The 72,089-nt window shown below is 37.8% G+C and overlaps 3 protein-coding genes across 4 annotated transcripts; all 3 read right to left on the bottom strand.

Moving 5' to 3' along the window:
• Positions 1-8,315: 8,315 nt before the first annotated feature.
• LOC111901719 (protein phosphatase inhibitor 2) lies at positions 8,316-10,406 on the bottom strand. 2 transcript variants are annotated; one of them, XM_023897602.2, is made up of 5 exons: positions 10,070-10,406; positions 9,445-9,505; positions 9,143-9,258; positions 8,777-8,968; positions 8,316-8,690 (listed from the first exon to the last, which is right to left on the bottom strand). In XM_023897602.2, the coding sequence occupies exons 2-5, from the start codon at positions 9,447-9,449 to the stop codon at positions 8,431-8,433; spliced, it is 573 nt and encodes a 190-aa protein (XP_023753370.1). In that variant the 5' UTR covers positions 9,450-9,505; positions 10,070-10,406; the 3' UTR covers positions 8,316-8,430. The 2 variants fall into 2 exon arrangements, with proteins under 2 accessions (XP_023753370.1, XP_023753369.1); XM_023897601.2 differs by having other exon boundaries at positions 9,143-9,261.
• Positions 10,407-10,549: 143 nt separating this feature from the next.
• LOC111901718 (methyl-CpG-binding domain-containing protein 13) lies at positions 10,550-13,019 on the bottom strand. The gene is made up of 4 exons (XM_052767172.1): positions 12,665-13,019; positions 12,221-12,316; positions 12,010-12,118; positions 10,550-11,925 (listed from the first exon to the last, which is right to left on the bottom strand). The coding sequence occupies exons 1-4, from the start codon at positions 12,722-12,724 to the stop codon at positions 10,766-10,768; spliced, it is 1,425 nt and encodes a 474-aa protein (XP_052623132.1). The 5' UTR covers positions 12,725-13,019; the 3' UTR covers positions 10,550-10,765.
• Positions 13,020-18,236: 5,217 nt separating this feature from the next.
• On the bottom strand, positions 18,237-19,497 carry LOC111901720 (membrane steroid-binding protein 2). Its single transcript, XM_023897603.3, has 2 exons — positions 19,047-19,497; positions 18,237-18,757 (listed from the first exon to the last, which is right to left on the bottom strand). Exons 1-2 carry the CDS (start codon positions 19,361-19,363, stop codon positions 18,406-18,408), a joined length of 669 nt encoding a protein of 222 aa, XP_023753371.1. The 5' UTR covers positions 19,364-19,497; the 3' UTR covers positions 18,237-18,405.
• Positions 19,498-72,089: the final 52,592 nt, after the last annotated feature.

Here is a 72,089-nt window from a genome sequence, read left to right on the forward strand (position 1 = left end):
TCTACTTAACTTTTAAGTTTTAATTCTCTTTAACAAGTTGGGCTAGCTCAAGGGCATCCATTATAGTAATGTTTTTTAAGCCCACTTTGCTTATATTTTATTGGAGTTGGGGCACGTACCCCCATATCTTAAAGGCTACATCCACTCCTATTGTATGAAAGTATTCTAACCTAAACTAGTTTAAACTAGCTTAAATACATATAATTATAGAATTAATTAAATTTTTATAAAAAAAATTATAACTATTAATCAATTATTTTCAATAAATCATTAATTAAGAGATATACTCAAAATTTAAAGTTATTATAACTTCAAATTTAACATATAATTAGAAAAAATAAATATGAATTTTAAAATGATTATCTAATATATTTATCTGACATGTGATATAATATTAATGATGAGTTGTATTAAAGTGACATATAGAAAAGAAGATTAAAACTATTTTTTATTAGAATAAAAAAAATAAGAAAATACATACATTGTTATAGTATATCACTACAAGGATTTAGATATGCCATAAGCTATTCGAGTTTAGGCATTAATATATTCCTTTCATACATCTTTTCAAACTTAGTATGAAAGTGTGACATACATTGACTCCCTTTGTTAGATGTGTTGTAAGTTGTAACATGTTCTTAAGAGTAGTTTCACCTAGACTTTTTTTTTCATTATTTATTCAAGCATAGTTGAAAACTGGTTAATAAAAAATCTCTTTAACTATGTTGTAAGTCGGAATCAGTAATACCTTTATACTATGCTTCCCGAATACATGTATCTGTAATCTAAGAATATATCTTCAGTGCTTCTCGAATACTAATAAAATTCTATATGAACATCAACGTCATACATTATAATTTATTTATATTCAACCAACAATCTCTTGAGCATTTTAAATATTGGGATAAATACATATAATATCATTGGTGACAAACTTAATGAAATGAAGCCAGGTTAATCCATATATCTCATCAGAGGTGGTGTTTTAACATCATGTTACACTCGTATGAGTCAAAAGTCAAAAACATATATCTTGAGCCAATTCCAAGATAGTGTCGATATTTATACGTTGACTAACATATGCTATTTTATTAATGTTTATCTTTTATAGACCTTGATTCTCATACTACATTCCAGAATCATATTATAGTAGGATATTTCCAAGTCTTGATCGATATTCAGTAAGACTAAAAACATCTGCATTTAATATGTGTGTATGTGTGTGTCACACATTAGATTAAATGAGATGACAACTCCACACAAGATCCAATGAAAACCTAGTAACTCATCCCTATTGTGTGCAATATTAAACACTTCGATCTTCTCATAATAGGTCTTACTTTCTTAGATGCTTACTTTTGACGAAGCTTATACATATCATCCTGATGTCTAGACTTCAAAAAACATTTTTCCTGCACCTATGACCACGTCCTCTTTAAGGTGACCATTCAAGTATATGCTCTGATAAACAATCTTTGAAATTTCTAATACCTTTTATTATATAGATATGATGTTGTACATCATGATGTTTACTTTTCTTGTTACCTGAGAGGAATAGATTTCCTCAACGTCTACCTAAAAATATCCATTATATCTTAATATGTTTGTTGCTAAGTGAAAAACTAACTAAGTGTTGGACTTGGTTTGTTTTTATGGACCACATCTATGCATTTATGGTTTTAAACTGGGTAACAAGTTTTTCACCTTATGATATTTCTTGAGTATACACAAGTTTACTAAAATGATTTTATTTAGAATAGCCGAACTAACATAATTAATTTGGGAATATGTCAAAAACTTAAATGTATGGTGGTTTCATATTGTGTCTTTACATGACAATACATAGGCCTAATGCATTATCCGCTATTAACTACAAAAGATGTTGTCCAATGTAGTTGTTGGAAAAGTCCAAGATCTACATAGTCCCGTTCCCTTCTTGTAAAATGAGATCTCTTCTTTGTTACTCATCGTTTCAAGTATCAAACATATTTGTCCTTAGTGGGATTGTAAAAGATAATTTTCATAAATAGACGTGATAATCTTGGATTTGCATAAGATGTACATCATGCATGATCCTTATCGACCTTAATTCTCAGTAAGAAAACTTATGGAAAATCTGCCCATATCATAACATGCACTATGGTGTCTTAATTATCTTCTTAAGTATGGAATCATTTTGAAAGAGATATATCACAACATAATTTATGGGAAAATCTCAAAGAAGACTGTGTAATTTTGTAATATTTTGACAATATTTTATTAAGACTACATGTATCATTATGCATTAGTTCCAATAGAAATCTTTGATGAATTCATCAACTATTTGAAGAAATTCCTAAATCAATCTTTCCATGAAACATGTAAATCTAATCACAACCCTAAGGCGGATGAAGTCAAGTTTCCTTCTAATTGGAAAACTTGTTGTATGTTTATATGTCAAGGGTAATTATGTCTCATATTAATACTCAAGTCTTACTTGATTCATATTACATGTATATTTTTTTGAAACATATTTATGCACATTCATATTCCAATGATCATCATAAAAAGGGATAGTCAATAGTCATCCAAAAAGAGTCGATCATCAAAAGTTGTAATCACTATGAAAAATGCATTGAACATAAATTATAGGTTCCATAACCAACTATTGTTCCAAAACATATCTAGAAACTGAAAAACATTAATATAAAATAAAAAGTGATAAACTTGATGATCCAATTATTAGCTCAAAGTAGCCATCAACTTCTTTAAACTGTTTTTCATTCCTACACATAATAGCATATGTCGGTATCTTATACCCAAAAATTTTGAAAATTGAAAATCCTATCATATATATAATAAATGGGTTGCTGGTCTCACCATCATTTCCTTTCACCACCTCTGCTAGGTAACTGAGAGAATTCCTCTTCCAATGACCCTATAACATTAGGGTGCGTTTGGTTGTTGAAAACTATTTTCATTTTCTAAAAAAATATTTTTAGAAAACAGATTTGAGTTTTCATTTTTAATTTTCAATGAAAATTTTAGAAAACATGTTTGATTGTAATCGGTGAAGCTTTCATATTCCATCTTAGAAATTTGGAAAACTGTAAAAATCACTTTTCTAATTTACATACAATTTGGAAAACTGAAAATTTTCATTTTTTTAAAAAACTTTGAAAAACCGAACGAACTGGAAAATTTTCTACAACTAAACGCAACCTTAGCTTTTCTTTCCCAAGGAGTGAGCATAGATATATGTTGTTTATGGATGTTAAGTCCATCTAGAAAAGAAACTCAAATTCAAATTTATCATTTTTACTATTTAATTCCGATCATCCTTATCTTTGTTATCAAACTCAACTTAATAAGGCTACCGAATGATGTTATTATGCTATAATGATCTTACACAACAATAGATTTAAACACTAGGTAATGATTACCAATTGTATCTTTATTCAATTCTTATATCGTTTGTGGACTCCCGATAGAAAACTACTTTCTATTCAACATGTTTGGTCTCATTGTTGCCTCATGCTCAAGTCTAACTAGAGCCTTAGTTAATTGTCAAAATTGGGACATGTGAATCTCTTGTTTAGGTGGGCCCATAAATTCACCTTGGGGTAACATGTGGTTAGGTTTGACCATGTCAAAAAATGCATATACACATTCTTTGATGACAATGTTTAAATTTAGGTTGTTTAATTAATACTTGTATAATCTCTATCAGCAAAATTAATTAATTTTATGTTGAATATATTGCATATGCATACAAGTATATTTGTCGACATGATTTAATTCAAAACGTTTTACATTGAGTTTCAAATATGACATTTTAGTTTAAAACCCGTTTTATAATTTAATTTGTTTCATAAACAAAAATAAAATCAAATAAGAAACATCACAAACATTTAATAATAACAGGTAAAACAATTTTTGCTTCGTCAGCCCGATCCTAAATTTTTTATTTCTTGACCAATAAAAGAAACAATTTGAAATAAAGTATGAACAATTCAAACACAATGCCAAAAAAAAAAAAAAAAAAAAAAAAAAAAAGAATTAGGGTTGCCTCGAAAATTGATGGCAAAAGATTTATTTATTTATTTTTACCACAATCATCGTACTATTGCTAGACTGTTGACGGTTGCTTTCGGGTGCCGCCAATTGTCGTGGGTAAACTTAGAGTCGGCAAAAACTGATCCAACCCACTAACCCAATCTGAATCCAACTTAAAATTAGCAGGTTGGGTTGAGATTTTCAACCCATTTATGTTAAATGGGTCGACCCGTCTAACCCATTTAATTAAATAGGTTGGGTCGGTAAAAACTATCAATCCGTTTTCAACCTACCAACCCATTTAACTTTAATTTATATTAAATTTAATAATTATTAAAATATTATCATGTGTTAATCTATGTATTAGTTTATAAATTACAATGTTTGTATTATTATTTATGTTTTAAAAAAATAGAATCTTAATTTCTACCTTTTTGCTTGGCACCGACAACACTAATCACTCTAAAAAATCTCTTAGAAATTACATATCTTTAATGTTATTTGAATAATTTCTTTGTATATGTGAATTGTGATTGTGCTTTTGTCATACATTGAAATTTTATTTAAGTCTATAACTAATTTAAGTTGTGTAATCTTTAGTTAAATTATTTATTCTTTTTATTTTAAATGGGTCAAACCAAATTTAACCAATTTATTTAATTGGTTGGTTTGGGAATTACATAAACGGGTCAACCCGGTGACAACCCATTTATTTGAAAGGTTAGGTTGGGTTGGAAATATCAACTCATTTAAATAAAAAGGTTGGGTTGGGTTGAAATTTTCAACCCAACTAATAAATGGGTTGAACCCGAACCCAACCCAGGTCGACCCATTGCCACCTCTAGGTAAACTCTAGCAAAATTAGCAAAAAAAAAAAAAAAAAAAAAAAAAAAAAAGAACACAAACTATTTGGACAAAAGCAACACATCTAGTCTTATTGAAAGAACGACTTTAATAATAATATTGTTATCTCATGCATGTGAAATAACAATTATGTTAATACTTTCTAAAGTAAAAACATTTAAATCATCAAAACATTATGAAAAAATAATGAACCTATCAATTTTCTTTATTATTTTAAAAAATACAAAGAAGGTAACCAAGAACAATCAAAAACAAATTTAATAATGTGATCCATGGTTTTAAAAGTGGCTTTATATCATTAGTAGATACAGATGATTAAAAACAATTTAATAATCATAAAATGAAAGCAAAAATACAATTTAAAACTATATTTTATTGAAACCAACAAATATTATTAAAAGGGAAAGCCCTAACAATGAGCTAGAGGGTGCCAAAAAAGTTATGTATTACAAGAAATAGAAAGGTGATTTAAGCCATTCCCCCATACAAAATTTCCTTTTCCATATCTATGCTTAATCCATACACGAACCATTGATATAACTTCTTCAAACACCAATTTTGGGGAAGTGAATCTTTGTGTTAAAGACTCATCATTCCTTGCTCTCCATATGCCCCCATAGTGCTCCAGAAATGATTGAGTTCGTTGTTTTCTTCCTTTTCGGGCATTGTCCTGACATGGCTGTGAAGGTTAGCATCTCCTTTACACTAGAGAATTGATGAGGTATGATACCACTCCACTCCCAAATTTGGTTCCAAAATGCAACAACGAAGGCACAGTTTACTAACATGTTGTCCGCTGATTCCATTCTAGATACACAAGCACTACACAGTGTATATTGGATTTGGACTCCCCTTTGAGAGAGGGTAACCGTTGTTGGAATACGGTCCATTCTTGCTCTCCACACAAAGCAACTTACTTTAGTGGGTATCCATTTGCTCCATTGAAAGGCTCCATTAGGGATCAAATGGGTTGCCCGATCAATCCTTTCCTTAAGGCTGCAACACGAAACTGACCATCGATTTCAAAGTCCGTTTCCCATCCTATTCCCGCTTGATCTCTCTGGATAACATCAATACCTACAATATTCAAATTTTCAAGGGTAATTTTACATTTATCAATGTTTATCCATACACCACATAGATATTTGGATGACATCCGAGTTAGAAGATGCGCGCCAAGGTTATGGATTCCGTTTATAATCCCTACCCATAGTGAGTTTCTCTCATGGAAGAATTTCCATCTCCATTTTGATAATAATGTTGGATTTAGTGCTTTAATGGACCCGAGGCCTAGTCCATCCTCCACTTTTGGAGCAAGGATTTTTCCCATGCCACCCACCAGATATTTAATGCCTTATTTGGACCTCCCCATATGAAATTTCTCTGTATTCTCTCCAAGGTCTCGATAACACCCAAGGGGGTTGCAAAGATTGATAAGTAAAAAGTTGGGAGGCTCCCCATAACCGACTTTGCTAGTGTCACCCTTCCCCCGAAACTCAAGGCCCTTGATTTCCAACCGAAGAGTTTGTTGTTAAGTTTTTCAATCACTAGATTCCAAGAGTTTTTGTGGTTCATGTTTACTCCCACAAGGACCCTAAGATATATGAATGGTAATGAGCTCGGCTCACATCCTAACGGTGATGACCATCTTTCAACCTCATGGAGATCAACACCAATGCCATAGACTTTCGACTTGTTGAAATTTACACTTAAACCGGAGGATACTTGAAAGCACTTAAGTATCCTTGCTAGGTTTTTTATGTTATGTTTTGACAATCCTCCAATGAAAAGGGCACCATCGGCATAGAAGAGATGAGAATTCTATATATTGGAGTTGGGAATAGATATTCCTTGGAAAACTCCTTTTGAAACCACTTCCTTTAAGGCAATATTTAATCCCCCCATAACCAATATAAAAAGAAACGGTGATAAGGGATCTCCTTGCCTAACTCCTCTCTCCAATTGGAATTTTACCATTGGACATTCATTCACCAAAACCGATGCCCTAGCTGACTCTAAGCATCCTTTCATCCAGATTCTCCACTTTATTTTGAAATTCATTTGTTGAATCATAGAGTCTAGGATGTTCCAGTTCACCGAGTCAAAGGCCTTATGGAAATTACTCAATTACCTTTGAAAAGTAAATTTTTTTTGTTGGTTTTCTTCCCCCACGAACAAATCTCATTAACGATGAGAGGTCCTTCTAGGATGTTACGGTCTTCGACAAAATCCGTTTGTACTTCATCGATACATTCCCCTATTACCGAGCGAATTCTTGTTGCTAAGAGTTTTGTTATTATTTTATATAAAGATCCAATGAGACTGATTGGTCTATAATCCCCCAGAGATAACGGATCTTTAACCTTCCTCGCAAGTGTTACAAAAGAGGAGTTGCATCCCTATAAGAATCTTCCCCATTGTTTAAAGTGTTTTATGTATGCTAAAATATTCGACTTCAATTCTCCCCAATATTTTTTTAGAAATTTGAAAGTGAAATCATCCGGTCCCGGGGCCGTATCGTTTCTGCAAGTCCACACTGCCCTTTTCACTTGTTCAATTGAGATATCTCCTTCCAAAAACTCCTTGCTAACGAGGGATGGGGTCTTGAATTTAGTGCTTCTGAACTCTAGTCTTTGCTTCCATCTCTCCTTGAATTTTGAAGAGAAAAATCTGAAAATTTACTCTTTCATCTCGCCCAATTGATTTGACCGTACACCATTTATCATAAGACCGTTCAAGTGATTTTTTCTAGTTACGGTTATTAACAAATCCATGAAAGAACCGAATATTTTCATCTCCATCTATCAACCATTTTATTATTGATTTTTGTTTGATGTCCATGCTCGCCAATTTCTCTAGTTCAGTGAGTTTACTCGACATCATAACCCACTCTTCAAGTTCAGAATTATTCAAATTGTTCCTTTCAACCTTTTTATCCAGTTCGGTCATTCTTTCTTTGGTCTTTACAATCTCCAAATTCTAACTTGGGAGTTCCATTGCCCTCCATCTCCTGATTCTGTTTATAATGAATTTCGGTTAATCAAGGAAAAATAGGTCTCCCATACCATACCCTTTAAATTCCGAATTCGCTTGTAAAACGACATCATTGAAACCAGGTCTCCGAAGCCACAAGTTGAACATCTTGAACGGAACAGGTCCAAAGTCGGAGGAGCTAAGTTCGAGTAGAGGATTCAACGTTTCAATTATATGATGTTAGCAATTACTACCTCGATGATTGATGATGTTCTTTGGTGTTGGGAACAATTACCACGAATTGACAATCTCAATAGTTGACCCAGATCATGACCTACAAGATCTCTCTTAACTCACATACAAGTACGATTATTTGATTATAATTTATAAAACTTTAATTCTTGAATGTGGAAGTATTATTAAAAAAAATACACACATGCACATTGAAAAATTCTTATTTATTAATTATCATCAATGTCATATGTGTCTCAAGAGTTAAAAGAACATAGATAGAGAGTTATAGAATTCAATTAATCCATGGATTGAATGACATTCAATTCAAATGTGAGATCCCCTTGGAGGCGATAAATCTGTAGCCGCATCTTTGAGGTCAATATCCTCCAAACCAGTTGCCAGCGAGGACGATGACGTGGACAACCCACGTTGTTTCCCGTTTGTTTTCTTCCTATTTCCTCCATCCTCGTCAGATGACACGTCATCGAAAGAACCTTTCCGTTGCATTTCCTTAACTTTATGAAATTCATCGTAGTGGGCCCGCCTGTGCTCTTTAAACCCCTTTCCTCTCCCCGTCTCAGAATCTGTTAACCAGGATGGCAAGGGCATTTACGTCTTTTCCCTTAAAAGGAATTAACAGAAGATGCTATAAATAAATAAATAATAAAACCTTGGTTATCTTGATCCATGTAATCAGCTTCATCTTCTGATGATGTCCAGCTGGCACGTTGGAGGTTGTTATTACTACTACTACTAGAAGATGCCACGTCATTCAATGCAGAACGAATTGCTTCTGCATGAATGGTGTTGTCATCGCCTTCTAGAAAACTAGTATCCCTACGTATATTGGGAGACAAAGATCCTGAAAACAATTTAAAAATAATAATAATAATAATTAATTGATATTAATTTAATAAGTGGTGATTGAAATCAAAATTTGAGCAAGATGAAGAGGATTTTGTATGAAATTGATTAAAGCTGAAAATAAGACAATACATATATATTGGAAATGAAGAGGGTATAAATGGAATTATACCATCAACATCAAGCATTGGATGATATGGGGTCTTTGGTTCAGTGATTTTCTGCCTTACAGGTTTATTTGCTTCAATTTCCCCCAGATTTGCTTCATCCCACTTCACACCTTTCCTACTGCTTAATACAATCAGAAAACAACAAATTATAAAATTTCACATGATGGAACAGTTTAATGAAACATATGCTAAATCTAGTTGAACAACAATCTTCAAATGAAAATGAAGATCAAGAAACCTTCATTACAAGAAAATATGGCAATGTAAGGGTATTAACTTAAAAGCAGGAGTTGATGATTGTTACCTCATAATTCCTCTTCTTCACCTCAAACCTAGGAGTGACAAGTAGCTGTGTAATCTGATTGCTGAAACAGAAAAAGGAGAGAAGATGCACAAATATGAAAAGAAGCTACACATTGAATGCTAATACAAAGCACATAGCAGCCTATAGCATGTGTTTAGCATTAAGAACAATCTCCAAAATCCTAAACAATGATAAAAACATGAATTACAGAAGATGCGATTTCCCTTCTTTGAAGCACAATCTCACAATAACATTATTATGTCAGCTTTTGGCATTATGGATACAAAAACAATCGATTGAAACCTAAGTTGAATGCGTGTAACCAAAAGGATTTTAACAGAACGAAATGCGACACCGAATTAAGCACCAATCCCTCTCAAATTCATAAATAAACAAAACCAATCGCTTAAAACCTAATGTATTCGCATGTTGTTAGAAAGTACATCCATATAGGCAACCATGATAAAAAAAACAGAAGCAAAGGAGCACTAACTCAAACATAATAAATAGATTATTGCCCTAAAAACATGATCGAGAAAATTAAGAGGAATGCGTATGGATCGATTGGGTCAAACAAAGAGAAATGAATACAAAATGAAAAGCCATCGGTCGGAACTTTGCTTACCGAAGCAAATGGAACGATTACGTCGTTCAGCCGGCGGCGAAACACTTGCCGGAGGTGCTTTTTGCTCGAAATACAGATTTCACGAAATAACGATGAACAATTGGCCCGATTTTTCCTTATATTTGTTTTTCCAATTTTAATCATCTTTCGTAATCGAACCCTCCATTTTTATGATTTTTTTTTCTTTTTTTTCAATTTTCACTAGTCTCGTGTTTTTCTTTTTAAACACATTTTTTTTAGACACCCTCATATATTTCCAAACTCTTTTGTAACGAACAAATTTTTTCCCCAGAAAACATAATTTTTTTCCTGAAAAAAAAAACATTTTTTTTTCGACAAAATCATCGTACCTCGATTATACACGATAAAAACGACAAACAACATAATATTTACAATATTTTTACCAATAAGCCTAATCCTCTATTAACGATTTCCCAATTTTCCCCTTCTAGAATATGAATTTTACACGAGGTGAAATACTTCTCTAACGATATTATCAACCATTTATCATCTGAAAGTACATTTTACAACAAAAATAAAAAATACTACAAACTCCATACAACAACAAAAACACCACCACACACCTTAAAACTAACATATCCTACCTGTTCTACACCCTGCACATTTTAACTTAAAAAAAAAAAAAAAAAAAAAAAAAAAAAAAAAAAAGTTACAAACACTTTTAACACCTACCTACTAAAAGAACCTTGCTCTTGAACATTGCCCGTTATTACTATTCCCATTAACTTGATGAAAACCAAGATTACCCGACTTTTGTAACCCAAAATTTCCAACTGAATCCAACTGCTTATTATTATTATTATTATTCCCTGTTTTAGGTTGATGATGTAAATAATCTTGAATTCCATTTCCAGGATTTTGATCTTCCCCTACAACAGGAATTGCACCTGTGAGAGTTTTCACAGCAAATTCAATACATGGATCTGTCCAAAGCTCTTCCATGGGGACCTCTAATGGTGAAGATGATGGAGGAAAGTTGTCAACTTTATTCAATTCCCCAAATGGAATTGCACCTGTTAGTGTTTTTACAGCAAATTCGATACATGGGTCTGTCCAAAAATCATTTAAACAGAAGTTTATAGACGATTCTTGACCCGGGTTCGTGTTTGTGACAGGTGATTCTTGTTTCTTGTGGTGGGAATGGGAATCGGAATCAGCCATTGGAATCGGAATCGGAATCCGTGATTCCGATTCCACTGGTTGCTTTTCAGGGATAGGGTGGCTCGATACAGTGCGTGATTCTTGATTCTTATTAGACTTAGATTTAACCTTTTCAAGACTTTCTTGAGTTGCTACTACACGCTTGGATGCCACGTCAGCATTTTCAATTCCATCATTGTCTTTGATCTTTTGTGGTTCAGCTTTCTTGTCTTTCTCTTTTGAAATAGCCAAAGAAACAGGTGGCTGGGTTTGTGATTCCTCTGCCTGTCTAGCGGTAACTTGAGGACTGGTTTTGGGTTCTGGCGGTGATGATGGCGGCGGTGGTGGTGGTGGTGTTACCGGTGCTTCAATTTCCATTGCAGCTTGTCGTTTAGCTTGTCTAGTTTTAAGCACTGGTGGTGATGGTGGTGGTGCATCAGTTTTGATGCCGCATAATCGTGTAGCCTTACTAGTTTTAGGCTCCAGCAGTGGTGATGATGATGGTGGTGGTGGTGGTGGTGCATCAATGGTGACTCTGGCTAGTCTTTTTGAAGCACGTTGAGGTAACTCAGACTTGCTTCTTGTCGCTGATTTATCTTGTAGTGGTCGCTTATTATTATTTGGAGTTTCACTCAAAGGACTAGAAGAAACAATCGTTTGTTCCTTTGATTCAATTTGTTCAACGATTTTTTTATCTGTTTTTTGAAGCGACAAATCAGAAACAAGTTTTAGGTATGAGATGCGGTGAAAATAACGATTCGAAGGTGAAAACTTCTTACCGGTGATTTTGGGTTTTTTCGCTCGTGGACCCACATCTCCGGTTTTGAGATAGCGGTGGACATCTACGAGTGATCGGAATATGTATCCGGTGGCCGGATCTGTGTAGTACTGGAAGCATGGATGATAGAAAGATGGTGATGGATGATTAATTACTGTTTTGTCCCTTTGTTAAATGATAAAGAGATTGAAAGATAGTTAGGATCAAAGTACCCGATCTTTTTTTATCCCGTTTACTCCTGTTCGTGTTTTCACTTCGACCTTCCACCCTGGAGGAAGTTCTTCTTCTTCACCCTTCTTAACTACAAGCTAGATTCTTGAAAAGATTAGAACTTAATCTCAAAATAATCAAGCATGCGATTGAGAATCACGCAGAATTAATAGTCAAAATGTTACAACGCGGTGTCTGGGATAGAAACCCTAATAAGATTAAGAAACTGATATGAGGAACTAAACTGTTTAATCTAAACCCGAAGGTTTACTAATAGGATTAAGAAACTACATTTAAATAACTAGTTAATAGAAAAACCCTAAATTTTATGAACAAGGTTTGGGATTTCGGAACAGGGGATTAAAGATCTTGGACTGATGATGGGTTATGCCCGACAAAGAAAAAGATAACTTCGGAACCCTAATTAGACTCGCTGAGACGCTGACCTTATCTTTTTTCGCAATATCCGGAGTACTGAGCTCCTGCGGCGACTTCACTGGCGACATTTCACAAACACCTGGTGTGCTTCAGCGATCTGTAACTGAAAACTGAAAAAACGACCACCGATCGAATTGGGGTAGCTCCTTTTGCTGCGCTTCTAAAGAGAACAAACTCGTATAATCGATTTTTAGGTTAGATAATGAAAGGGTCAAGAGTGCGACAAAGAGAGGGTATATGAAAACACGTGTACACAGGGCCTTGAGGGTCACCAAATTGGGGAAAAGGTGAATCCCACCACCCCATTCCAAAACGTTAAACGTGTAGGAGATGACACAGTCACTCTTGCTGTGTGGCCTCTTTATTTGACTAAAAAAATTTGATTTTTTAGGATAATTTCAAGAATAAGTCTTTATGGTAACTAACTTCTAAAGATGCCTATTGTGGTGTATTTTCTTTGAGACAAGCTATTAATTATGATAAAACTCACACGACTCTATATAGGAAAATGAAGATGTTTAAAAGTCAAAATGAGTTGTTATTTGCTTCAAGTTAAATGCTTTGAAATATGTGCATTGATATGGCTTGAAGGGTTCTTTCAAGTAAAGACTCGACTAGATAACGATTTAAACTTGACTATTCTTAAATCTATGGTTGCTTGTATGAGTCATACACTCACTAGAAATGATTTCATTCAAATCTATGTATGTTGTAATCTATTATTAGAAAAAATCAATGATTTTATACATTTATGTTGTTTGTATTTAACACCTTAAGGACTGATCAACCACGCATGTCATCATCTCATCGAACCTCCATCTCAAATCGTGTAACATGTAGGAGTCTTGTACTAATTAGACATGATATCATGACATCATCTACCTTTATATACATTAGAGTTTACTTTAATCCTCAATGATTCTTTTTGTACTAAAAATCAAGAAGCCCACATACATACATTGAATAAGCATAAGTAAGTCAAGAGCTTGAGTAATTCAATAGGCTTGATAAGAACTTGGTTCCCATTTTTAACAAAACAATGTGAACTTTAAATGTAAAGATGAAAGCCTAGAGTACCTCCTAGAATGAAATGGACTTTTGGGATTTTGAAAGGTTTAAACATTAAATAACTACTTAATAGATGCCATTTATTTAAAACTCATAACTCATAAGACCCACCAATTGACTTTTGGTTCTTTCCATTATTTTTCGTCTTTAACCAATCCTATAGAGAAATCGGTATAAAAGTGACCCGACCCATATCCTATTCCAACCCGTTTACCCATATCAAGAAACACATACGCATGAAAGACCAAAAATCCAGTCACAAAGTACTTCTTCCATTGATGAAAATACACATACAAATGGAAATCAATACTTCGATTCAAAATCTCAATTCTACTAAACAAATTATACCAAAAAGAATCAAATAATTCTACATATAAACACAAGAAGATTTATCATCAATTATGAAGCGGATTTGGTCCACCGGGTACAAGCCGATGAGAGACTTTGTAATAAGCATCTTCACTGTTGCCTTCATTCTTAAACTCCGGTTTTGTGTGAAAGTGTTTCTGAAACGTAGAAACAAACTTATCTCTTATTCTTTCTTCATTCTTCAATCTGTTTGTTGACCGGTCAACCATGTTTCTGCAACTCGACATATCGACTAAAAGAAAGAAGATTAATATAAAACTCAAACGAGAAACTTGAAGCTTCATCTTTGAGGGAAAAGGGATGAAAAAAATGAAGATTTAAGTGTGGCTTTAGGTTGTTAAACAAGTCTATATTTATAAGGAAATTTCATCTATATAAAAAGGTCAACCTTGCTAGAATTAACATGTTATTTTCTTGTGACATCTTGCATTTTTGGTCTTAATATAAAGAGTAGACTTTTATAATTTACGTGTAATTAAGCATTAAAAGGACCTCAATACCACATCTTTTCAGCATGCTTATCAACTAAGGCATTATCTTGGACTTTTTTAACAGTTGACATTTATTTTTCAAATCATGGTGTTCATGATTCATGGAATTAATCCATAAAATTATAATCTGAACTTAAGCAGGCCATTTGGTGAGCATGCGTTCATTCCATTTATTAAAAATTTGAATAGTCGGACACTTAGATATGATTTTTATATAAAGAATTCATATATTTTTAATCGTTTTTTCAGCTTTTTTTGCGAACATTTACGAATATGCCATGAGGAAAACACAAGAAAAAGTTAAAAGTGGATGAATCCAAACAACATTGTAGCTTTCCGATGAACAGTGTCGACCTTCAAAGTACAGCCGGCAGCTTGATGTCATACTGCAGGCTGCAACTATTTTTAGATTCTGAAAACAGGCTTAGCTAAGAATGGCGAATAAATAAATAAATGGAAAAGTTACATAAATAGTCCCTATGCTTAGGAAAAGTTACCAAGTTTGGTCTTTATGTGGAATTTATTATAGAGATGGTCTCTAAGTTTGAAATCCATTACACCAATGGTTCTTGTAATTAGAGTAAATTACTGAAATTGTCCTTATTGTTTGGTCAAAATTGCACGTTTGGTTTTTAATTTTTTTTTTTTTGCATTTGGATCGTCTCTGTGGTTTGATTTTGTTGCGTTTTTCGTCCCTATGGTTTGGTCAAATATTACACGTTTGGTCCCTAAATTTATGTATGTAAGGGACGAAAAACGCAACAAAATCAAACTAGAGGGACGATCCGAGTGCAAAAAAAAGTTAGGGACCAAACGTGCAATTTTGACCAAACCATAGGGACGATTTCAATAATTTGCTCTTGTAATTAATTTCAAACTTAAGGACCATATTTGCAATAAATTCCTTATAAGGACCAAACTCTGTATTTTTGCTGAATACAAGTACTATTTATGTAATTTTCTTTAAATAGATAATATAAATATTTTTTGAAAAGATTAAGAATTTTCACTAACCGATCCCCTCCGTTTTACTTTATTTCTATAATAATAATAATAATACACATTATTGTGTGTTGACTTTAAAGTCAACGTATTCATCTGTCATCTTAGTATCAACAGCTGCTTTAGTGTGATCAACCTGCGATTCACGTTCTTTTTCCTACATAGCAATCGAATTCAAACTTAAAAAAAATGGAAAATCTTGATTTCCCATTTTATATGTTTTATTTAGATTTTAGATAAAATTTCTTGGTTATATTAGCTGGCTTTGACTTCAAATCATTTGAATAAATTGAATTATGAGAATATGAGATGTCCTTTTTGCGTACTTGCATGCATCCAACCAAGTCTTTGTATTCGTTTTTTCTTTCGAATTAATTTATCTTGTTACAAAAGTCAATGAATTCATATTATCTTTGAAAAAATTCCGAATTCTATGACGAATTTCATGCAGATTTTGATGTTCTTGATTGAGAATATAATGTTGAAATGATCGTTCATGATTCTACATATTTCCTTGATAACCAACAGTTTTCTTGTGAATTTGAAACAATACGATAACAAAATTCCTTTATGATTCATACGATATACATTAAATTCTGCATCTTGTGTAATCTATATCTATAATACATGGATTGTCTCATACGAAAGAAAAAAGAATAAGACTTTGACACGTGGCTAATTCTATATCCTATTACAAGAATGTAATTTTGCACAAAAATCGCATCAATTATGAAGTGGGTTTGGTCCACCTGGAACAGTTTGTTCAGATTCATTCAATGATCCGCCATTGTTGCTCTGAAATTGCTTGAAACGATATTGATAAGAACTTGTTCTTAGTTGCCTCTTATAAGAAAAAAGAAACTTTCTTGATAACAATCTTTGGTGTGACTCTTGATCGACTTCCGTCATCATACTGCAATTCACAAAATGAAAACTTGCGATCAAGATCATCAAAATAAGAACTGAGAATCGTTTCATGCTTCAAAAGATGTGATTTTTATGTTAAGATTGAGGAAATATGAAAAGGGTTCTTGAAATTGTGATGTATTTATAGCAGAAGAGAGATATATACAGTTGGACAAGGAGACAGAGACATTGTATAGAATCAAATTTGACTCAATTGCTGTAAAATTACCTTAATGACCTTCTTTTATCCTTAGTTGACCACCACTAATTTCATATAATAATGCCATAGAAATAATAGAACATGGGAGATATAAGATATTAGCTTAATTAAAATATATATATATATATATATATATATATATATATATATATATATATATATATATATATATATATATAAGTAGTACTACAATAATTTTGGCATGCTTAGAGTAGGAATCGAGATTGTTGAATCCCCTCTAGTTTACTCCAATTTGTCATATTTTAGGGCACAAATTAACATTCTCATCATATTCAAGTTCTTTTAGGTTATTTTGTAAAAGCATTTATTGTTTTCAATGCATAATAAACTAGATATTCTGTAGTAAACCCTAGTGTTTTTTGTATCATGAACTAATGATTCCTCCTATATGAAAGGGAATATTCAGCAAAGTTGCAATATTATATGGTTTTTGATTAACAAATGTTTCATTTATATTAATTGCATATGTCTAGCTTCCTTTCTATTCTTTGTGTTTGCCACTCAGTTTTATTGCTTTAAGCTTGTTTTGCTAGTGCCATTTGTGACTTGTTGCTAGTAATTGTTTTCAATGTTTATATTTTATAGTTTGAGCTTGTTTTGCTAGTATCTACTTCATGACTTATGTGCTAGTATTCTTTTTCACTATTTATGTATTCTTCAATTTCTTTACCAGAATATCATCCTCCTCTTTACTTTCAACTTTATTGCTAGTATCTGTTTTCTTTTTCTTTAATCACACAAAACTGGTTATTCTTCATTACATGTAGGAGATCATCTGCTTTCTTTTTCTTTGGTCACACAACCTTGTTTATTATTCATTACATGCTTACGCAGGAGATCAACTAGTTTAGGCTTATATTTTGTTTATTTATTTATTTATTTTTAATTTTTTTATTATGTTAGAGGTCATCAATGGAAGCAACTTACTCTTTACTTCTTTTACCCCATTCTTATTGAACTTAGGTATGTTATTGTGTGTTAACCGAAATCAATCTACAAAATTTTGTTACTATAAGGCGGTGTTTGTTTTGAACACGTAAAACGTCTTCAATCTTTTTTTATATCTGTGGAATAAAATATAGACCAAAAATATTTTTCCATATCTTCGGTCTTCATAAAAAAAATTATATATTTTTTAAAGTCTTCATAAAAAAGAATAGTGATGGTGATGGTAGTGGTGACATAGGTAGGAGTGGTGGTGGCGGCAGAGGTAAGAGTGGTGACATAGATGGCGGTGGCGGCGCTGGTGGAAAAAAGAAATATTATATTATGCTTAAACTTAGAAATCGTCTTTGAAAATCAGAAACTATTTTTTTTTCGGAAAAAAAATGTGACGATGACTTTTTTATATCTTTTGTCTTCCAAAACGCAGTCTTTTTACCGAATCTCTTTCCTACTACATAAAAGATCAAAAGAGTTTTGCCAAAAAAAAAAACAAACAAACACCTAGTAAGTCTAAAACAAAAATCAGACACCTTTTACAAAGAAAGACAACTAAAAATCTACACAAAACACGCATCATTCATTTTGAAATGAAAAAAAATAATAATAATAATAGGTAACATATCATAATCATCATATTATGCCAAATAATACGACTATTATAACATACAAGAAGTCACAATCATGGACACCCATATACTACAAATTCCTCAAGGCATCACAAAGAAAGTCACTCATGTTTATTGTCTTCACCTGTTGTCTCTTCCTTGGTTTCACCGGCTGCTAATTCTGTACTCTGTGAAACATGGTCATCTGGAGTTGACTCAGGTTGAGTTGACTCAGCTGGTTGAACAGGTGTAGCAGACGACTCGGGTGCAGATTCTGGATTCTTAATTGTACCAACTTTGACATACTTGCTCATGAACTTATATTCCCAATCTTGTAAGGCTTCAAGCTCGAATACACCAAGACCAGTGAGATCACCATTTAAATCTTTATCTTCAAATGACATTTTCGCAAGAGCTCTACTAGCATCCTTCCCTGCAAACAACGCATATGGTCCACCTGGTCCATAGAACATCCTGCAAGAAATCAAAAGGGTTACCAAAAAATCAGTACTTTATTCACAAATTGTAGCTTCTTCAATAATGCCCAAATCATAAGCTTAAGAATCGAATTATGAACCCTAATTTTGATTATACACATTCCTCAAGTCAACAGAATTCGTCGTCTTAAAGCCAATAAAGAAATATTTAGAGATTATGCTCTTCTCAAAAAGGTACTGAAAAACGTACGACCGAAATCAAATCAGTAAAGTGAAATTCTATGGTGATAAAATAGAAGCAAAATTGTGATAAAATAATAATATACCTGCTTTGTGAGACATCGTAGATTTGACCCTTGATCGCCATAAGGAGAGGCTTGTTAGAATCGTTGCCGTCGTAGGCTTTCAACTCCTCCTCGGAAATCTCGCCGAGCTGAACCGGCGGTGGGAGAGGCTGCGATTCTTCTTCTTGGAATGATCTAGAGCTTTGTTGTGGATGATAATCGGAGGATCCACCGAACATACCGTAGGCGACATAGAAGCCGGCGAGAGCCAAAGCGACTACAGTGGCGAAAGTCGTCGGAGATAGTCCTGTGTATGCGGTTATGGCCTCTTTAAGTGTCTCCAACAGTGGCACATCCATGATTGTCGATTGATGCTTCTTCTGTGATAGATGGAAACAGGTGTTCGCTTTATAGCTAGATGCTTTGTACCGATTTTAATGGATTCATAAATTTCAGGGTTTGGGTCGTACTGTGAATGCTGAATAGTGAATACCCTACTTTTACGACCTTTTCGACTAATTTAAACAACCTAATCCATATAATTATAATTATAGTATATTTTATTAAATATGTTTCATGAATATAAAATAAAATTTATTTATTTATTATATTAAAAAAATAATTTATTTGTTTTAAAAGAAATTATTTATTTTAATATTTAATAAATTTTAATAGAATAAAACATATTTCATGTGTTTCATATTAGTAGTCCATGTTTTCTTTTTTGGTTTTTCTTAAAATAATAGCTTATTTTTAAAAATAAATATATCTTTTATCAAGATTGTTTCTCCCCCACTTAGCTTCGACTAAGTCTTCATGGCACGCAAAAATCGGAGGATTTCAATACCTTCCTCCTTTACACGATAGGCACGTTGACTACCAACGCCTAATCTTTCTAGCGATCCATTACTAGCCCACTCCAAAGGTTTCACAATCACTAAATACTAGATGAACGCTTCTTGAAATCCCGACACTAATGACCCCAAAAGCTTAACCTGATGTCCTTCTCAACCTTAAAGTCGAATTAGCCGATGCTCAGAGCAACTTTTTCAGCGATAAACCGCTTCTCTTGATACTTCCAAAAGCAATCCCTAACACATAGAGTGAGCTTCACCGAATCATGACGATGGTGGATAACCATCCTACTGAATCCTGACCGCAGATCTCTCATGATGCTCCTGAACCGATCTCGGCTGCAATCGAGATAACACTGAACCCTAGAAAAGGGAAATGACCTTACACTAACTACTAATAATTCCCGGTATGCAATTGGCATATGGCATTTTCTGCAATTACATCCGAATACAAGCAGGGAAATAACTCATACACACCATTACTTGAGACCGAGGCAAGCACCATCATAATACATATAGAATCGAAAAGGGAAACTGATACATATCTGCAACATTGCCTGCTGTAATCCGGATTCCTCGTCTATTACTACAAGGCCCTACACTCTCGCCATTCCACAATCCTCAAAGTAGTCAGGGCAGTCGCACTCCCTTCTCCTCTCCTCATCGTCGGGCAGTCGGCCTTCTTGTGACCCACCTGATTGCAGTGAATACATAATGGGCTTTGCCCCTGTGGGTAGTCCCTGCTGATGTGACCATCCCTGCCACACTTGTAGCAGCCTGAACCCCTGGAATGAAAAACTCCCTCGTGTAGTTTCCCGCACGTGCTACACTGACTTTGGCCCAGCCGGCCTACCACTCGCTGATCCGAAGTTTTGGGTCTCTTCCCGGGACCCTCCAAACTACATATCTGATCTGACCTTCTCTTTGCAATGTGCTCCAAATCAATCTCCCTCTCCCGCGCCCTGGAAATCATAGAATCCAAGGTCGGGCATGCCGAGTAGCTGACATGCTCCTGAATATCAGCTCTCAACATGTCATGAGAGCGAGTCTTCCGCATATCTTCATCTCCTGTGTACTGAGGCACCATCAAGGCCCTCTCCCGAAACTTGGCAGTAATCTCCGCCACTATCTCTGTCGTTTTCCTCATGTCAAGGAATTCTCTGGCCAACTGCTGAAGCTCCATAGTCGGCGTGAACTCTTCCCTAAATCGGGCCACAAAGTCTGACCAAGTCATAGCCTCAACGGCTGAGGCTCCCAGAGAGTCACCAATCGACTCCCACCAATCTATGGCTCTGTCTCTTAAACATCCCGCAACATACCGAACCTTCGACCCCTCAGGACAGGAGCTAACCAATTGAGCAGACTCCATGTCTGCAATCCATTTCCTGGGAACAATGGTCTTTCACCCCGTGGAAGTCTGGCGCACCACATCCTCTGTAGTCCTTGAAGGAGAGTATGCGTATCCCTGTCTGGATAGATGCCATATCACTCCTGAATGCCCTCTGACGATCCTCCATCAAATCAAAAATCCCCTCCTTGATCGACCTGAAAATCACTGGGGTCGCCTCAAGGACGCCTCTCGTGATCTCTGATGCGATAAACTCATGCAGACTCTCATCAACTAGTTCGGATCCCGAACTTGAACCTGATCCCGATCCTCCTGCCCCGTGTCGCATAATCATCACCATTCCGAAATGAAACACATAATCGTCAAGGTCATACGTAACCTCAGAAGGTCTCACATGCTACAAGTTCCCTGGTTCTATCTCGACCCTCCTTGACTCGAGTATGGATCCTCTTCTTTCAGTAGTACGGGTCCATACTACCTTCCACATCTATCCGTACTTTCCTTAAGGATTGGTTCGACTTCATCAAGTCCCTTACTGCCACAATTGCTCTCAACACTACTCTCATCTTAGGCTTTCCTAGGTTCCCGAACCCATCAAATCCTCATCTGCTGAAAGACTCTTCATGATGCCAATTTAACCACTACATGAATACCATCACATGTGGCGAGGCTCGAATAATCCTTCGAGTAAAGGAATCATCCCTACAATGGTTAGACTTAAACGAGAGTTATGCAGTAGGGTCAAACGCAACACTCTGAGATTATTCAACCCTGGTCACATGTGACTTAAGGTATTTATCTAGCAGTTAACTGATGGGATTTAGCCATAAGAACATCCTATGTGCTCATGCAACCCTAATGCTTGGATCTAGGTTTCTCTATTATACATGCAATTCATCCAAGACTTTAAACCCTATTTCTAACATACAATTAATCATATTAACATTTGAAAGGGTTTTTAGATCATACCTTGATTGTTATGTAGCAATAACAATCTCAAATCCTCCTTGTAATGACTTTAGAAAGCTTAGAGTTACAAGTGTCACTCCTCTAATGGCTCACAAACACCAAGAGCAAGAGGATGAAGAATAAGGAGAGAGGAGGCTTCCCAAGAACATCGAAAACCCTAGAGGAACTCTTATCCATGTTTTTGGGGCTTAAGGGTTCTATATATACATGTAGGCTATTAGGGTTTTCAACTAGGAAACCCTAATTTGACTACTTAAGCCCTAAGCAGCCCATGGACCCTTTTAGAATATCCCTTGGACGATTTCTAATGAGTTTCCCCATAGAATTCGTCCAACCTATTATTCCAAGGTAATCCATAGCCCAAATGCAATTATCTTATAATTACAATTCCAGTCCCTTAAGTTTAATTAATCTCTTTTAGCCACAAAATTAATTATCAATTAATTCTTGACTAATATTAATTAAACAATATGATTTCTCCTTTAATATATTATTCTCATAATATATTAATAAATCATAATTAATCTTCTCTCTCCATAATTAATCCTATCAAGTTGCTTTGGTGAAGGCAACCCAAAAGGACCATGCACCATCGGGTCAAGTACATACCAAAATAGTTATGGACTTAGACACTAATCCAACAGTCTCCCACTTGGATAAGTCTAATAACTATTCTGCGTATGACTTCGGATCCTGATCTACAATCGTAGCTTTCAAAAGCCGCTGTCAACTCTGATCTTATCAGATATGCGTCCTTTAGATAAGGGATCATATATTCCTCCATTCTAGATATCGTATAAACTGAGACATGGATTTAAATCATTCTCTCTATCTATGTGTTGTTTCTCGATTTCCGATTTATGACAACTGACAACAGACTACATTTGAACACATCAAATTAGTCTTGGCTTGGCCAAGCGCTTAGGTGCCATCACTAAATCATCGAGGGGCCCTGATATCGCTTTTATCCTACTTTGGATAAAAGGAATGGATAAACTTTGATTCAATGCTTGCTTGCACTCACTTACCGAATCACACACAACAATATGTTTTATAACACCAAGTTACTGGTGCGTTTACATATTATCAATGTGTAACCGACTCGCAAGATACAACTCACACATCTCGGTTTCAAGAATATAAGATGTTATCATCTCACCAATTACTCGTGATAAAATCCATGAAGTGATCCAAGTGAGCGTGGGTTTAATCCAATGCTCAAACTCATATTCATAAGCACTCATGAACGTTGCAGCAAACATTTGCTTATGTCTAATATACTTTAGACAATCCACACACCAATTCACGACAGTCTTCATTCATACCTACTTCCAACATATGAACGACTGTGGCCCGTTCGAATAATTTGATTGTTCTGAACCAATTTAATTATTCAGGAAGTCAAAACATGCAAAGTGAAACACAAGAATAATACTAATCCCATATGGCCCCAAACTCTGGGTATAAATAAAACATTTTATTTAATCACCATATTGATTACTCATTATTTGTTGTTTCGGGTAATCAACTTCTTACATGAATTATAACAACAATTGTCTCATGCTCTTAGCATGCACACAATGTTTATCTATGGTCCTTACTTTGTGAAATAGATCAAATGAACACATTTCCAATCATACTCATTTCACAACTCCCAATCCTTATCATAAGTATAAAAATATCAAATTCTTGCCACTTATAGAATATGCTAGATTCTAACATTTTATGCAATGATCCTTTCGTAAATTCATAGCTCAAAATCATCAAGACTTGGCTAATCTCTATCAGAATAATTCTATAGATATGATGTCTCTCACTCAAAGTACATTCCTTTGAACATCCTTCTTGCATAATAGTTTCTAATCTAGATATAGATTCTCAATATCCAACTACCAATATGGAAACATTTCCATATTTGCCATATGACAACTCATTATTAATAGAATCTTATCTATTCATAATAATGTCGATATGGTCCATCCAATACAATACTTCCAACTACTCACAAGCGACCAATCCTCAGCGAACTTTGGATCGTCCTTTGATAGTTGTTTAATTATTTTAGTCAAAACCGATTCTTTTCCTTTTTCCCTCAAAATGTGCTAGACATTTGGAAAATTTTAGAATGGTTAAATATTATAGCATTTGCAATCGATCCTATTGCCGAAGCGTATGGGACACGATGCATAATTTCTTACATAAAGATCTGATAATTTATCAATCTTCTGCCATAATATTTTATGTGCCATGTTCTCACAATTCGAACTATGCCATAATCATAGTCGAAATTTGAGAACACACTATGTATCCTTGACTAAATTTATTAACATTCCACAACCTAAGCCTTTAGATTTGAAATGAAGCATAAGGATTCTCTCCCTTAATTATAGCAAAACAACTATTTAACGCTTACGACTTTGCAAAGTATAACTCTTGTTTTCTATAATTAATCTTGCTAACTTGAAATACTTGCCTTAATAATCATACAAGCACAACATTTATGCTCCCACTATCATGATGATTATTTTCATATAAGCATAACACTTATGCTCCCACTAGCTTTGACATGTATTCAGAAAACAACTAAACTTCCAGAAAACAATACCTATTGAATTTCTTAAGTTTATATTTCTAATACCTAATGCTTTGATAATCTTTTATCAAAGCTTCTTAATTTATACACCTTTGCCTTAGATAGCTCATATGTGTATCTTAAACAATTCAGACTAATTGCCAAATCTCACAATTCTAATTATGGAAAGGGATACCGTAACCATAATCAAATTCGAGAATACAATTTTCACAATTACTATCTTCTTAAAATCTCTCTTAGCGAAAGCATTTCCTCACAGTCATTCTTAGGAGGGAATCTTATGACACTTAGATTTTTATGGTGTATGTGTTCCTATCCATGCGAATTTGTCCAAAACTAAAGTTTGCGACAAATCCAAACTCTTATGGACCGAACTTTCTTAATCTTGATTTCTTGCCTTATGGTAACACGAGTGCCCACCATGTCTTCCAAGTAGTTAAGCAGCTCATCCTTTCTTATCAATGTACTTTTCATTGATCAAGGTCCTTGCCTTTTATGCATTCAAATGAGAACTCATAGAACTCACATGCATAATTAACTCAATTGGAACGGCACAGAAACAAGATAGTGTCAACACGATAGGTTATAAACCTCAAGTCGTGTGCTAATGATGATCGATAATGTTTATTCTTGATTCGTTCTTGAAACCATTCAAGACCATTGAGACTCCCACTGACTCCTTGACATCTAAGATTCTTTTGTCAATAAACATTTCTTGACAAACAAATATTCAAGAGTTAGCGTAGCTTTTATCAAGACAAAACACTTCACAAAATTGGTCCTAGTTGGTCTTTGTCTTATCCAAGACATCACAACTTTCCACATTTGATGAATGTTATAAAGCTTCTTAAGACTTGTCACTCAATGTCACAATCTTAACTCTAAGACTTATTTTTGGAACGAAGTATGATTGACTTCTTGATTTAACCATTTTTTCAATTCTTGATTCCTCTTCTCAAACATACAATTGTACTAAGACTCATTTAGAGGATCAATTGAGATATAGTTCTTAATCATTAAGACCTATCATAAAACATAATAAAAGGTACTCTCCCTTCTTCTTAGAATAGAGAAACTTTTATCTTTCTGCCCACTTGATTCTTCTTTATTTGTTCCGCTATTGATTGAAACTCTTTCAATCAACTGAGAATTACCCTTAATCTCATAAGTATAATCATATTTACTTAACCTTAGTAAATCATGATGAATATCTTTGTTACTCTTGTGGTGGACTTGATCAACACACAACCTTGTGTGCTTGATCTCCTAGTCCTTCACTTGACACTTTGTCAACGAATTAGTTAAATTTCCAAATATGAAATTTCTCATTCATCATGCAACCAAGTTGTATGATTCCAAGTTTCTGTCCAATTGAAACTTGGGAGATGAGAAACTTTCCCCATTTGGTAAATTCTTGACCTTTCCACATAATTAAGATCAAATCCATTATTGCTAATAATAGAAACTTACAAACATCAATTTTTCATACACGCCATTGCAAGGATAAATAAATAATATAAAATCAAAATTTATTTTATTGCAGAAAAAAATTTGTCCTTACAATGCAATTTAATTGAAAAACTATGTTAATACATATTTCTTAGCAATCTTATTCTAACTCCAAGTAGTAGCTCAAGATTCTAATCTTCAAGTAATGCGATCGAAATCGATTTCTTCACGATTAGATTCCACTCACTTCTTCCCTTAAGCTTCCTCTTTTTTCTTCGATCCTACAAGACATCGAAATGTAATCTTATCACATCATGTATTAAGAATCTAGAATAGGAACTTAAAAGAGTTAGTTAATGGATTTTACCTAAAGCAGAGCCATACGTTTTGACTCTCCCATCTCTTTGATCTCTTCGGTAAATAGGGCAGCTTTGTCTCTAATGCCCCTTCTCTTGGCAATAAAAACAAATTAACTCTTTTGGAACAGCACACGGAACTACTTTTGACTTTGCCTTTCTCTTATGATCAAATTTTTCGATCATGGAATGTATTTCGTTGCCATTGCCTATATCCATAGAGGTCTAGAAGGCAGATCCACCAATCAACTTTGCTTTTCCAGTGTGCCAAATCATTGCTGATTCAGCAGCAATAAGCATATAGGTGAGATCAATGAGGGTTACGTCGTGGTTCATCATATAGTACTCTCTTACGAACTCACTATATAAGTTAGGAAGTGACTGAAGAACCCAGTCAACAGCCAGCTCCTTACAGACAACAGATCCCAACATTCTTAATCTATTAATGTGTGACTTCATCTCTAGGATGTGTGCATACACTGACTTTCCTTCTTCATGTTTACTTGCCAAAAGGGCTTGAGTGAGTTTGAACTTTTCAATCTTTTGAACTTGTGGGTTAGGGAGAATAATAGGAGAAGGTGGAGGAAGTGAAGCATGATCTCGTGTTCCTCGATCGAATCGTGGAATATCATCTTCATGTGAAAAGCTTGTTCCACGGGATTTGGGAAGACCATAGTTGTCATACTTTGACATCTACAAAATGGGAGAAAAATTAAATTCAAGTTAATTGATTGATTGAGTCCTTAATAAATCACCCAAATGAGATATTAAGGCTAGGACCCAACAGAATACTCTACAACCTAGAAAAGGGATGTTGTAATCTAGTTGCAGAATATTTGAAGGTAAGTGAATGACGATTCACTAATTTCCACCATGAAAAACGAAAAAGAAATTTAAGTTTTAAATCTATTGAAAATTCCTAGATCTTTTGAGATTCATTGAAATTTTCAATGGCATGTTTAAATCTCGATATGCCCCTCTAGTTTGTAGCTGGGATACCGAGGATCACAAAGCGGGTGTGAATAACCATGCAAACTTACATGGTGCCCCCACATGTTACAGTCATCTATTCGATGTGCCGATTAACCACACACGCTCCACCGAACTATGACAAACATTGAGTCACCCTTTGCTACCTTTGATTAGAACCATTTAGTGTGCTGGTTAACCACACACGCTCCACTAACGTCTTCGCAAGGGCACAAAGTGTAATTTCATGGAATTGCATCAATTCACTTTTGCCTAAAGTAACTAAGATTGAGAATTTGTAAAAGCATTTACTTACTTTTGTACTTCATTATACTTATATTGGAAGGTTTCTATCCTATCCTACCTGTTCGGCTAACGACCCTCCACTAGTCAAGAATGCGGTGGGTAAGAGTGGATACCCATTCAATCGCCATTTTATAGGCAATTTCGTTAAACACTCCTTATAGACCAGCTGCGTGAATGATGCGTACTAACGGTAAGACTGACTTTTTTACTCATACATATATAATATTAGACTTTTAATGATATACTTTTAAAAGTATTTTAAAATACAAGGTGGTTAAATTTAATAATTATACTTTTAATTTAATTAAATTGTAAACCAAAACTTTAATGGATTTATTAAATCTCTCTTAATTATACACTTTAATTAATTAATAAAGCCATAAGGGTGTGAGTTGAACTTTTTCAAAACAACACTAGGGTTTCAGAATTTAACATTTCTAAATTAAACTATTAATCAAATTTTAAATTCCAAAACTTGAGGGCAAGTTTTGAAACATTTCAAAACATTAGGGTTTAACTTATTTATGTAACATCCCAAAAAAATACGAGCCAAAAATTTAGTTTTTAAAACATGTACTTAGCAAAACATTTAGAAATAAATCATTCAACAACCATTTCATTTCACAAAAGATGTTGCATGTCAGAAAACATTGTAATAATCATAAAAATGTCAGAGTACAATCTCCCAGGTAGATGTCATAATGCGGAACAAAAGCAGGTGTGTGTGTGATGTACCGCTACCGCGCCAGCTCCTTCCCCTTCGACGAAGAGGTACCTAAAACCAAAACTGAAAACTGTAAGCACGAAGCTTAGTGAGTCCCCCCATAATACCTCATACCATGCAAGCATACAACATACAGCTAAAAGGTACGGGCCTCGCCCTCACTCAGGAAGATACGGGGCTTGCCCACACTCTGCTAGTCGGGAGATACGGGCCTCGCCCACACTCCACTATCTGGGAGATACGGGCCTCGCCCACACTCCACTCTCGGAGAGATACGGGCCTCGCCCACACTCAGCCGCTAACCCATAATATACAAGTATCACACAGACAATGAGTATAGACATCTCTATCATACTGGCATATATCATAATCAACTCAACCAAGAGATACGGGCTCGGCCCACACTCTAACACTAACATCTCGTCTATACGGGCCGACCTTGGCGCCTTAGACTCGTTACTACTGGAAGGAAACTCACCTCAAAGTCCCTGCCGATCTGTGTGGAAACTGACTGTCTGCTGCTACTGCCGCTCCGGAAATCCTCCGGCTATAATTCCCACAAAACCCTTAGTCAAATACTGTTAACCGACTTCAGGGTAAATTGACCATTTACCCTTACAAATCAAGAGTCAAGTCACAGTCAACTGCAAGTTGACCAGACTCGCCGAGTCCCTTTCCCTTAGTCTGACCATAAATCCGTCTCTACTCGTCGAGTTAGACGTAGACTCGACGAGTTTTCCTTCTATACCCAAGGCCAATAGTCCTTCATCCTACTCGCCGAGTTGTATGAACAACTCGCCGAGTTCATCTTCATCCGATGAACACTTTATGCTATGACTCGCCGAGTTGTATGAACAACTCGTTGAGTCTGTTCTTGATCTAAGAAGGTTGCCTTGAACACGCCGAGTCATGTAATCGACTCGCCGAGTGACTTCATGAGTGAGTCTAGCTTCCGACCCACTGAGTCACACCTAATGACTCATTACTCCCAACCCGCAAATGCGAAAAGGGGGAAACTCGGGGACTCGCGACTCGACTCGCCGAGTCAGATGAACGACTCGCCGAGTCGGCCACATGCAAAAACTATACACGTGATTCTGCTTGGATCCAACTCATGCCATTCATAGATCTGGGTTCTTAGGGCAGGATTTTCACGTAAAGTTTCCAACTTTACGTGTAGAAATGCATAGAATGGGGTTTAAGGGCGAAATAAGGTCTAAGAAGGTAGATCTAGGACATTCAAGCAATTTACTCCCATAAAGGTTATAGATCTGAGCTTCTGGAGCTCAACCATGACTAGATCTAGTGGATAATCAACCTATTACGAATTCTACTTCATGCACAAGCTTGGAAAAAGGTTCAAGAAGAGCTCAAAGGTGCTCTAATGGGGTTTTAAGCATACAAATAGAATGGAGTAGAGATATACCTCAGAGAACTTTGAAATAGCACCAAGATATCTGGTGTCCTTCTCCTTTTCTTGCTCCAATCTCCTTCTTCTCCCAAAAACTTCAAGGAATCACTCTAATCACTTCAATCTCACAAGAAACGAGTTAGGGTTTGATGTAGGGCGCTCTGAGGGTGAAAGGGGGCGAGCTTGGGCCGCACAAGCTAGCTTAAATAGGGGCAAACCCTTGGAATTAGGGTTTCATTAGACAACGGTGACTCGCCGAGTCGCCAACTTAAACACGCTCCGGATCCTGTCTCTACTCGGCGAGTCGGACCTACAACTCGCCGTGTCCAAGGCTAAAAATGAAAAATGCAAAGACAAATTTTACGTACCAGAAACCAGGTGCTACAAATCTCCCCCACTTATTTTAGACTTCGTCCTCGAAGTCTGTTGCTCGATCCTGAAACAGCTCGGGGTAATGCTCCATCATTTCTTCCACCGGCTCCCAAGTCCACTCGGACCCCTTTCGGTGTTGCCACTACACCTTCACTAACTTCACCCTCTTGTTCCCTAGATCCTTCGACTTCCGGTCGAGGATTGCGACTGGGCGCTCAATGTAAGTCAGGTTGTCATCAACCTGTATATCCTCTAATGGCACCACCGCTGAATCATCAATGAGACACTTCCGCAGCTGGGAGACATGGAAGGTGTTGTGGATCTGGCTGAGCTCGGCTGGCAGATCCAGCCTATATGCCACCTTGCCCACCCGGGCTACAACCCTGAACGGACCAATGTATCTCGGGCCCAACTTGCCCCGCTTCCTGAATCGAATGATGCCTTTCCAAGGCGACACTTACAAGAGAACCATATCCCTGACCTGGAACTCCTGGTCTGATCGACGCTTGTCGGCATAAATTTTCTGCCGACTCTGCACAGTCTGAAGCCTGCTCCGAACCTGCTGGATTCTCTCGGTCGTCTTGAGCACCACTTCGGTGCTCCCCATGACCCTCTGGCCAACTTCACCCCAGCATATCGGGGTCCTGCACCTTCGACCGTACAACATCTCGAATGGAGGACGGTCAATACTCGTGTGGTAGCTGTTGTTATACGAGAACTCAGCCAAGGGAAGATAGGTATCCCAGCTGCCACCGAAGTCTAGCAAGCAAGCCCGCAACATATCCTCCAAAGTCTGGATGGTCCGCTCACTCTGACCATCCGTCTGCGGGTGAAAGGCGGTGCTAAAGTGCAGACGAGTGCCCAACTCATCATGAAACTTCTTCCAAAACCTGGAAGTGAACCGCACATCTCGATCCGATATCACTGACACTGACACCCAGTGCCGTGCCACTATCTCCCTGATGTAGATATCGGCCAACTTTTCGGCCGAGATACTCTCCTGAAACGGAATAAAATTGGCGCTCTTGGTCAATCGATCCATGATGACCCAAATCGAATCCACTCCTTGAGCCGTCCGGGGAAGCTTTTTGATAAAATCCATCGTAATATCCTCCCATTTCCATAACATGATATCCAACGGCTGCATCTTGCCGTGCGGTCTCTGATGCTCGACCTTGACCTTCCTGCAGGTCAAACACCGCTCGACGTACCATGCCACGTCCCGCTTCATGCAGGGCCACCAATAGTCTAGACGAAGATCCTTATACATCTTCGTCGCCGCTGGATGAATAGAGAATCGGGATTTGTGCGCCTCCTCCATCAAGATCTGGCGCACGCCTCCAAGATATGGCACCCACACCCTGCAGTGTAGTGTCAATAACCCCCGGCTATCATAATCGAAGGAGGTGACTTGACCCACTATTCGCTCACTCTTCCGATGTTCCTCCTTCATAGCCTCCTGTTGAGCCTCCCGAATCTGCTCCAACAGGGGAGCCATCACAGTCATCCTCATGCAAATATCCCTGATCGGCGCCGCCTTGCGGCTAAGCGCATTGGCCACCACATTGGCCTTCCCTGGGTGGTAAAGGATCTCGCAATCATAATCCTTCACCACGTCCAACCACCGACGCTGCCTCATGTTCAGATTCGGCTGATCCATGAGGTACCTCAAGCTCTTGTGGTCCGTGTAAATGGTACATCGAACCCCATAGAGGTAATGCCTCCAAATCTTGAGGGCGAAAACCATCGCCCCCAACTCCAAATCATGTGTCGGGTAGTTCGCCTCGTGAGGCTTCAGCTGCCTCGAGGCATAAGCAATGACATGCCCCCTCTGCATTAATATTGCACCTAGGCCTGAGATCGACGCATCACAATATACCACAAAATCCTCTACGCCCTCGGGCAGGGCTAAGATCGGCGCCTCGCACAATCTCTGTCTCAGAATCTCGAACGCTGCCTGCTGCTCAGGCCCCCAATGAAAGACCACGGCCTTCCTAGTCAACCGTGTCAGGGGTACGACTATCTTGGAGAAATCCCGAATAAATCTCCGATAGTAGCCTGCCAATCCTAGGAAACTCCGAATCTCGGATGGAGACTTTGGAACCTCCCATCTCATCACGGCCTCCACCTTGGCCGGGTCTACTGAAATCCCGTCCTGGTTGACGAGGTGCCCAAGAAACTGCACCTCGTGCAACCAAAACTCACACTTGGAGAACTTGGCGTACAAGCTCTCCCTTCTCAAGGTCTCCAAAACCTCTCTCAGATGCTCCTCGTGCTCCTCCTGCGTCTTGGAATAAACCAAGATGTCATCGATGAAAACTATCACAGACCGATCCAACATCGGCCTGCACACGCGGTTCATGAGGTCGATGAACGCGGCAGGAGCATTGGTGAGCCCAAACGGCATCACCACGAACTCATAATGGCCATAACGCGTCCGAAACACGGTCTTCTGTACATCCTCCTCCCTGACCCTCATCTGGTGATAACCGGAACGCAAATCGATCTTGGAGAACCAAAATGCTCCCTGCAACTGATCAAAGAGGTCATCAATCCTCGGGAGTGGGTAACGGTTCTTCACCGTTACCTTATTCAGCTCCCGATAATCTATACACATCCGATGCGACCCGTCCTTCTTCTTTACAAACAGGATCGGGGCTCCCCAGGGTGAACTGCTCGGTCGAATAAACCCCTTATCTAGCAGCTCCTGCAGCTGTGTAGACAACTCCTGCATCTCGGGAGGAGCCAACCGATAGGGTGCCTTGGCTATTGGAGTCGCACCAGGAACTAGATCGATCCTGAACTCCACCTGGCGCTCCGGAGGTATTCCAGGAAGCTCCTCCATGAAAACATCAGCGTAGTCTCGCACCACTGGAACCTCGCTCACCGTCGCCTTACCCGTCTCCCGGGTATCCATAACATACGCGACATACCCCGCGCATCCCTGCTGAAGGTAGCGCCTAGCTCTCACTGCCGAACATACTTCAGGCCCACGCTGTGACCTCTCGTCGTGGATCACTAACTCTCCCCCACTCGGGGTCCTAATCTGCACTAGTTGCTGTGCGCAATCTATCACCGCCCCATTAGGGCTCAACCAATCCATGCCTATAATTACCTTGTTCCCCCGCAACGGGATGGGAACTAAATCCACCAAATAGCGCTCCTCGAAAAGCCTCAGGACACAATCCCTGAATAATGATGACGCTCGCACCGATCGATCATCGGCAATCTCCACCTCTAAAGGGCAATCCAACATGCCCGAAGGCTCAGTAAACCTCTTGCTAAGCGCAAGGGAAACAAATGATCGGGTGGCACCCGAGTCGAACAACACCTGGACAGGAATACCGTTCACATGGAACGATCCTAATGCATATACACATAGCACATATCAATATCATAACATCATAAAAATAAAGTAGAGGGAAAGAATCATACCTGTCACCACATCGGGTGCGGCGCGTGCCTCCTCTGCCGTCAGCTGAAACGCCCGGCTCCTCACCACTGGAGCCTCTGCCTTACCCTGCCGGGCATCTGTAATCCGCAGGGTAGCTGGAGCCGGCGTTGATGCTGCCAACTGGGGGCAATTGGCCTTCTTGTGGCCCCTCTGGTTGCAGTGGAAACACAACAACTCAGATGTCTGAATAACCGAGATAGGAGTAGTACAATCCCTGCTAAAGTGCCCTGCCTTGCCTCACTTGTAGCAGCCTGCTGATCCCATCCTACATGGTCCCTCATGCGTCATGCCGCATTTCCCGCAGCGGCCCGGTCCTCCTTGGCCTTTTGGCCTCCCATCTGATCTTTTGGGCTTCTTCCCCGAAGCCCCAACCACCTGTCCCGCCTCTGCCTTCCTCTTCCAAATGTGCTCTAAATCAATCTCCCTTTCCCTCGCCCTAGAAATCATGGACTCCAGGGTAGGGCAAGCTGAAAAGCTAACATGCTCCCGGATGTCAGCCCGTAGCATGTCATGATAACGGGTCCTCCTCATATCCTCATCACCCGCATACTAGGGCACCAACAATGCCCTCTCCCAGAACTTGGCGGTGATCTCCGCCACAGTCTCCGTCGTCTGCCTCATATCCAAGAACTCCCTGGCCAGCTGCTGAAGCTCGACAGCCGGCGCGAACTCTGCCCTGAACCTGGTCGCAAAGTCCGACCAAGTCATAGCCTCGACAGCCGAGGCTCCCAATGAGTCCCCCACGGACTCCCACCAATCCCTAGCTCGATCTCGTAGACACCCTGCTGCGAACCTCACCTTCGACCCCTCAGGGCAGAAGCTAATCATCTGTGCAGACTCAATGTCTGCAATCCATCGTCTGGCCGCTATGGGGTCCTTCGCTGCATGAAAATCTGGCACACCATTGCCCTGAAATTCCTTGAAGGACAGCGTGCGAGATCCTGACTAGCCAGATGCCATGTCGCTCCTGAATGCCCAGAGGCGATCCTCCATCAGCTCCAATATCCCCTCCTTGATCGACCCGAAGATGATGGGGGTCGACTCAAGGATGCCTCTGGTGATCTCAGACGCGATGAACTCGCGTAGCCCCTCATCTACTGGCTCGGAACCTGATCCCGAACCCGATCCCTCTCCTGTACTGCCTACTGCTGGCCTCGATCGTAGTACCACCATTCTGAAAGACAAAAGAAATAACAACTGTTAGCGATACTGGTACCTCTGGAGGAATCACACTCACTGCAAGTTCCCTGGTCTTATCTTAGCATTCCTCGATTCGGGTATGGATCCTCTGCTTTCAGTAGTACCACTACTAGAAAAATAGCCTTTTACGACGTGCAAATTACAACACTCATTAATTTATGTTACGCAAACGAGAGTGACATTAAAAAAGTGTCATCTCTTCAGAAAATTTAAGGATTTAGGTCACGCATTATTGCGTGCCTTTAAATTAGTGTCAAAAGAAAAAAAAAATTAAAAACACGGAGGGCGCTGTACCTTAAATGCGCGCCCTCTATATGTGTCGCTTTATAATTTTAATGAACGCGTGTTCCTTAGTTACAAGCGGGAAAAGAAAAGCCAAAAAATTAGAAAAGCCCGCTACCCTCCCTGCCCTAAGCATTTTCACGCATCTTTCATTCTCCTCACACTGTTGTGCAACTTCTCAATCAAAGATCGAAGGTTACGATTTCATCTCCATCTCCCGACTTCATCATCTCAATCAAGAAAAAGGGCTTCTGATTTCCATTCATCTACTTCATCGTTGCTGTAATTTCACCTTCTTCATCTCTCTGCTGTTATTGAGAATACTCGCCAATAGTTTTCTTATTCCCCACTCGATGTTGAAATTTTCAGAAAAAGCCCTAATTAAGTATTATACTCTCAAGTCTCAATATTAGAATCCAAATATTAATTCTCGTTTGTTTCTTATTCCCCACAGATAAAAAGAAAAAGGGGAATTAGAATGACGAAGGTAGCGGGAGTTTTGGTCCGGTGGTCGTGGTTCATCTATCAAGAAAGGAAGATGGGAACGCAAGCAGCCATGGTGGCTCGATGATGGAAATCAATCGAGAAAGGGGAAGCACCTCTGGTGCGGGATCGATTTGACAAAAAGAGAAGGGAGAAGCAGCGACGCTTCTCGCCACCATTACCGCCGCCCAAACTCCAACTCCAACACCACCGTCACCGCCACCAGCGTCCGATTCCTGCAACGGCGTCTACTTATCCTACACTTACACATCCGGATCCAAGCTCCCACCAAACCGAACATCAAATCAACCCTACCGCTTCGAATCAACCCTCAGAGTCCTCAATAACGCCGACGAAGAGCTTAAATCATGGAGGGTGTTTGTCGATTTTGCTGATGGGTCTGCTACTTTTCCAGGTCCGGTTGGAAACGGCACCGTTTTTACTGGATTTCCAAGTGCTGATCTCAAGACTGCTATTGAAACTGCTGTAGATGTGAATCAGATGTCGGTTGAGGTCGATTTTGTGGGTACGCAGTTCAGAGTCAACTCGCCCGCTGTTCCTATGTCTTTAAATATTTCTCTAGTGAATGATGGCTTTGTTTGCCCTAGACCTTCTATGCAAGGTAAATTTCTCTTTATTTATGCTTTATAACCTTACTATATCTTACCATGGATGAAAAGGATTATGATAAGAGATTGCCCTGTTTAATAATTTTTAAAAACTATCCTTTGACTTCGATGTCTACTATTTGAGTAGATCAGTGGAGCGTTCTTATAGATCTGATCTTGGTTTATATGTGGTCGTATCACTGAATAAACTTACTAATCTGATCTTACTCGAAGTGGGTTATTTTGAATTGCTTGAAATTTGCCATGGTCGAACTTAGTGTGTGCTTGAAACTTACATTACTTTCTTGATTTCAATTGTTTGAACGTTTCTAATCAAGGGTTCTTTGTTACAATCTACTTGAATTTGTTTCTATTTCTTTAAAAAGTTTGCACTTTGTTACCTTCAAGCAATTAATCAGCAAATTCTTTGGTAGTTCCATCTTCCATGAATAGACAATTTTATAGATGTTTGACTTTCTTGAAATGGTTTCTTTTATTAATTGCTTAAAAACTTGTAGGATTGAACTTTTCATTGTGATGTAAATTTACCTAATTTTAACATCTTTAAAATACTATCTTGTTTTTAATTGCTTGACCAATTCATTCAAGGGCTCTTCTTGATTCATTCTTACTTGAATGAAGTCTATAATTGACTTTCTTGAAATGGTTTCTTTTATTAATTGCATAATGTTCCTCCCTCCATTTTGAAGCAAAGTTGTGAAGCTTTCTAGATGCTGGAAAATACGATCTGAAACCCACAGCCCCCTGCATCGATTTGATTGCTTCAGCATCCATGGAATTCAACAAGTTGGTAGTCTTACTTTTTATGATCCACATGTATCCTTCACCCATCATGCCCAACTCTTTTGCCCTGGAAAAAAGATGGGCTGTTAGAGAAGGCTGTGTGTGGACGACAAACACCATGGTTTGCATGGTTTGAAGCTTGTGAAGGTCTTCCCCGACTTGTTCTTTGCTGGCAGAGGTCGAAATTAGGCTAGAGTCCTGCCAGACAAAAGAACATAAACAAATATATAGGTGTTTAGTATATGGTCTCATGATAGCTCGTTGTTGACATTTGATTATTTTAATTATGCTGCCATGGAAGATCAACATTGACTGGAGAAATAAATCCAGGTCAGAGCTCTTGCGAGCTATCAGCATCTATGCCAACCCCTAATGATTGGCTAATTGTAAGCATGGATCAAAAAATGGGTTAGGTCTCGTTACGCTCTGGTTACATGGTCGTGATTCATCAACCTTGTACCTAACGATCGGCTAATTGTATGCTAGCATCATCATTTGACCAAACCTCGGAAGTTTTGACTAAAGTGATTAAAGACGTTCTTTTTTTGGGTTAGTTTGAAAAAGATAATCGAACTTTGCTCGTGAATCTTCTAGATTGCTCGTGAATCTTCTAAGTTTTGGTCCATATAGCTTGTTCCAATCTACATTTTTAGTTTAACTTTTGATTTTTAACATGGCTAGTCCATATATTTTCAAAAACTTGCATTAGTTTCACCATATCCAAGACCCCCTCTCTTAGGATTTGTCCATGTGGAAGATTGCAGGATCCATAAACTCCAAATCACCACCCAGAAGAGGAATTTGACTCGTCACTTGGTATTCCATTTATTTGATGATTATTTTATTACTTCAGTTGCTAATGCTTCAAAATTATTAGTTTATGACCTTTTCTTATCCTTTTAAGTAATAAATCTTTTAATATATTATCTAAAATTTAGGAGTAAAAGTATAGGAAATCCCTAATGAATTTCTTTGATTTGTGTAGCTTACCTGGCCATGTGTATACGAATTTATCATCATATATTTCAATAACTATATAAAAAATTTGATGTCACAGGATCAAGAACAGGAAATTCTACCAAAATCAGTATGCCTTCTGCAACCAGTATGTACAAATTATGGTTTTATATCCTTGTAGAGTTGTAGGCACATGTTACTGATCACATTTACACATTTAGTAAAGTTTGGATGTTATCTTTTTCAGGCTTTTAACAGCCCCGGCTACTCCTCTCTTCCCTTCACTGGAATCTGAATCACATAAAATATTCATGAATCAGAATGGAGATTCTAAAGATCATCATCCAAATGCACCAAAATTTAGAGTAAGAACCACTATTAATGAAGGTATTCTACTGGGCTAGGATGCTTGTTGTTTGGATGTGGAGCCATGGAAGAACTTGGACCCTTCCGTGTTAACAGTGATGGAAAAACACTCTACCCCAACCACTATGCATGGAACAATGGTGACAAAAATTCCTTTAATTACTATGTCCCATTCACATCACTTATAATCTTAGTCCCTGTCTTGCTGGTGCATGCCTAACCCTATAAAACCTTTGCTTTTGAGGTACTAACTGTTTTCTCCTGGAATTTTTTTTGCCTGAGATTTTTTGCTGCCAGCTATCCCTTCGGGACCACTCTTATGTATTATGTTAAAAGCACCAATTCAGAAATTTGCTGATTATGTAAGTCAGCTTTCCTCTTCCTTTTTGCTTTTTATTATTTATGCCCCCTTATGCCACAAATCTCTTTATTTATCATACTAAATATGCAACCATCCCTTATTTTACTCCTATCTTGTTGTATAATTCATTCATGTCAGCTGCATATATGTTGCATAAAATAAATTGGTAAAAGTAGACATGTGAATTATGCATCTGTTATCTCAAATCTTACATTTATTTTTATTTATGTTATTGTTTTTTCCAGCTTTTAGGTGTTGGTGTCAAGCTTGTTGGCAATACAGTGTGGAGTACCCTCTTTCATCAATTCTTAATAGTGATGTCACGTGAGAAATCATTTTTCTTTTTGTTAAACAAGTCTTTATTATCATGTATTAGGTCATACCATGGGTAAAAACAGCCTTGCCCCTGGTTCCGGGGTTGTCACAAAATACTTGACTTTTTAACTTTGTTTGTGGTTTCATTTAGTAATAATCCTTCTGAGGGGGTGTTTGTTGGGCTGCTTCTTTCAATGTCATTAACAACAGTGGTAAGTAAAATCTTACTACTATGAACCTCTTTTGCTTAAACCTACCTTATTGACCTGTAGCTGATTAAACATTAAATTAATTATGCAGGTTTTGAAGTTTTTGATGGAAAAGAATAGTGTTAATGCTCTTCATAGAAAAGTATGTTGGTATTTTAGGAAATTTGGCTAATAATTTAGTTAATTATATAAAAAATGTTGAAATCTTACATTTGTCTACTATTGGAATGATTATTTGTAGTATTACATTTGTCTACTATTCGAATGATTATTTGTATAACATTAACTTTTGTGCAATGCACTGTATTATTTGTATATGGTATTTTATTTTCCATTATGTGACATAAAATGCAAATTTAATATGAAAATAAGTAAATCCATAAATAATTTTTTTTTAAATTTAAAATTACGATACGCAAAAATGTGTGTCATCTTCATTTATGACATGGCCTTTCTTGACAGGGGCTTTCTTGATACGCACTGCGTGTCATTAACACGCGCGTCGTAAGGTTACGACACGCGAATGCGTGTCGTCTTCCTTTATGACAGGGCCTTCCTTGATACGCATTGCGTGTCGTAACCGCGCGTCGTAAATGCGCGTCGTAAATGCGCGTCGTAAATGCGCGTCGTCTCTCTTTATGACAGGGCCTTCCTTGACACGCATTTGCGCGTCGTCTGAGCGTTTTACGACGCGCAATGAGCGTCGTAAAAGGCCTTTTTTCTAGTAGTGTACGGGCCCATACTACCTTCCACATCTATCCGTACCTTCTCCAAGGACTGCCTTGACTCCACCAGGTCCCTTTCACTATCGCTGATCTCTGCTACTCCTATCCTAGGCTTACCCTAGGAAACCTCTGACTCCACCCAACCCAGTCCTCAGCTGCTGAAGGCCTCTTGGTGATGCCAATTAGCTATTACCTGAATATAATCACATGTGACAAGGCTCGGATAATCCTTCGAGTAAGGGACTCATCCCTATCACAGTTAGAACTCAAACAAGAGCTATGCAATAGGGTCAAATCCAACACTCTGAGATTATTCAACCCTGATCACATGTGACTTTAACGTATTCACCTAACAGCTAACTCCCATCACTTCAAAGCCCACATAGCACAAAGCAAACAACATTTGGACATAAGGAAAACAATCTCAAGCAACTCTATCCTTGTAGGGAAAAACTGAACTAGCTAACAATGCTAAACTCGCACTATCAGGCATAACCTAAATAGGCCATCCTACTGCTGTATACTCAATTCTAGCATTCAACTTTTCACACACTAAAGCACATAAAGCAGGCACATAAGGCATCACTCCTAGATCCTTAGTCCTATTCTAGCATGCTGTTCTACTGAAACTGATAAGTATAACATAAGCTTGTATGGGTACTTTGGGGAATACTTACTTGAGCTTGGCCGGTCGCGCACATCACACACTTCGTTCTTTCTTAGAACCCTTTACTAGCTTTTTAGAAAACATTTTCTTTTTCCAAAATCTTTTAATCCCTCGATTTGAGTTCAAACACCCCCGGAGGTGTGTTCGAATCCCTCAAACCAAGGCTTTGACACCAACTTGTAACATCCCAAAAAAATACGAGCTAAAAATTTCGTTTTTAAAACATGTACTTAGCAAAACATTTAGAAATAAATCATTCAACAACCATTTCATTTCACAAAAGATGTTGCATGTCAGAAAACATTGTAATAATCATAAAAATGTCAGAGTACAATCTCCCAGGTAGATGTCATAATGCGGAACACAAGCAGGTGTGTGTGTGTGATGTACTGCTACCGAGCCAGCTCCTTCCCCTTCGACGAAGAGGTACCTGAAACCAAAACTGAAAACTGTAAGCACGAAGCTTAGTGAGTCCCCCCATAATACCTCATACCATGCAAGCATACAACGTACACCTAGGAGGTACAGGCCTCACCCTCACTCAGGAAGATACGGGCCTTGCCCACACTCCGCTAGTCGGGAGTTACGGGCCTCGCCCACACTCCACTATCTTGGAGATACGGGCCTCGCCCACACTCCACTCTCGGAGAGATACAGGCCTCGCCCACACTCAGCCGCTAACCCATAATATACAAGTATCACACAGACAACGAGTATAGACATCTCTATCATACTGGCATATATCATAATCAACTCAACCAAGAGATACGGGCTCGACCCACACTCTAACACTAACATCTCGTCTATACGGGCCGGCCTTGGCGCCTTAGACCCGTTACTACTGGAAGGAAACTCACCTCAAAGTCCCTGCCGATCTGTGTGGGAACTGACTGTCTGCTACTACTGCCACTCCGGAAATCCTCCGGCTATAATTCCCACAAAACCCTTAGTCAAATACTGCTAACCGACTTCAGAGTAAATTGACCATTTACCCTTACAAATCAAGAGTCAAGTCACAGTCAACTGCCAGTTGACCAGACTCGCTGAGTTGGCTTGCCAACTCGCCGAGTCCCTTTCCCTTAGTCTGACCATAAATATGTCTCTACTCGTCGAGTTAGACGTAGACTCGACGAGTTTTCCTTCTATACCCAAGGCCAATAGTCCTTCATCCTACTCGCCGAGTTGTATGAACAACTCGCTGAGTTCATCTTCATCCGATGAACACTTTATGCTATGACTCGCCGAGTTGTATGAACAACTCGTTGAGTCTGTTCTTGATCTAAGAAGGTTGCCTTGAACACGCCGAGTCATGTAATCAACTCGCTGAGTGACTTCATGAGTGAGTCTAGCTTCCGACCCACTGAGTCACACCTAATGACTCATTACTCCCAACCCGCAAATGCAAAAAGGGGGAAACTCAGGGACTCGCGACTCGACTCGCCGAGTTAGATGAACGACTCGCCGAGTCGGCCACATGCAAAAACTATACACGCAATTCTGCTTGGATCCAACTCATGCCATTCATAGATCTGGGTTCTTAGGGCAGGATTTTCACGTAAAGTTTCCAACTTTACGTGTAGAAATGCATAGAATGGGGTTTAAGGGCGAAATAAGGGCTAAGAAGGTAGATCTAGGACATTCAAGCAATTTACTCCCATAAAGGTTATAGATCTGAGCTTCTGGAGCTCAACCATGACTAGATCTAGTGGATAATCAACCTATTACGAATTCTACTTCATGCACAAGCTTGGAAAAAGGTTCAAGAAGAGCTCAAAGGTGCTCTAATGGGGTTTTAAGCATACAAATAGAATGGAGTAGAGATATACCTCAGAGAACTCTGAAATAGCACCAAGATATCTGGTGTCCTTCTCCTTTTCTTGCTCCAATCTCCTTCTTCTCCCAAAAACTTCAAGGAATCACTCTAATCACTTCAATCTCACAAGAAACGAGTTAGGGTTTGATGTAGGGCGCTCTGAGGGTGAAAGGGGGCGAGCTTGGGCCGCACAAGCTAGCTTAAATAGGGGCAAACCCTTGGAATTAGGGTTTCATCAGACAACGGTGACTCGCCGAGTCTGGAATATGGACTCGTCGAGTCGCCAACTTAAACACGCTCCGGATCCCGTCTCTACTCGGCGAGTCGGACCTACAACTCGCCGAGTCCAAGGCTAAAAATGAAAAATGCAAAGACAAATTTTACGTACCAGAAACCAGGTGCTACAATTTAAATTTCAAAACAAAAACTTTTAAGTTCAAATTTAAACTATAAAACCTAAAAGGATTAATTTGAAACTTTTCCAAACTTTATCAAGAATATTCTAGATCACATAATTCAAATAAGGCAATTAGCAATTAATTGGTGGTTATCTAATTAGATCTAGTTCAAATTCTTGCAAGATAATGATCAAATAATTCAAATAATTTAACATTTATCAAATAAGGTAACAATTATCTAATTAGATGACCAAAATCTTTTATTTTGACAAAGATAATCATAAGGAATCAATAAGATTCGAATTTTATTAATTTTAAACAATTATGACAATTATCGTAAGTCAAAATAGGTAAAAATCCCGAAAATCCGCCTGTCTGACAGCTAAACTCGTCGAGTCCCTTTATGGACTCGCCGAGTTCACCCTACTCGACGAGTCCACATTGGAACTCGACGAGTTTGTCAAGCAGATGGCCAAAAACTCGATCTTGCAACATGAATGAATGTACTAGGCATCAATACAATAGAAACCAATCAAGGCTCTGATACCACTGATGGGATTTAGCCATAAGAACATCCTATATGCTCATGCAACCCTAATGCTTGGATCTAGGTTTCTCTATTGTACATGCAATTCATCCCAGACTTTAAACTGTAGTTCTAGCATACAATTAATCATATTAACATGTGAAAGGGTTTTTAGATTGATTGTTATGTAGCAATAACAATCTCAAATCCTCCTTGTAATGACTTTAGAAAGCTTAGAGTCACAAGTGTTACTCCTCTAATGGCTCACAAACACCAAGAGCAAGAGGATGAAGAATAAGGAGAGAGGAGGCTGCCCAAGAACGTCCAAAACCCTAGAGGAACTTTTATCCACGTTTTTGGGGCTTAAGGGTTCTATATATACATGTAGGCTATTAGGGTTTTCAACTAGGAAACCCTAATTTGACTACTTAAGCCCTAAGCAGCCCATAGACCCTTTTAGAATATCCCTTGGACGATTTCTAATGGGTTTCCCCATAGAATTCGTCCAACCTATTATTCCAAGGTAATCCATAGCCCAAATGCAATTATCTTATAATTACAGTTCTAGTCCCTTAAGTTTAATTAATCCCTTTTAGTTCTTGAGTAATATTAATTAAACAATATGATTTCTCCTTTAATATATTATTCTCATAATATATTAATAAATCATAATTAATCTTCTCTCTCCATAATTGATCCTATCAAGTTGCTTTGGTGAAGGCGACCCAAAAGGACCATGCACCATCGGGTCAAGTACATACCAAAATAGTTATGGACTTAGACACTAATCCAACATTAACTCCCATCACTTGAAGCCCCACAAAGCACAAAGCAAGCAACATTCAGACAAACGGAAATATCTACCCAAACAAGCCACTCAATCCTCTTACCAGGAGTCTATACTAGCATGTAAATCAAAGGCTCATACAATTAGGCGTAACCCTAACCGACCATCCTACTACCGACTTATAAGTTCTGGCATGCAGATCTATAAGCTCATATAAGCATACAAATGCATCTCTCCTAGATCCTAAACTCTAATCTAGCATGCAAATCAATAATCATATCATATCGTATAACGACCCTGTATTGGTATTTTGGGAACCACTTACTTGAGCTCGGTCGATTGCACGCATCACACCCTTTTCTTCTCAAAGCCCTTTTCTCTTTTCAAATTACTTTCAAAATTCTTTTATTAAATGATTTTTCTTTTGAAAATTTTCATACCAAGTCCTCAGTTTGAGTCCAGACACACCCGAGAGTGTGCCCGAATCCCTCTAACCAAGGCTCTGATACCAACTTGTAACATCCCCAAAACTCAAGGAAAAAAATTTCATTTTTAATATATATAAGGAAACCGTTAATAACTATGTTCCAGACATTGAAAAAATTTCAATTAAAACGAATGTCAGAGTTAATCCCAAATATCACATAATGCATAATAACATGGGTGAGTGCGCTGCGATCGTCCTGAGCTCATTTTCTTGAAAACTAAAGGTACCTGAAACCAAAACTATAAACCGTAAGCACGAATCTTAGTGACTTCCCCAAGTACCACATACCATACATATCAATTGGGCCATACATGCCATACATATTGTGAGCCATACATATCAAACACATCCATAATCAAGTAAGATGCTATGTGCCAAACATAGTCTTGTTATTATGCCACGGGCCATACGTGGTCTTTCTTGCCAAGCCTGGGGCCATCCCCCTCGGTCTTATAGACAAGTTCCAAAAGCCACCTCCTAGTCTTCCATGCAAGCATCACAAAGACAACTAGCATACATACTAATCTACTTAGCTAATCAGCATACAGTGTGCCAGGAGCCACCTCCTGGTCTTTCATGTATATTGCCTAGGGCTAACCCCTAGGTCTTCCTACCATACATAATAATATACTGCGTTCCAGGAGTCGCCTCCTGGTCTTTCATGCATAATGCCTAGGGCTAACCCCCGAGTCTTTCTACCATGCATAATAACATACTACGTGGTAGGAGTCGCCTCCTGTTCTTTCATGCATAATGCCTAGGGCTAACCCCCAGGTCTTCCTACCATACATAAACTAAATGGGCCGACATTGGTGCCTTAGACCCATACAAACAGTGATGAGACTCACCTCGCACTGCTGAAGACTAGCTGACTGCTAACCGGCAACTCCTGCACTACTGATCCTTCGGCTCCCCGAACTAACAATACCAAAATAACACTTAGACCATAATACCCTCAAAAGTCTAACCAAGTCAAACTTGGTCAAAGTCAATGGTCAAAGTCAACGCTCCGAATTGACTCTACTCGCCAACTTGGCCCACCAACTTGTCGGGTCCTACTATCCACACGAAGCTTTGGACTTCGATCCTACTCGTCTAGTCTTCCTTGAGCTCGTCGAGTTTACCTTCAAACACCGAGGACCCTTATTCAATTAACTCGCCGAGTTTACCCTTGAACTCGTCGACTCCATCTTCATAAGTTAGGGATATTGCCTTAGACTCACCGAGTTCATTCCTTGAACTCGTCGAGTATGATGATCTTCAAGTCCATAATGAACCCAAACGGCTAGGTCCTCCTCTAGATCCAGCTACCACACACTGAATCAGGAATATTGGGGGAACCAAGACCTGACTCGCTGAGTCCAAAGAATAACTCGTTGAGTCCCCTAAGGTACAACTCTATACAGACGATTTACAAGCCAAACAACTTCTCCCAAAGGTAGATCCAACCTCCTAGATCATGCTTTCCACGTAAAGTTACAACCTTTACGTATGAATAATTCCCAAAAGCCAAAACTAAGCTATAAGGAAGAGTTTTGCTATGGGGAAGGGCTTCAAGCCTCAAAATCTTGAGACTTTAATGCACTAAGGACATTGGAGAGTCCAGATCTAAAGTTTCAAACTTCAGATCGTGCTCCATGCAAGCACTAGCCACAAATGTGCTAGAAAAGGCCATAAAGCTGAAGTTGAAAGGATCTATCAAATGAATGCTCAAGGTAACAACTTGTTACCTTCTATTAGCTGCCAAACTGAAGTAGATGTTGGATCTAACTCTCCTCCTCGTTCTTTGCTTCCAATCTTCCAAGGTATGCACCACAAAACAACCTTTAGCTTCACAATGCTCAAGAAATGGAGTTGGGTGGCTAGGGTTTCATTTCTGGAATTGAGAGGGTAGTAAGGGGATGAGTGAGAGGCCTCATGTTCTTTAAATAGGGTACAAGGACCGAATTTAGGGTTTCCCAAACCCTGGCTAACTCGCCGAGTCGGTCCACCGACTCGTCGAGTTGGTCACTTAATCTGCGACTGAAACCGCGCCCCTATTCATCGAGTTCCTCCCTATACTCGACGAGTAGACCTCTTGACTTGGGGTTTTTCTTTCCTTTCTTAACCTTCAAAATTCCAGATGTTACACTAAGTACGCCCCGCGTACTCAATAGACTGAGATTTTGGTTTTTGGGCTTCGGTTTGGGCCATCTTTTGGACTTTGTTTTTTTGGGCCCTGTTGGGCCATCAAGTTTTGGGTTGATATCTATTTGTGGAGGCCCACTATGGATTTCAGCCTAATTTGGAAAATTGGGCCGTGGATTGGGCCTTGGGTTGTTTTTAGTATGTGGGCCTTGTGGACTATAAGGTTTGGGCCTAAGTCTTAGTCCAAAAGTAGGTGAGGGGTAAATTGCTCATTTACCCTAGTAATGGATTTATTGTTATGGATTGAAAGTTGAAACCCAATTGTTGATTGATGTTGTTTTGAATTGGTTAGTTCATGGATCCGTTAGCCAACAACTAGATATTTTCTATTTGATTCTTGTGTATATTGATTGTTTATGTGATTATGTTTCAGCATGGTGGTGACACGTAGTGGAGCAAGAGGTTCAAGATCGGGATCTGATTCGGGCTTGGTTAGCGAACCAATTGATGATGGATTATGTGAGTTCATTGCATCAGAGGTTACTAGAGGCATCCTTGATGTGACCCCGGTGATGGTTGGGTCGATCAAGGAAGGTATCATCGAGTTGATGGAGGACCACCTTTAGATCTTCAGGGCAGATCTAGCCGCTAGTTAGCCTATAGCCCGCTTTCTCTCCTTCAAGGATTCCAGGGGTTGTGGGGCGCCAAAATTCTTGAAGGATACCATCGCAACTAGACGTTGGATAACTGACTTTGAGTGTGCCCATATGACTAGCTTCTAGCCCGAGAGGTCGTAGGTGAGGTTCGCTGCAGGTTGTTTGAGGGAGCGAGGTTGGGATTGGTGGTAGGAGGTTGGCTATACTCTGGAAGCCCCAACCATTAAGGCCATGACGTGGTCAGATTTTGTTACTCTGTTCTTAGCAGAGTTTGCACCAACTGTTGAGGTGCAACAACTAGTGAGTGAGTTTCTAGTTATGCGACAGACGACTGAGATCGTGGTGGAGATCACCGCCAAGTTCAGTAAGAGAGCCCCAATATCATAACATGTTGAAATCAAATATTCAGGAGTTAGTCAGTTTTTCCGCATGCCCGACACTATATGACATGATATCCAGGGCTCAGGAACGGGAGATTGATTTAGAGCACATAAGTAAGAGGAAGGCAGAGCATAGGCAGACGATTGGGGTTTTGGTGAAGAAACCCAAGGGGTTCGATTCTTGATCAAGGGGCCAGAAGGGTCGTAGCTGCTGTGCCAAGTAAGACAAGGCACATGATGGGGTCTTCAGGGTGGTTGGTTTGGGTTGCTATAAGTGCACAAGATAGAGCATTTCGGCAGGGATTGTACTGCTACCACCACCCATATATCAGATCTGATTTGCTTCCTTTGCAAGCACAGGTGTCATAAGAAGGCCAACTTCCCGAGTTTAGCATCAGGAGGACCAGTAGTAGCACCTGGTTCGACAAATATAAGGATCACTGATGGCCACTAAGGAAAGGCGGAGGCACCAGTTGTTTAGAGCAGGGCATTTCAGTTGACGGTTGAGGAGGCTTGTGCAACACCCGATGTGGTCATTGGTATGTATCTTCTCATTACCTTCTTGTTTATGTTATTTTTCATGCTTATATGTTTGTATTGATGTTTAGGGTCGTTACTTGTGAACAATATTCCCATGTTGGTCTTATTCGATTCAGGGGTTACCCGATCTTTTGTATCCCTTGCGCTTAGCAGGAGGTTTGACGATGCTCCTAGAGAGTTGGATTATCCACTAGTGATTGAGATTGCTGATGACTGTCTAGTGCGAGTGTTGAGGGTTCATCAGGGATGAACTTTGGAGTTATTTAGTGAGCAATATCCGATTGATTTGGTTCTGATTCCTCTGCATGAGAGCAAGGTCATCGTCGGGATGGACTGGTTGAGCCCCAATAGGGCAATGAATGATTGTGGGCTTCATTTGGTACTGGTTCGAGCCCCAAGTGGGGGACAGTTGGTGATCCACAAGGAGGTTTCTCAGCGTGGGTCAACTCTATGTTTGATAGCCAGAGCCAGGCGTTATCTTCAGTAGGGATGTTTCAGGTTTTTGGCCTATATGATGGATACCCAGGAGAAGGGTGAGGTGGCCATAGATGACGCACCGATTGTTCAGGAATACCTGATTGTGTTCTTGGAGGACTTGCCATGAGTGCCTCCGGAGAGGCAGGTGGATTTTTGGATTGACTTGGTTCTAGGTGTGACTCCGATAGCTAAATCACTTTATCGGTTAGCACCTTTAAAGATCCACTGTGTAGTTATTTAGTGAGAAATATCCAATTGATTTGGTTCCGATTCCTCTACGTGAGAGCAAGGTCATCATGGGGATGGAGTGGTTGAGCCTCAATGGGGAAATGAATGATTGTGGGCTTCATTTGGTACTCATTCGAGCCCCAAGTGGGGGAGAGTTGGTGATCCACAAGGAGGTTTCTCAGCGTTGTCCAACTCTATGTTTGATAGCCAAGGCCATGCGTTATCTTCAGCAGGGATGTTCCGGGTTTTTAGCCTATGTGATGGATACCCGGGAGAAGGGTGAGGTGACCATAGATGACGTACCGATTGTTCAAGAATAACCAAATGTGTTCTTTGAGGACTTGCCAGGAGTGCCTTCGGAGAGGCAGGTGGATTTTTGGATTGACTTGGTTCTAAGTGTGGCTCCGATAGCCAAAGAACCTTATCGGTTAGCACCTCTAAAGATGCAGGAGTTGTCTACGCAGCTGCAGGAGCTACTAGATAAGGGATTTAGTCAGCCAAGTAGTTCACCATGGGGAGCACCAATCTTATTTGTGAACAAAAAGGATAGGATGCATCAGATGTGTATTGACTACTGGGAGCTGAATAAGTTAACAGTGAAGAACCGTTACCCACTTCCAAGGATCGACGATTTATTTTATCAACTTCAGGGCGCATCTTGGTTTTCCAAGATTAATTTGCATTCACGTAATCACTAGATGAGGGTCGGAGTGGAGGATATGCATAAGACGGCCTTCTGAACTCGTTATGCTCATTATGAGAACATGGTAAGGCCCTTCCGGCTCACTAATGCTCTAGCCGCATTCATGGATCTCATGAATTGTGTATGTAGGACCATGTTGGATCGATTTGTGATTGTGTTTATTGATGACATCCTGGTCTTTTCCAAGACCCAAGAGTAGTATGAGGAGCATCTGAGGGAGGTGTTAGAGACTCTGAGGAGGGAGATATTGTATGATAAGTTCTCCAAGTGTGAATTTTGGTTATGTGAGGTGCAGTTTTTGGGACACCTTGTCAACCAGAATGGTATTTTGTTAGATCTTGCCCGGGTTAAATCGATGATGAGGTAGGAAGTCCTGAGGTCTCCATCTGAGATTTGGAGTTTCCTTGGATTGGCAGGTTATTATCGGAGATTCATTTAGGATTTCTCCAAGATAGTGGTTCCTTTGACCAGGTTGACAAAAAAGATTGTCACGTTTTGTTGGGGGCCTGAGCAGCAGGCAACTTTTGAGACCCTGAGACAGAGATTATGTAAGGTGCTGATTCTGACCCTACCATACAGTGTTGAGGACTTTGTGGTATATTGTGATGCTTTAATCACGGGCTTAGGTGCAGTTCTGATGCAGCGGGGTCATGTGATTGCTTACACCTCGAGGCAGTTGAAGCCTCATGAGGCGAATTATCCTACGCATGATTTGGATTTGGGGGATATGGTGTTTGCCCTCAAGATCTGGTGACATTACCTCTATGGGATTCGTTGTACTATTTACATGGATCACAAGATCCTAAGTTATTTGATGGACTAGTTGAATCTGAACATGAGGCAGCGTAGGTGGTTAGACGTGGTAAAAGCTTACTATTGTGAGATTCTTTATCACCCGGGGAAGGCCCACGTGGCGGCCGATGCCCTCAGCTGCAAAAGCAGTTTCTGCCCCGATTAGGGATGTATGTTTGAGGATGATAGTGATTACCACACTATTAGAGCAGATTCGAGAGGCTCAGTTTGAGGCTATCAAGGAAGAGCACCAGAAGAGTGAGCATATAGTGGGTCAGGTTGCTTCCTTCGATTATGATAGCCGTGTTATTGACCCTTCATCGTTGGATGTGGGTTCCATGCTGGGGTGGTGCATGATAGGTTTTGATGGAGGAGGCGTACAAGTCGAGATTCTCTATTTATCTCGGAGCGACAAAAATGTATAGAGATCTCCAACCTGATTATTGGTGGCCATGTATGAAGCGAGATGTGGCATGGTATGTGGAGAGATACTTGACTTGCAGGAAAGTAAAGGTCAAGCATCAGTGACCCCATGGAAAAATGGAGCCCTTGGATATTCCCGTTTGGAAATAGGAAGAGATTACGATGGATTTTATTACCAAAATGCGTCGGAAGATGCGCGAAGTGGATTCGATATGGGTCATTTGTTGGAATAGTGTCTAAGGCTGCAACTATATTAGGCAAGTATTTGACTCGATTGTGCATGGTCCTTTTGGGTTGCCTTCACCATTGCAACTTGATAGGATGATTTATTAAGAGAGAATAAATATTATTAATATATTATGAGAATAATTTAAAGAATAATAGTATTGTTATTTGATTAATATAAGTCATAAATTAATTGGTATTAATTTGGTGACTTAAAGAGATTAATTAAATAAGAGGGTATAAACTGTCAATTGTTTGATAGTTAAACTTTAGACTGTAAATCCTTATTGGATAGAGGATGGACGAATTCTAGAAGCTAGGGATAGCTTAAATCGTCCAAGGTTATCTAAGGAATGGATTTGGATTGCTTTAAGGAAAGATTATCCAACTAGGGTTTAAGTTGTAACCCTTAAGGAGTCTACAAGTATAAATAGACCCTATGGCAAAGGGAAATCATCATCTCATCTCAAGTAGAGAATCCCTGGCCGAATTTCCTCCCCTCTCCTCTCTCTCAAATCATCCTCCTTGCTATTTGGTGTTTGTAAGCCATTAGAGGAGTGACAATTGTGACTCTAGAGCTCCAAGACAACAAGATCAAACAAGAGATTCAAAGGTATGATTCTAGATCTGATTTTGTATTGTTTTATACCAAATTAGTCATTAGAAGTCTTGGATTCAAATCATGGTTAATTAGAAAGCCTAGATCCAAGCATTAGGGTTTTGCATGCGCACATAGGAAAGTTCTTATGGCTAAAACCCATCAGTGGTATCAGAGACTAGCTTGGTTTCTATTAAATGTTGCTTGTTTGTTTGAAACTTAACTGCAAAATTCGATTTTTGTGTTTCTGAGTCATGGAATCGGCGAGTTCCATAGTGGACTCGGCGAGTTGGCCTGACTCGGCGAGTCCCTTGGTGCACTCGGCGAGTCCAAGCGTCAGGAAAGGCCAGATTCGGGATTTCTTCATGATTATCTTATGGAAACTTACCTTAATCATATTAGATCAACCCTAATCTTTTTTTTGATATATATGACTATAATCTTGATCTAATTAAAGATATTTATCAACTAATAAAATATTTAATTTCCTTATATGATAATTAATTAATTATTTTGATTAAATTGGTAATTATCTTACAAGAAATCTTGAATAAATCAAATATAGATAATTAGGAAATTAATTGTTAATTAGAATTATTTGTTATTTGATCCTCCTTGTTTTAAATGTTTAAAACTTGTCCTCAAGTTTTGAAATTTATGTTTTGTGATTAAAAGTTTTAATTTAAACAATTTAAATTTCAAACCCTAAGTTTTTAAAAGTTTAAAATACAACCCTATACTAATATAATATTGCAAGATTTATATATATATATATATATATATATATATATATATATATATATATATATATATATATATATGTATGTATAACTAAAATGCTAGTCTTACCGTTAGTAGGCCTCATTCACGAAGCCGATCTATAAGGTGGATATAAGGTTGCGGCCTATAAAATGGTGCTTAATGGGTGTACACTCACACCCACCGCTTGCTTGATCGGTGGAGGGTCGTTAGCCGAACGGGTAGGATAGGGCAACCTCATCCTCTCATTAAAAGTATAATATGAAATACAAAGTAACTACACATATTTTTTAAAACTTCCCAATCTTAGTTACTTTAGGAAAAGTGAATTGATGCAATCCCATGAAATTACACTTTGCACCCTTGCTAAGAAGTTAGTGGAGCGTGTGTGGTTTACCGGCACACTAATTGGTTCTAAGCAAAGGTGGAAAAGGGTGATTCATTGTTTATCATAGTTCGATGGAGCGTGTGTGGTTTACCGGCACATCGAATAGGTGATCGTTACAATGAAGTCACCATGTGAATTTGCATGGTAATTCACACCCGCTTTGTGATCCTCGGTATCCCAGTCACAAACTAGAGGGGCATATCGAGATTTAAACATGCCATTGAATAGTTTCATTGAATCTCATCCGAACCTAGGAATTCTCAATACATTTAGGACTTATAGTTAGTTTTTTATGGTGGAGAATTAGTGAATCGTCATTCACTTACCTTCATATTATTTGCATGTTGGATTACGGCATCCCTTTTCTAATATGTAAATATTATTGTTGGATCCTAGCCCTAATTTTTCTTATTGGGTGATAATTAGGGATTCATATTCTAATCTATATTTGTCCTTTCTATTTGTAGATGTCGAACGCAAACAACGCTGCTGCTAGTTCTTTCACATTGATGAGCCTTTGTCAAAAGGTCACTTTCGATGGGACGAACTTTAGCGAATGGATAAGATACATTCGCACCATTGCTCGCTATGAGGATAAGGAGTATGTCCTCGATGAGAAGCTCGAGAAAATTAACCCTGAAATCGCTACTCCGGTTGAAATGACCGCTTTTGAAACTCATGAGCGCGATGCAACAAAGGTACATTGCATCATGATAGCCACCATGAACTCCGAATTCCAAAAGTCCTATGAGGACATGTACCCGTACAAGATGCATCAAGACTTATTGGAGAGATACCACCAAAATGCGAGACAAGAGCGTTATGAGATTTTCACTAACATGATTTCTGCTAAGATGGGTCATGGAGAATCTCTTACCGTGCACCTGAAAAAGATGCAAAGGTATGTCGACCGTCTTCGCAAGTTAAATGTTGACTTTGGGGAAGACTTGGCGATCGACATGGTGCTTCACTCTTTGCCTCTGAGCTACAATCAATTTAGGATGACCTACCACATGAACAAAGAGGAGGTCACCCTAAGCAAACTCCAAGGTCTCTTGAGGGTCGCTGAGAGGAACTTCAAGGACACGTCTGTTGCACCAACTCCCAATCCTCCTACTTCTCCTGTCTTGGCTATTGGTCAAGGGAAGGGAAAGAAGAGGAAGGCTTCGTCTAAGAACTATCGCAAGGTTAAAGCCCAAGATGGTGCCTCTTCTAGTAGGAACAAAGTTGATCATGATAAGCCCTACCCTAACCCATAGGAGGCAGAGTGCCACCACTGCCATAAGATAGGACATTGGAAGAGAAGCTGCCCAGAGTACCTGCAAGCCATCAAGGAAGGAAAGATCAAGCCATCTTTCACAGGTATATACACAATTAAATCTAACGATTCTAATCATGCTATTTCTTGGGTTCTTGATACCGGTTGTGGTTATCACATTTGTTCTAATGTGCAGGGACTAAGAAGAAGTAGGGATGTGGAGCAAGGAAGGATCAATCTAATCATGGGGAACAGAAGATCGTCGCCTGTGACCAAGATTGGAGTGTATTCTTTAGTGCTTAGGAATAGTTTATGTTTAGATTTGAACAATTGTTGCTATTCGCCAGAAATGGCTAGAAACATCATTTCATTTCATGGTTTGTTTAGACAAGGTTTTAGATTTTCTTTTAATAATGAGAATGGTTCTATTTTAGCTTATCTAAATGGTGTCTTTTATTTTGAAGCTATACCATGTAATGGAATATATGAAACTGTTATGATTGTTGATAACTTAGGAAATGATGTTTTAAACATAGATTCTTCCAATAGTATGGATAGAGCATCCTTGTGGCATTGTCGTCTTGGACATGTCAACAAGAAACGCATAGCCCAACTCCAAAAGGATGGAGTGTTGGAGTCATTCGACCTTAGGGAATATGACACGTGCGAATCTTGTTTACTTGGAAAGATGACTAAGTCACCCTTCACAGGTACGTGTGAAAGGGGTGAGGGTCTATTGGACCTAATACATACCGATGTATGTGGACCGTTTAGATCAACCACGAAGGATGGGAACCGCTTCTACGTGACTTTTACCGATGACTATGGTAGATATGGGTATATCTATTTAATCAAGCAAAAGTCAGAAACTTTTGAAAAGTTCAAAGAGTTCAAGAATGAAGTGGAGAATCAATTGGGCAAGAAAATCAAGATGCTTCGATTCAATCGAGGAGGAGAGTACCTAAGTCTTGAATTCCACGATTATCTCAAGGAGTGTGGAATAGTTTCACAATTGACGCCACCTAGGACACCATAATTGAATGGTGTGGCAGAAAGGCGTAATCGAACCTTGTTGGACATGGTTCGCTCTATGATGAGTCATGCTTCACTATCAATCTCTTTTTGGGGGTATGCCTTAGAGACTGCCACCCATATCCTTAACCGAGTCCCTACTAAGAAGGTTGTCGAAACACCTCATGAGATGTGGACAGGGAAAGCTCCCTCGTTAGCACATATCAAGGTTTGGGGTTGCGAGGATTTCGTAAGACGAGATACTCACGACAAGCTCGAACCTCGTAGTGAGCGATCTATTTTCATCGGCTACCCGCATAAATCCTTTGGATATCTCTTCTATAGACTGAAGGACAATGTTGTCTTCGTTGTGAGGAGAGGAGTTTTCCGAGAGCGAGAACTCATAGGCCAAGGAGACAGTGGGAGGCAAATCGAGCTTGAAGAGATTCAAGAGTCGATAGATGAAGGAACCTCTACCGCTGGCACTCAACCCGAGGAGGAAACTCCGGTTGAACCGATTGACGAGTCCTTACCTCTCAGACGTTCCGATAGAGTTAGAGTTCAACCCCAGTTTTATGGTTTTCATATTACCACCGAAGGGGATACGTATATTAGTAATGGTACACTAATAAAACTTGATGAACCTAATGGCTATAAGGAAGCCATGGCAGGCCCAAAGTCTGCAAAATGGAAAGAGGCAATGGATAGCGAGATCCAATCCATGTATGATAACCAAGTTTAGAATTTGGTTGATAATGTGCCCGGACGTAAGACCGTTGGGTGCAAATGGATCTTCAAGAAGAAGACCGACGTGGATGGAAAAGTACACACATATAAAGCGCGATTGGTCGCGAAGGGCTTTACTCAAACTCCCGGAGTTGACTATGACGAGACCTTCTCACCAGTTGCGAAGATAAAATCTATTAGAGTGATGCTAGCGATTGCCGCATTTCATGATTATGAGATTTGGCAAATGGATGCCAAGATCGCTTTCCTTAACGGAAAGTTGGCTGAGGATGTTTACATGGCTCAGCCAGAGGGGTTTGTGGATCCGAATCATCCGAATAGAGTGTGTAAGCTTGAGAAGTCCATTTATGGACTTAAGCAAGCATCTCACAGATGGAATCTTTGCTTCGATGAGAAAGTCAAAGAGTTTGGATTTGTACGAAGCGAAGATGAATCTTGTGTATATGTCAAAGCCAGTGGGAGTATAGTTAGCTTCCTCGTTCTATATGTCGATGACATATTACTCATAGGAAACGGCATCCCGAATCTGCAGGAAGTTAAGTCCTGGCTCGGGAAGTGCTTCGCTATGAAGGACCTCGGAGAGGCTTCTTACATTTTAGGAATAAGGATAGTAAGAGAGAGAAGTAAGAGACTAATTGGACTTAGTCAGAACACTTACTTAGAGAAGGTACTAAAACGTTTTAGTATGGAAAACTCGAAGAAGGGAGAATTACCGATACAAAGTAATGCCAAGTTGAGTAAGACTCAAAGTCCGAGTACCGAAGCTGAAATAGCAGAAATGAGCCGAGTACCATACACTTCCGCAGTTGGCTCAATCATGTACACTATGACTTGTACTTTCCCTGATGTATCCTTTGCTTTGAGCATGGTTAGTAGATATCAAGGGAACCCTGGCAGAGCCCATTGGATTGCGGTGAAGAATATCCTTAAGTACCTTCGGAGGACGAAGGAATGGTTCTTAGTCCTCGGAGGGAGTGATGACTTGAAGGTGCAAGGGTATAGTGACGCCAGTTTTCAGACCGACAGGGACAACTACCGTTCGCAGTCGGGCTGGGTCTTTACCCTAAATGGAGGAGTAGTGACTTGGAAAAGTTCCAAGCAGGAAACCGTAGCTGATTCAACGTGCGAATCAGAGTACATTGCAGCGAGTGAAGCGTCGAAGGAGGCAATATGGCTGAAGAACTTCATCGGTGATCTTGGAGTTGTACCTGCCATAAAGGAGCCCATGGAGATTTTCTGTGATAATGAAGGAGCGGTTGCCTTGACCAAGGAACTGAGAGATCATGGTAGATCAAGACATATCGACATAAAATATCACTTTATTAGACATCGTGTAGAAGAAGGACAACTCGTAGTGAAGAGGATATCATCAGAAGATAACCCAGCAGATCCGCTTATGAAGGGACTGAGTAGGGTTAAGCACTTGCAGCATGCTAGGAGTATTGGGCTGAAGGATGATATTAGCATAGATTAGATAGATAGTAGTAGAAACGTGTAATAGATAAATGTAATTAACATTTGATGATTAAATAAAGGAGTTTTATTTATAAGTAATGTTACTGTCTTATGTTAATTGTTTAACTATTGTTTCATTTTGCATGTTTTGACTTCCAGAATAATTGAGTTTATTAAGAATAATCGAATTATTCAAATTGTCCACAATCGTTCATATGTTGGAAGTAGATATGAATGAAGATTGTCGTGAATTGGTGCGTAGATTGTCTAAATGGTATTAGACATAACAAAAGATTGTTGCGACGTTCATGAGTGCTTATGAACTGGTTTTGAGCATTGGAACAAACCCGTGCTTGCTGGAATCACCTTATGGAATATGATATAAAAGGGTGATCGCAAGACGATAATATCATATAGTCTTAAAACCTAGATATATGGTTTGTTATTTGTTAATTGATTGTACATTGATAATGCGAAAACGCATCAGTAACTCGGTGTCATAAAACGCATTGTTGTGTATAGTTGGTTAATGAATAAGTAAATGCATATAAGTTGAAGTTTATCTGTAACTTTTATCCTAAGAAGGTAAAAGTGATATCTCGGCCGCTCAATGATTTGATTTGACTTATGTGTCGGGCCCGGTCAGAACTGAATTGATGTGTTCGATTAAGTTCTATGTCAAATAAATCAGAGATCGAGAAACCTAAATGCTTGACTAATCATTCCATAGAATTGTCAGCATGATATCTAACAGAGGACTGTATGATCCTTTATCTAAAGGACAAGATTGATTAGATCAGAGTTTGACAACGTCTTTGAGAGCTACGATTGCAAATCGAATTGTACTTATGCATATAGTTACTAGACTTATCCAAGTGGGAGACTGTTGGAATAGTGTCTAAGGCTGCAACTATATTAGGCAAGTATTTGACCCGATTGTACATGGTCCTTTTGGGTTGCCTTCACCATAGCAACTTGATAGGATGATTTATTAAGAGAGAATAAATATTATTAATATATTATGAGAATAATATAAAGAATAATAATACTGTTATTTGATTAATATAAGTCATAAATTAATTGGTATTAATTTGGTGACTTAAAGAGATTAATTAAATAAGAGGGTATAAACTGTCAGTTGTTTGATAGTTAAACTTTAGACTGTAAATCCTTATTGGATAGAGGATGGACGAATTTTAGAAGCTAAGGATAGCTTAAAATCGTCCAAGGTTATCTAAGGAATGGATTTGGATTGCTTTAAGGAAAGATTATCCAACTAGGGTTTAAGTTGTAACCCTTAAGGAGTCTACAAGTATAAATAGACCCTATGGCAAAGGGAAATCATCATCTCATCTCAAGTAGAGAATCTCTGGCCGAATTTCCTCCCCTCTCATCTCTCTCAAATCATCCTCCTTGCTATTTGGTGTTTGTAAGCCATTAGAGGAGTGACAATTGTGACTCTAGAGCTCCAAGACAACAAGATCAAACAAGAAATTCAAAGGTATGATTCTAGATCTGATTTTGTATTGTTTTATACCTAATTAATCATTAGAAGTCTTGGATTCAAAGCATGTTTAATTAGAAAGCCTAGATCCAAGAATTAGGGTTTTGCATGCGCACATAGGAAAGTTCTTATGGCTAAAACCCATCATCATTGTGGATCGACTAACCAAGAGTGCGCATTTTATCCCGATTCAGGAGAGTATCTCCGTGGAGAAGTTGACAGACATCTACATTCAGGAGGTTGTGGCACGACATGGGGTGCCGATTTCTGTGGTCTCTGATAGGGATGTTCCGTTTACTTCCAGGTTATGGAAGAGATTCCATGAGGAGTTGGGTACTCGTCTGCATTTCAGCACAACTTTCCACCTACAGACTGATGGGCTCTTGCTTTGTTGAGTGTGGGCCTTAGGCCATCTTGGAGATCTTTTATGTTGGGCCTTAAGGTTCTTTAGTTTGGACTGGTCGTTGTTAGGCCCAATTAGGGATGGGTTAAGCAACCTTTTTACCCTTGAAGTCGTGGTTTAGGATTTAGACTCTCGGGTAGGGTTAATGACCTAATTGCTAATTAGGGTTCTATTATTTGTGGTTTAGTAAGAGGACTTCATGATCCGACAACCCGAGTGTGATTTGACATCTTTAGATTGAGGTGAGTTTCCTTCGCTTTACTCGTGAGTCGAAAGCACTAATGCCATCCAAATAGACTATGCTAGTAGGATGATAATTGTCTTCGTGACAATTTCCTGTATTGCATGTATATGTTGGTTGTCTCTGTGCCTCTTACTGTTACGATTATGTGTTAGCTGTAGGGGTGAAATAGACCCGATACTGGTGGAAAGAGACTGAAGGAGTTGAGATATACCTAGTACCGGTTGAAAGTGACCGAAAGGGTTGAGTTATACCCAGTACTGGTTGAAAGAGACCGAAGGGGTTGAAATAGACCTAGTACCAGTTGAAAGAGACCAAAGGGGTTGAAATAGACCAAATTATGCTTTGACTAATATTTATGTATGGTATGGGGTATTTTAGGGGAGCTCACTAAACTTTGTGCTTATAGTTTTCAATTTATATTTCAGGTACCTCCAGCTCGAAAAGGAAGAGCCCGGCTTGATCACACCGTATTTTCCCATGTTTTCCTCATTTGCGTGATTTTGGAATTTGTACTATGATACTATTTTCATTTTGATACACTTTTGGTTGTTTTGTCATGACTATTGGATGTTTGAAATGAAAATTTTTATCTGGAAATTTTGGGATGTTACAAAATAAATAAATAAATAAATAAACCCTCTAATCACACTGATGTAGCATCTCACTGCTCAAGTTTATCCCTCGACTCCTGATGCAAAAAAGAAGCTATCTAACCAACCACACTAATCCATCTAAACTCTAACATGTCCAAAACCCTATCTAGGAGTTGTCTGAGAATTGTAATAATATAGTTCCAATGCCTCGAAGCCGCACTACAAACACTTGGATCTTGAAGCCTACCAAAATGTCTATATATCCTTGACCATTAAGACCCAGCACCCCAAGAAACCATGTTCTCAAAGCTTTTACAACTTTTATAATAGAAGTCAGAACTGTTGGAAATATGCTCATGCTCGAAACTAGATTGTTTTTACTCTTGTTTGATGTTAATTTTGTGTGCATAATAGTGATAGTTTTGGTTTAATTTATTCGTTTTTAGGATCCATTTTACTTTTATGTGTTTGAATAAAACATGACTGTTTTTGTTAATTTATGGATTAACCCGAGTCCCTAAAGATATACTATTATTTTTAAAATGATATAAGTGTAGTATGAATTACAATTTAATGGATTTGACTCCAATTAAAATATACACATTCTATCTAAGTTGATACTAAAAAGTGAAACTACTAACAAACTCTAGCAATTCTTTTTACCAAATTATTTAATCAAAACAAGTTCTTTGAAATCAACATGATTTTCTTAACAAAACTTAAACAAACTCATAGATATAAGTTAAATAATCGCATTAAGCTCAGTGTAAAACTCCCAACAATAATCAATATTTCTTGCAAGCATTTTGTAGTTTTTAGTTTACATCATTACATAACCAATTTGATGTTGTTACTTACTATTAGCTTGTAACGCAATTATGAATTTTACTGATTTGAATAAATATATTGCTTGAATTCTAATTCATGTGACAACATAGATCGAACCAAAATCAAATGTTCAGTTAAACCAAAGTGGAAATCACTAGATAGAAACACGAATTAAAAACAAAATTTGATGATTTATCACAGAAAAGGTCGAAGTCTTATCATAAGTGGAACGTCTTTTACTTTAAATTTTCTTATAGTTTACAATTTATGCAATACTTATATATTTTAGTTTTTAATTTTAATAATTATAAAGACCCTCTTTATTTTAATTCCGTTATGTATGGTGTAAAAATACATTAACTTTAGGACATCTCCATGTTGATTCGACCATACTTACTGCGTACAACCCTTTAGTGCAAACATGCATTGATTTTTATTACCACGCTTTGTTTGTTAGGTTTGACATATACAACTTGTTCAGATCGATTTCATCGAAAAAAAAATGATTTCTTGTTTTCTTCGACTTATGCGAAACTATTTCTAGCATACACAATAAAATTTCATTTGCTACATTACTCAAATCACGTGTTTGGATCAAAACCAAATCTACCAACTTAATAACTACTTCTTTCAACTCCTGTCATTTTTGGATGGTTTGAGGTTTTGAGGCTGTTGACATTTGCTAAATATAATAGTATCCTAGACATATTATGATAGATTTCAAGAGATAAATTGTGCTTTAGGATGGGAAAATGGTTAGGAAGTAGGAGACATTTATGGAGTAATTTTGAAAAAAAAATCATTAATATAATTGTCAAGACTAGTTTACATCGACTTTATTTCAGTCTTGACCAGACTAGACCGAAAAGTTATTGTTAGCTTTGAAAACTAGACGTTGGCTAGCAAAATCATCCGACCTACACCTAAACTACCATAAAACTGACTCAAAACAAATTTAGGCTGATTTTGGTCCGAGACTAACTTGAGCCTGCTTAAAGACAAGTGGGTAGCTAAAAGTGAGGAGCACTTGAGACCCACGTTTTAGACCAAATGGAGATTGCTTAGTCCTAGTGTTCTCGGTCAATTTTTTTAGAATAGTTTAAACCGTTTCAAATGTTTGGATCTCTTAACCCAAATATAATTGATCTTGGGCGGTGTTTTTTTAGTCTTGGTTCGATGATCCATTGCGTTCGGTTCCGGTTTTAGTTCTAGTTTTTCATACAATTTATAATTTATAACATTAATATTAAAAATATTAATATTTCATTATTATAATAACTTACAATTTGTTTTGACATTACACAACTAGTAAAACTATAACATATCATTGAAAGACATTTCGACAATTAAAATATGGACCTATTATAATTTCCGGCCTATTTTTTATTGGGCTAGTTAAAATTACAATGTGGGCTATAATTTGATCAATACGTTTATCCAGTAAGCTTAAAAAGAAAATTCGGATTTTCAAAGGATTTTCCAATTTTTCGATCAATCATTCACATGTCAACACAATAACGTAAATAATAACAAATCACTATATCAAAATGTTTTCGGGTTTAATCAAACCAAAAATAATATTTTTTATTTACTTAAAACTCAATAAATTTTATAGTTTTTTAGTTTTGTATTCTTTCAAGCCCCTCGGAACGAGCTTTATTGAATAAACACGCATTCTACATTAAATAAATCATCAAATTCATCATTTAATGACATAGCATAATATTGTAATCTCATAATATGATTTATCATATATTTTTCTATTTTTGTGAATGTTACTCATTTTTTTTTTTTATTTTTTATTTTATTTTATAAGTAGTGTTCTTTCTTTATTTATTTTTCAATTGTCATCGTACAATGAGTGAGATGGAAAACGGGCAACAAGCTGTGCCGTTAAACCTTTTTGAATGGTAAGCTAATTCTTTTAAAAACTACATCCGAAGATCTAGGGGATATAACATTACTATGCATGATTCGTTGTACTCTTTTAAGAAACTCTATCGTATCCGGTGCGAGGAAACCAAACGTATCAAATGCAAATGGTATGAACACGTGTTGATTTTTCATGCACGATCTCTCATGTTTGGTGACTTTGCTTGTGGCTGATTTTAAAGCAGCATGTCCCACTGTGAAACCCCCAGCCCTCAGGCCCACGAGAGGGGATACCCCTGTAAGATCAACACATGCGTGTTTCCCTCCGACCCATCCAAAAATCAAAATGTCAGTCGGTCTGAGGGTTGACCTTTCTTCTGTCGGGTCAGTCAAAAAATTAATAGGTGCCTCTTTCTTAGCAGAAACCCTGGCACGCTTAAATATGTCAAACAAAACATCCCTAACCATATTGTGCCTGTATTTGAACCCCGAGAGTTCTTTACAGTGAACTGCATGCTCTCCAAATATCTAATCAAATAGTGAATGAATGGTGTTCTGTTCACCTACAAAGCAAACCATGTCAATCGGCTAGGATAGGTTTCCCACTAAAGTGAGATCGTTAATGCCTCATTATATGCTTTTATTACGCAAACATATGTGTTGTCTATATCAGAAAATCAGTATTCCACATCGTGAGGTACACTAAATTTTGCCTTTATTTACAGTCAGTTGATGCAACAAATTTTTGGTACAATTAGAGGATGATATGTTTTCGTTATTTTTCTCAAATGATATGTGTTTAGAAGAAATGAATGGTGAAAATGAAGACGAAGACGATGATATAACATAATACCATATATTGTTGATTATATCCATGCAATGTAAATATATATTGTTTTACATCTTTTTAACATTTGTAAGTGTTTATACCAATCCGTGAATATAATGTTCCTTTGCGTTGTATTAAATCAGGTATAACCTTATTTGTTTTGAGATGTTTTTATTTAGTTGTAGAGAAGTCAAATAAACACCTTAAAATATCCTTAAATAGGAGTATGTTACAATACGAAAGCTTGATTTGACATATGAAATAATAAAAACACAATCGAGACGATAATTTGGGTGTTAAAAGATATTATCGATCGTAATGAGGAGTTACAAAAAAAAGACTAGATCCAATCTAAATAAATAACTCTACTCACAACTCTCAAAGATTACATCTCTTAAACAGAATCGAGACGATAATTTGGGTGTTATGAATTAGGAGAATCTCCGCGCGTTGCGCGATAATACAATTATGTAGTTAAAATTATAATTTTTATCAACTTATTATTTAATATTTCTACTTTGAAACAAAATGCTAGTAGTAAAGCAAACCTAAAGTTAACATATTAGTTTTATTAAAGATTATAGTTTTAATTTTTAAGTCATTGTGATGTATACAAATATTTGATAATTTTATAAAGCGTTTAGAATTATGTAAATTATATATCAAACATATAACAATCTATATATAACATGTAACAAAATGTATGGAAAAAAATGAACTACATTTTTTAGCAACATAAAAATACAAAAAATCTATTATAACATTTATATTAAAAAAAGATATATATACAACGAATAATAAAAATTAAGAAATATAAACACTACAACTTGTAACACAAAAACACTAAAATATTAATTATAACATTTATATTAACACTTCATATTTAAATCACAAATGTCTTCAAATACATGAATGTTTTTTATGAGCAAAATCTTACAAACTTATAAATGAAAAGAAAATAAAAAGTTATTAGTGATTACTAATTAATAACCATATGTTAACAACTCTTGAGTTGTAACTAATAAATATATATAAATTAGAAAACTCTTGAGTTGTAGTGTGTGTTTCAAATGAATGTGGTGCTTGGAAATGTGTATTTATTATTATTATTATTATTATTATTATTATTATTATTATTATTATTATTATTATTATTATTATTATTATTATTATTATTATTGTTGTTATTACTATTATTATTATTATTATATTATTATTATTATTATTATTATTATTATTATTATTATATAATATTTCTTGTGTAAATAATTGGTTTTGATGCATCATTTTAATATCTTCAATTATTAAACATAAAGATATTTAATTATAAATTTATAAAATACATAGGTGCATATATATGTTAAAAAAATTACATATAATATATATTCTCGTAAATGTCACATGTAATTCTTGTCGTAGTAAGATTGATAAATTATTTGCATATGAAGAACATATCATGATAAGTCAGTCATATATATATATATATATATATATATATATATATATATATATATATATATATATATATATATATATATATATATATATATATCTGTCACATCCCCGAACCAGACGGCGGAAACGTCCGGGGGCTTGTGCGTGACTTCATCTTGAAATATCATTACAATGAATATAATTGAAATATAACATCATCATCAACACACATGTAATATAACAACATTCATTGTTTACATCAAATATTGTATTTGAATATTACATGCCAAAATAGTAAGAGTATGATGAAACAAAATATAACACAATATCCATTAGTTTGTTTCGTTCATCCCGCTTCAACGGTTTCCTGAGAATACAAGTTATTTTGAAAAACACGGTCAACATCAAAATGTTGGTGAGTTCATAAGCATGTTTGTGAAAATGATTTGTATAACTTTGAAAGCCACCAGAAAATCCTATATTTTCTGCAAACTGTTTAGTGTGTTTGTGTCAGATCTTGTATTAATACATGTATGTTATTGTTTATTTGACTAAAATGGGTAAAGAGAATGTAGAGAGAATGTAAAGAGAATGTTCCCAGACAACCCGATGTTGTCTGTAAAAGAGAAAGCTGCCATACCAACCCCCGAGGTTGAGTACCAGTACGAGAATGTTTTCGAGTAATCCAAAAGAAAAGATAAGGGTCTTCTGTAAACTTCATAACATTAATTCCTCTAAGTGAGCCGTCATAACCATACTAAATAATGACAATTTCGCCTGCCTTGGCGTTGTTGGACGTCGGTTTTGATTTTTTATTATAAGGTTTCCGTCACCCTAGACTGAGTTAGTCTAACTGTAGCGAACAGCTCAGGTGTGGGGTGTCATCCCCGTATAGATATATACACAAATCCCTTCTCTCCCTCCAAGAGACTTTGGTTATAACTATAGGCTACGATCGTACACTTAAAAGGTGCCAACCGACAAAACTCACTAGATCCTTAATCGAATTTACGCGAAGAAAGGTATAATCTTATTTCAGACCCAATGAACCATGTAAGTGAACCACTAAGGCATCTCTAAATATGTAAATCATTTAAAGGCCCAAATTGGAATGAAATTATATAACATGGGCCCGAAATATATATATATGAAAGGACAACTAAGGCCCATTTCACATGTAAGGTATTTACAGGCCTAAATAGCACATAAATAATATCAAAGGTCTGTCGCACATGTTAATGGGTCAATGAGGCCCAATAGACATATAAATAGTATACATGACCTATCACACATAAAAATGGGCCACTAAGGCCCAATAATCTAGAAAATGATCAAAAGAATCTATTTGTTAGTTATCGTTGGTTTTGGTTCAAGTATTTACTAAAATAGCAAAAGAAAGAAGAACACATATAAAACTCATTCCCAGGCCCAATAAACATGTAAGTGGACCACTAAGGCCCAATGTATGTGTCTATTATTTCCAGGCTCAAAGGGATATGAATGTCTATCATAAGCCCAATATACATGTAAAAGGACACTAAGGCCCACTAAACATGTATATTATTTCCAGGCCCGATAAGGATATGAATATTGTTTTAAACCGTTTGCTATTGTTTTGTTTATTTTTTCTTGATTTACAAAGTTGATATAAAAAGCCCACCTTTTGTAAAAATAACGTTCATGGCCCAATAAGCCAAAAATTTACAATTAAGGCCCAACTTTTGTAAGAATAACACTTTAGTCTCTAATTTTGCTAAAAACTTGTGGTGATGACTAGTTTGTGGTAAAAAATAACATTTTAAACCCATTTTTGTCAAAAATATCATTTTTGACTTGATTTTTGTGGAAATACACATTTTTCTGGTTTTTGGCTTTTTCGACTTAGTTTTTGGAAAATTTGTAGAAAAATCATCATAAGTCGAAATTTGGATCCGTACATTCTGGAAGTTTGGAAATTTTGTCTACTTTGTTCACAATTTTTTTCATAATTTTTAATGGCTTCCAACAAGTGTGAAATTGCTCACCTTCACAGGCTGGTCCGAAATTATTTCAAATCTGGTAGGCAGTTTTGTAAAATTCGCCAATAATTGTAGAAAAATCGTATGAAAACGTGAGAGTAGTCATTTTAAAGGTATAAACCTGAGATTTTTGCATGTGAAACAGTTTTGAAAAATATTATCATTAAGGGGGTCAAAACAGTCCGAGATTGGACCAAAACTTTTCTGTCAAGGTCTGTTTTATGAGTTTAATTTATAGATCTAAGAGCACAACACTCATTTTTGCTATTTAAAGTGTAGAAATCCCAGATCTACTAGTTTATATGTAATATATGTGATAAAACATACTTTTCTCAAAGTTCTTATGAAGATCCAAGTGATAAACTTCAAGTTCTTAACAAATTTTTAGATTAATGAAGTAATCAACACATAATCACCAAATAATTCATGGAAAACGCACATAATCATGCATATACACATAGATCTACACAAATCAACTTGTATTCTCCCCCAAAACAAGTAAAAAACCAAAAACAAGGGGGTATGAACTCTCCTTGGGGTTTTCAAGATGTAGATGAAGAATGAGAGAGATTTTTTAGTCCTAGCTTGTGCCTTGAAGAGATCTCCAATTGATGGTTGCTCAAGTTATGAAGCTTGTAGAATACTTTCTTGAATAACACCCTCACAAACCCATGAATCTTTGAAGAATAGGAGGATAGAATCTTTGAGTGTTGAGAGAAAAGTGTGAATTGTTTGTGTGTATGTGTATGGCCGAGGAGTAGAGGAGGGAGGAGAGAAGTAGGAGTTGACTTCTTCAAGCTTGGATGTGATGTGCCTAGATGTTTGGTGGTTCAAGACATGGAAATATGTTAGACAACAATGAGGTGTCACCCCATTTTCTCCCATTAGTTTTCTCTTTTTTTCGTTTGTGTTTTAATTGATGTTGGGCCGAGCTTTTGGGCCAAGAAGGTAGGAATTGGAATAGATTGAGCCCATTAGGGTTAGAATGAATCCTTCTAGGCCCAAATGGTCCAAAATGTTATAGGTTTGTGAGTGTGGGTCCAATTAGAACCCAATTATAGTTTCTAGGCCCAAACTAGTTAAAGTTGAAGGCTTATTGGTCCATTAGGTCCAATAAGAGAATCCTAGTCCATAACGAACTTGAACCGGGATGTCTAGGGTTTTCAACTCATAGTTGAACATATGAGATGTATTTGAATGAGCATAGAGTATGATATTCTCTTAGAGTACAAGTTTTTACACTAGGTGGATGATTACATGAGAGTAGAATTTCCTAGCAAAAATGATAGTTGTGACAATATCTAATGTTAAAAATCATGTTATCTTTTAAATATTGTCTTGTAAATATGTTGTGTAGGATGACCCAAAAAAATAATAGAAACTAAACGTAATCAAAATAGAAAAACTACAATCAAAGAAATAAGAACATTGGATTGTTGAATATATAAATAAAAATGTTATGTAAATATACATTTAAATCCAAAGAAAAAAACTAACATTCGTCTACTTTGCTAAAAAAAACCTATATCCGTTTTCTGAATCTTTTTTCTTCATTTAACACCATTCAACCATAAAGCCTTAATGACAATTATTCAATAACCTGTAATCAAACTGTTTTTCTTGAAAAAGAAGAATCAGAAAGATGTTCCAAGCAAAACATTGATGTTTGGAGAGTCAGATTCAAGATTGAGTAATACACACAAATCACATATAAGGATCACATGAGAAACTGAATATGAATATAAAGAAAGAATAGAAAAGCTTGATTTCTATTGGTTGAAGGAAAAAATCATATTACAATTACCATCGCGCGACATAACCCATTTCTTCAAATCTTCATATTTCGATCGTGAATGCTTGAACAACAGGAAAACTTTTGAATTACAATATCTTCAACCAAATTACGAATTTTTGTAAGAAAAGTGTACTAATATAGCTACATATATAATAAGAGAGTGCAAAAAAAATTATTGGAAATTTATAAATATTATAAATGTTATTAAATAAGGGATATAAAAAGTTATGTAGGTTTCAAATCAATATGGTTTGAGAAAACAAAATATATAAAATCGTATGATTTTGAATAGTCTCATTGAAGCTGAGAACTAACAACTACCTTTTCTGGTATATTCTCGAACAACATCAAGAATTAATGAACATGTTTGAAGGTTTATAACAATAATATCATCATAAAATTGATAACATCAAAGGTTACCTTTATAGAGGTGTATACATAGAGAAAAGCACAACTATAACATCAATTTCAATTTTGTACTATGGATTGAATGCTCTTCCAATTGTGTGGTCTTTCCATTGAATAAACCTCTAGGTCAACGAACATTTAACTTTTGAGTGTATGATTAATTATTTTGAAGTTAAAGAGGTGTGGGAGTTTCAAATACATGAGGTGCTAGAAAAAAGAGGTGTGGGAGTTTCAAATGCATGAGGTTCTAGGAAAAATGCTTCCTTTATAAGTATAGTATGATATGATATGATGCTATGACAATCACTATTTATTGAGATGTAGTTATAAGTCTCTCCCTTTCTCCCTCTCTCTCATGCTCTCAAGTTATAAGCTAAAAACTCAAATGTCTAATTGGGTCTTCTAAGTCTATATTGTCATTCTCCATGAAGAACTTTGCATCTCAACATTTCCCCCCTCAAAGTTCGAAATGGATGATGATGCTCTAAAATTCGAATTAACTACTACTAAATAAGAAAACCAAACGAGATATCATAATGAAAAACAACGATGAAGAAATCTGCAAACTCAAATCTCCGGTAGTCGATAAGCGTCGATGGGCTTTAGGATATGTAATAAGGTAGAAAAAATATCCACGAGAATTGTAACATTTGGATACCCAGGTATCCTATTGTGTTCTTTTATTTTTGGGAATTGTGAGTAGACTCGGCGAGTTGGCGTTTAAACTCGCCGAGTATGGTCGCAGATTCGTATGCGAGTTCACAGCTAGACTCGGCGAGTTCATGAGTGGACTCGACGAGTCCATGCTGTTTAATGAAACCCTAATTTCCAGGGTTTGAGACCTATTTAAAGGCCCTTAGGGCCGTCATTTGCGGCCACCAACCCCCAGAAAGAAACCCTAAGAGATCTAGAGCGTTTGTGAGGAAGGAGAGGCCATTCTTGATCCTTTTGTGGGTGTTTTTGTAAGAAGAAGGTGACCAAGGCAAGAGGAGGCTGAAGGAGGTGCGATTTTGGGTGACTTTTGAGTTCATAGAGATTGTATTGAGGTATTTTTCTCGGACCTTCTTCAGTTTTGGGGTTGATTCTTAGTGTTAGGGTTTTCTAACCCTTTTAGAGGTTGAATAAGTGGAGCATTTGGTCCCTTCTCGAGTTTATGTCTTGGATCTGGACCCAAAGAGGTCCAGAGACCTTAACCCTTGGAGCTTTATGAGTCATTTTGGGAGCCATGAGCTTGGGATGTCATTTTTGGGGCTAAATCACCAAGTTAGACCATTTTGATGTTGAATGAGTGTCAAGGTCTGAACTTTACAAGATTATCATGCTTGGGAAGGCCAGATCTATGAATGTATGGGACAGATCTGACCTTAGGAGGCCTGTGGAGTTTGTGCATGGCATGAACTCGCCGAGTCCGAAGAACAGACTCGGCGAGTAGGATGAGGGTTTCCCGTAAATCACTCAGTGAGTGGACTTGCCGAGTTGGAGAATAACTCGGTGAGTCAGGGAGAGTCAGGGGGACTGGAGTTCAAGGCGGAACTCACCGAGTTGTTCTTGAGACTCGGCGAGTTGAGTCGGGGTGGCCCCACGATTCATGCCAGGTGGAACTCGTTGAGTCAGGGGAAGTACTCGACGTGCCAAGAAAGGGACTAAGAGAGTCAGTGGACACGTGTAGACTCACCGAGTCGCCCTAGTGCACTCGACGAGTCGGGTCAAAGTTTGACCGTTGACCTTGTTGACTTTTAGGGTTGAGTACAGTTGTATTTATGAGAGTATTACTTTATGTGATTAGGCAGAGGCTAGATCACATTTCTTCCGAGTCGGATATTTACCGAGACACCGAGGTGAGTCTTCTCACTATACGTTACCTAGAGTGGTATATTGTGTGGACCAGAGGGTCTTATGTGTTATGTATGAAATTATGTGCTATGTGTTATATGTATGTTGTATGATGTTATAGACCGGACCAAAGGGTCCAACGATACAGACCGGGCCGGAGGGCTCAACGAGCTATGACCGGACCAGAGGGTCCAATGAGCTACGGGACTGGAGGGTCCCGTTAAGACACATCGACTGGAAGGTTGTATTATAGCCTTGAGTGGCGTATGTGTTGTATGCGGTATTTTGGGGAACTCACTAAGCATTTATGCTTACAGTTGTTGTGTTATGTGTTTCAGGTACCAGTGATGAGTGCGGGAAGGCGACGACATGATTCGTACACACACATTGGAGTTTATATATATTCTGATCTTGGGGTTTTGTACTGATACAATGTTGATACAATGTTTTTAAAATGAATGTGAATGATATTTTATGGTTTTCAAAAGTGAAAAATTGTTTCAAATTTTACGGTGTTACAAGTTGGTATCAGAGCCTTGGTTTGAGGGATTCAGATGCATCTTCGGGCGTATCTGAACTCAAACTGAGGATTTGAGGAAAATTTTGATAATGAAGTAAAATTTTAGAAAAGAGTAAAAAGAGTTTTGAGACAAACAGAGCAGAGCCGTGTGTACGATCAGCCAGCGCCCGAATGGTGAATCCCCAAAAGTACCCTTACATTATGTGTTATGAGATATGTTATGTTACATTATGCATGCTAGAGT

This window comes from Lactuca sativa, chromosome 9 (genome assembly GCF_002870075.4).
Source record: "Lactuca sativa cultivar Salinas chromosome 9, Lsat_Salinas_v11, whole genome shotgun sequence".
NCBI classification, from domain to species: domain Eukaryota; kingdom Viridiplantae; phylum Streptophyta; class Magnoliopsida; order Asterales; family Asteraceae; genus Lactuca; species Lactuca sativa.

What these genes read in the sequence shown, in the direction of transcription:
- LOC111901719 (XM_023897601.2), bottom strand. An exon ending in TCCAATGCTTGATGTTGATG is followed by an intron (nt 8,969 to 9,142) that starts GTATAATTCCAT and finishes AATTGTTTTCAG; the next exon opens with GATCTTTGTCTCCCAATATA. An exon ending in CATGGATCAAGATAACCAAG is followed by an intron (nt 8,691 to 8,776) that starts GTTTTATTATTT and finishes CCTGGTTAACAG; the next exon opens with ATTCTGAGACGGGGAGAGGA.
- LOC111901718 (XM_052767172.1), bottom strand. Translation starts at nt 12,724, where the DNA reads ATGTCGCCAGTGAAGTCGCCGCAGGAGCTCAGTACTCCGGATATTGCG. An exon ending in ACGGGATAAAAAAAGATCGG is followed by an intron (nt 12,119 to 12,220) that starts GTACTTTGATCC and finishes CCATGCTTCCAG; the next exon opens with TACTACACAGATCCGGCCAC. An exon ending in GAAAAAACCCAAAATCACCG is followed by an intron (nt 11,926 to 12,009) that starts GTAAGAAGTTTT and finishes TTCAAAAAACAG; the next exon opens with ATAAAAAAATCGTTGAACAA.
- LOC111901720 (XM_023897603.3), bottom strand. Translation starts at nt 19,363, where the DNA reads ATGGATGTGCCACTGTTGGAGACACTTAAAGAGGCCATAACCGCATAC. An exon ending in TACGATGTCTCACAAAGCAG is followed by an intron (nt 18,758 to 19,046) that starts GTATATTATTAT and finishes GATTTCTTGCAG; the next exon opens with GATGTTCTATGGACCAGGTG.